Source organism: Salvelinus sp. IW2-2015, linkage group LG22, assembly GCF_002910315.2.
Source record: "Salvelinus sp. IW2-2015 linkage group LG22, ASM291031v2, whole genome shotgun sequence".
Lineage (NCBI taxonomy): Eukaryota > Metazoa > Chordata > Actinopteri > Salmoniformes > Salmonidae > Salvelinus > Salvelinus sp. IW2-2015.
In genome coordinates, this window is record NC_036862.1 from 4,245,670 (window position 1) to 4,317,758 (window position 72,089).

The 72,089-nt window shown below is 41.8% G+C and overlaps 4 protein-coding genes and 1 pseudogene across 7 annotated transcripts in view; all 5 read left to right on the forward strand.

Annotated features, from left to right (window-relative positions):
* LOC111982617 (uncharacterized) overlaps window positions 1-2,563 on the forward strand; it is a 6,150-nt gene extending 3,587 nt beyond the window's left edge. For both annotated transcript variants that reach the window (XM_024014209.2, XM_024014210.2), the window contains one exon: window positions 1-2,563. This exon is cut by the window's left edge and continues 218 nt beyond it. The gene's annotated coding sequence lies outside the window, so the exon portion shown is untranslated.
* A 9,995-nt stretch (window positions 2,564-12,558) lies between these two features.
* On the forward strand, window positions 12,559-14,386 carry nrgnb (neurogranin (protein kinase C substrate, RC3) b). The gene is made up of 2 exons (XM_024014086.2): window positions 12,559-12,698; window positions 14,147-14,386. The coding sequence occupies exons 1-2, from the start codon at window positions 12,684-12,686 to the stop codon at window positions 14,384-14,386; spliced, it is 255 nt and encodes an 84-aa protein (XP_023869854.2). The 5' UTR covers window positions 12,559-12,683.
* Window positions 14,387-25,811: 11,425 nt separating this feature from the next.
* Window positions 25,812-33,646, forward strand: hepacama (hepatic and glial cell adhesion molecule a). Of its 2 annotated transcripts, XM_024134521.2 has the most exons (7): window positions 25,812-25,905; window positions 27,549-27,896; window positions 28,389-28,670; window positions 31,250-31,343; window positions 31,810-31,889; window positions 32,291-32,370; window positions 32,480-33,646. In XM_024134521.2, the coding sequence occupies exons 1-7, from the start codon at window positions 25,812-25,814 to the stop codon at window positions 32,789-32,791; spliced, it is 1,290 nt and encodes a 429-aa protein (XP_023990289.2). In that variant the 3' UTR covers window positions 32,792-33,646. The 2 variants fall into 2 exon arrangements, with proteins under 2 accessions (XP_023990289.2, XP_023990290.2); XM_024134522.2 differs by lacking the exon at window positions 32,291-32,370 and having other exon boundaries at window positions 32,480-32,573.
* Window positions 33,647-38,253: 4,607 nt separating this feature from the next.
* On the forward strand, window positions 38,254-52,580 carry pde9ac (phosphodiesterase 9ac). Of its 2 annotated transcripts, XM_024014174.3 has the most exons (19): window positions 38,254-38,341; window positions 38,797-38,999; window positions 45,540-45,610; window positions 45,950-46,027; window positions 46,215-46,258; window positions 46,480-46,534; window positions 46,657-46,727; window positions 46,870-46,957; window positions 47,118-47,202; window positions 47,320-47,394; window positions 47,670-47,756; window positions 47,896-48,000; window positions 48,173-48,255; window positions 48,602-48,758; window positions 48,998-49,111; window positions 49,739-49,843; window positions 50,109-50,237; window positions 50,677-50,772; window positions 51,934-52,580. In XM_024014174.3, the coding sequence occupies exons 2-19, from the start codon at window positions 38,931-38,933 to the stop codon at window positions 52,000-52,002; spliced, it is 1,581 nt and encodes a 526-aa protein (XP_023869942.1). In that variant the 5' UTR covers window positions 38,254-38,341; window positions 38,797-38,930; the 3' UTR covers window positions 52,003-52,580. The 2 variants fall into 2 exon arrangements, with proteins under 2 accessions (XP_023869942.1, XP_070290065.1); XM_070433964.1 differs by lacking the exons at window positions 38,254-38,341; window positions 38,797-38,999 and having other exon boundaries at window positions 45,473-45,610.
* A 7,721-nt stretch (window positions 52,581-60,301) lies between these two features.
* LOC139022769 (uncharacterized) lies at window positions 60,302-61,280 on the forward strand (annotated as a pseudogene).
* The last annotated feature ends 10,809 nt before the right edge of the window (window positions 61,281-72,089 follow it).

A 72,089-nucleotide genomic window follows, 5' to 3' on the forward strand; every position in this document is an offset into this window, starting at 1 on the left:
TGTAAAAAAAAAAAAAAGATTGATTATTTGGCTGATTGATACATGTATTGGATAGGATAGCTTGAACATTTGAAAGTTGGATTGGTACCTCTAGCTTGAATGGTTCAAGAGTCACTGTTGGTGTGTTCTTATGCTAATTTGTATAGTCGTAGTTGATCAACGTTTTTAAGAATTTGAAGTTAGGATAGCCTGCACATGAGAACGTTGGTTTTGGTGCCGTTAGCTTGAACGGTTCAACAGTTACTGTTTCTGAGTTATTTCATACTAATAATGAAAATGTTTATAGAAATAGTTGACAATGATTTAAAATCATTTTAAGTTAGAATAGCCTGAACATGTAAAAGTTGGATTGGTGTCTCTAGCTTGAACAGTTCCAGAGTTACAATTGGTACGTTCATTTATGCTAATGTTTGCACATTTATATGATTTTACGTTTTTAAGAATTGGAAGTTAGGATAGCCCAAACATGTGATAGTTGGTTTAGTTTCTCTAGCTTGAACGGTTCCAGATTTACTGTTGGTGAGTTATTTTATGCTAATTATAGAAATGTATATAGTTATAGTTGATACAAGTTTTTAAGAATTGAAAGTTAGGATAGCCTGAACATGTGATAGTTGGTTTGATGTCTAGCTTGAACGGTTCAAGAGTTTATGTTGGTGAGTTATTTTATGCTAATGTATGCCAATTTATGTGCTTATAGTTAATAAAGATTTTAGATAATTTGAAGTTAGGATAGCCTGAACGTTTTAAAGTTGGTTTTGTAACTTAATTAACATAGGAGCTGGACCATTGTGAATATCAACCACTATTCCTCTGGTTCTCATTCAAATTTATGCAACGTTTAAAGGTTATAGTTCCAAAAGTTACATAGTATCGAATATCTTTGGCAAGCACTCTAAGTTGGGCCAGTCTGAACATCTCAACATTGGTTTGGTGTTGATAGCTTAAACAGTGTAGGAGATAGGTCTAGATTTGTATAATTCTTTTACCATTCAAGTCTATGGGCCTTTTTTGCCATTAAAATGCATTGGGTGCTCATTGAATTATTGTTGTAGTTCAAAAAGTATAAATGCTATCAAAAATATTATCTCAAGCAATCCAACTTGGGGCAGTCTGGACATTTGGAAGTTGGTTTTGTGTTGATAGCTTAAATCGTTTAAGCTCTTGAGCAGGCTAAATCAATCATATAATAGTATGAGTATGTAAGATATCTAGAGTTGTTCTTTGCGTTGCAAGTATACCTAAATATGATACTGCCGGGCCTTGAATGTTAAATATTTTCTTGCAATATCAATATATCATGCTAAATTGTCTATATTCTGCTTAAAACGGGAACTCACTGAATCAAGTCAACACCAATCCAGCCGATGCATCTCTGAAGATATCTGAGTGAGTCTCATCTCAGTACATTATCTACACCCAAGGAGAGGGACAGCATCAGACTGCTTTTTTTTCACATATTTAATTGAAAGAAGAGGACAAGAGAGACCAAGAAAAGTCTTATGGAGAAAATAAATTAGGCTCAATTGCCGTGTTGTTTTATTGCTTGTTACCATAAGGGTTTTTGCCATAGTGAGAAAAACAATTCATGATGAATGAACAGGTTCATACGTTGCTTTTGGTTAGCAAAGGCACACAAAAACCTTGTGGAAAATATAGATAAGGAAAGGCAATATGTTCATCATGGTGTCCTGACAGGACACCAATGTGTTGTTCCACGAAAATAGTGCTTTTTGCTTCCCTATTTTAAGTAGAAATAGAAATTGTGCACCAATATTACATTTTAAAAGCCTGTTATACAGTATTAAATTAAGTTCCCTTTAATATAGAACACGTGGAGAATTCAATAAATCTGTTTTTTTATATGAGTAAATCCTTGCTAAAGATGCAAAATTCAGCATTTTGAAAACTCTGTCAACCCTGTGTCACTTCTAGGAAGTTTTAACCCACTTAATCCCAAAATGTTTCCTTTTTCGCCATCATTGTAAATAGTTAGTTATTGTTATTGTGTTTCTTTGACAGTCATTTCTGAAGATGATTATTTATTTCATGTGGTTAATGATTCGTTTACACCTGTCCCTACTTTTAAGGTCAACCATGTTATGTGAACTGAACTCTTGTTTTAATATGGTGAAACCATTCCTTTTAAAATATATATTTTTAAAGAAACATTAAACATGAGTGTAATCATAGTGTAAAAGCAGGTGCACTGGTTCTACTGTTTTGTGGCATTTTGTGGTGTTTTGTGGTTGAAAACTGAGCGGGTCGAGCATAACACGTCAACCCTGTTACCCACAGTGTCACGTTCTGACCTTTATTTCCTTTGTTTTGTCTTTATTTAGTATGGTCAGGGCGTGAGTTGGGGTGGGCAGTCTATGTTTGTATTTCTATGTTTTCCTATTTCTGTGTTTGGCCTGATATGGTTCTCAATCAGAGGCAGGTGTTTTGTGTTGTCTCTGATTGGGAACCATATTTAGGTAGCCTGTTTTGTGGGTGGTTGTTTTCAGTCTTTGTGTGTCTGCACCAGATAGAACTGTTTCGGTTGTCACTTTTGTTGTTTTTTATTTTGAGTGTTCACCTTTATTAAAACAAGATGAACAATTACCACGCTGCGCATTGGTCCTCTGATCCTTCTAAATGATCCTCCTCGGTCGAGGAGGAAGACGACAGCCGTTACACACAGATTGACAGGCAAGAAATGTTTTGAAATTTAAAATGTTTTTGTAAAGCTTGCATTCAATTGCTACTCCCTGTTGCACACAGGCCAAATTACACATCTCCAAAAGACACCAAATTGGTGGAACGACACAAATATTATAGGCCTAAAATAATCCTCTCAATTCCTGAAAGGAAAAGACTGACATGAAATCATCACTCCCAAGAACTACATCAGTCACCTCCCCACAGTATTTGCTGCAAATGAGAAAGGTTGAGGTACATTCATTAGCTTTGGGAAAAGTCTGGAAAAGGTCTGGGTTTTTATGAAATAGGCAAGCACCCTGATATTCTACTAAATTATTACGGGAGCCACAATGTGCACAACCGCAGTAAGAGACCAGTCTGAGTCAGAAGATGATGAAGAGACCATTGTCAAAGGAGTCAGGATGTATAAGGACCGAGATGTAGATTACTAGAGAGAACATTGACATTCAGTACATTTGAATACTTATTTTATTATACCCATAATTTGTATCATTATTTATGAATTCTCAGAAAAAAAGGGTGAGCTGACTGAATCTCAAACAAAACATGAAACTGGTAATATTGAGCCAGTTGGGATTCCATCTCCCACAAACTCAAACCTTGATGTCTCTGAAGATGTGCAGGGAACTGAAAGTCAAGGAAAAGATTACATGGACAATGTCACAGATAAAGATGATATTTCGATGCAAATAGATCCCTCAGAGGTGTCAGACAATAAACTCACAGATATGGATGCAGACGCTGAAGAACAGAGTAAGTAAAGGAAGAGACAAAAGAGCTGACAAAGTGGTATGCAAATCTGATTTTATCTGTAAATTGACACATTTGAGCCCAGTGAGGAGGTTTCACTCGGTGAACTTTCAAATGTGGAGTGTGCAATCTAAGTGTCACATGATCTGTCATATGATCTCAGTATATATACACCTGTTCTGAAAGACCCCAGAGTCTGCAACACCCCTAACCTGCCAAGAGAGGGCCGGACACCAAAACTCACGGACCAGGCAAAGAGGGAATTAATCAGAGGCAACAAAGAGACCAAAGATAATCCTGAAGGAGCTGCAAAGCTCCACAGTGGAGATTGGAGTATCTGTCCATAGGACCACTTTAAGCCGTACACTCCACAGAGCTGGGCATTACGGAAGAGTGGCCAGAAAAAAAGCCATTGCTTAAAGGAAAAATTAGCAAACATTGTGTTCGCCAAAAGGCATGTGGGAGACTCTGGTCAGATGAGACTAAATTTAGATTTTTGTCCATTAAAAAAAAAGGCTATGTCTGGTGCAAACCCAACACCTCTCATCGCCCCGAGAACACCATCCCCACAGTGAAGTACGGTGGTGGCAGCATCATAATCTGAGGATGTTTTTTATCGTCAGGGACTGGGAAACTGGTCAGAATTGAAGGAATGGTGGTTGGCGCTAAATACAGGGGATTTCTTGATGGAAACCTGTTTCAGTCTTCCAGAGATTTGAGACTGGGACGGAGGTTCACCTTCCAGCAGGACAATGACCGTAAGCATACTGATAAAGCAACACTCGAGTGGTTTAAGGGGAAACATTTAAATGTCTTGGAATGGCCTAGTCAAAGCCCAGACCTCAATCCGATGTAGAATCTGTGGTATGACTTAAAGATTGCTGTACACCAGTGGAACCCATCCATCTTGAAGGAGCTGGAGCAGTTTTGCCTTGAAGAATGGGCAAGAATTCTAGTGGCTAGATGTGCCAAGCTTATAGAGACATACCCCAAGAGACTTGCAGCTGTAATTGCTGCAAAAGGTGGCTCTACAAAATATTGACTTTGAGGGGGGTGAATAGTTATGCACGCTCAAGTTTTCAGTTTTTTTTGTCTTATTTCTTGTTTGTTTCACAATAAAAAATATTTTGCATCTTTAAAGTGGTAGGCATGTTGTGTAAATCAACATGTTGTGTAAATCAAATGATACAAACCCCCCAAAATCTATTTTAATTCCAGGTTGTAAGGCAACGAAATAGGAAAAATGCCAAGGGGGGTGAATACTTTCGCACCACTGTATGTGCTGAAGAACTGAGAGGGACAAAAGAGTGCGAGGAACAAGGCACTGCAGAGGATGGCATCAGTGAAGGCTTCAAAGATCTCGCTGATGCTCAGGAGAGTTCAATATCGCTCAAGGTTGAAATCAGTGGACGATTATCACCACCCCAAACTGAATCCCCTGAACCTATTCTACAGGAAACAACTGACAATTCAGGGGGTGTTCCAGAAGAGGAAGGAATAGAGAATCTAATTGTTTCCACAACATATACTGGGGAAACGCTTGAAGTTGCACCCTGCATTGATGATGCCTCCAGAATCTTGTCAGATTATGGAAGTGTTTTAGGTGATGATAAAGAGCAAAAGGAGGAAAGTCTTGTTCAGATCCGCACTGAGGAGCTGCCTAAAACCCTTGAGGTCAAAATGTATGAACAACAGCCAGAGGAGGAAGGTTCGGGCGAGGCTTCAAAATGACCAGATGTTGTGTCTGAGGATGCTGAGGAAGAAACAGGCCTTGTTGGAGATGATACTCAAGACCCTGTTGAATCTAACACTGACATCAAAGGGGAAGCAGAGACAGTCACTGCTGAGGCTGAAGCTCAGATTAAGGCAATGTAGCATGAGGCTGCTGATATAGACATGGAAGAAGATTACAAATCTGATTCAAGTAACGAGGATGAGGAGAAGCTGAGTGAGGTGAACGTCAGCACTCCTAATCAGCAGGCCTCTGAAATAGAGCAGAAACAAGAGGATGACACTGATCATGAGAACAAAGATCTAAATAAGAAGGAAATCGGTGAGGACATATCTCAGCAGGATTCTACAAAGATAGAAAATAAGCAAGAGAATGATGATCCTCACATCAATGATGATGACATGGAAATGGATGAAAAATACATTTTAAACACATATTGATACGATCCTTCAAAGATACAAGGAGAAGCTGGTCAGGAGAACAAGATTAGACCTGTAGAGCTGCAGCAAGAGGACGATGAGAAGGAGACAGGAGACACAGCTGAGCAACAGGAGGACGCAGTGGAGTACAGGGAAAGTGAACTTAAAGGACTTGGCAAATAGGATACAGACTAAGCTGATGACAACCCAGAGCACATGCCAGAAGGACAAATAAAGGACAGCGTGGACAAGACTTATGACCAGGTAAAGTTAAATGTTTTGATGATTTTTGGGAGGAATTTTTATGTACAGTACAGTCATTTACCCACTGTCTTTCACTATTTCATTTATCCATTGCAGGTTTTATATATTGTCACAGGTCAGTTTGGATTGGTCATAACGGCTAGATTGTCGTTGGGAAAATCCATGTAGCAAGCAGACATTTTATTGTTGCAAAATATATCACTTTGGTTATACAGTGTACGTATAAGTTTGGTCTGCAGTATAACCACACTTTTAATGGAAACATCTCCCCTAACAGACAGTATAGGCAGTATGCTAGCAGTAGCAGCTTATGCAGACTATTCACCTGGTTCAGAGACTCTAATGAACTCTAATGAAATGTGTCCTTTGCAGACTGCTCCTATTCCTGTCCCAAGTAGCTGTATTAAAAATAAACCCTTCAAGGACATCTCTGATCAACAACATCGCTCTGTATCTCTCCACTCCGGGTCTCCAGTGAGAGGTGATTGAAAATGCCCCAAAAATAGTTCCGCTTCCTCATGATGACATGTAGGGACTTTGAATGTCATCCATTCGCCTTAAGCAGACACATTTCAAGTAGGAGTCTTTTTTTGCACCCCCTTTTGCCCTCAGAACAGCCTCCATTTGTTGGGGCATGGACTCTACAAGGTGTCAAAAGCGTTCCACAGGGATGTTGACTCCAATGCTTCCCACAGTTGTGTCAAGTTGGCTGGATGTCCTTTGTGCGGTGGACCATTCTTGATACACACGGGAAACTGTTGAGTGTGAAAAACCCAGCAGCGTTGCAGTTCTTGACACGCTCAAACCGGTGCGCCTGGCACCTACTACCATACCCTGTTCAAAGGCACTTAAATCTTTTGTCTTGCCCATTCACCCCCCGAATGGCACACATACACAATCCGTGTCCTAATTGTCTTAAGGCTTAAAAATCCTTCTTTATCCTGTCCCCCCCCTTCATCTACACTGATTGAAGTGGATTTAACAAGTGACATCTATAAGAGATCATAGCTTTCACCTGGGTTCACCTGGTCAGTCTATGTCATCAACCTGGTCTCAGAGCATTTAATTGAATTCTGTACATAAATCCGAGACACTCCATTTAGTATGATATGTTACATTTAGTTTGCTATGTATTTAGAATGTCCATCACCCATTTCGTATGATATGTTACGAATTACAATTCGTATTATATGTTACGAATTTGCAAAACATACAATATGTTATGAATTTGCAAAACGTACTATAAGTTATAAATTTGCAAAATGTACAATATGGCTAACGTTAGCTAGGCTAGGGGTTAGAGGTTAAGGTTAGGGTTAAGTTTAGGAGGTAGGTTAAAGGGTTAAGATTAGGGTTAGGGGAAAGGTTTGCTAAAAGGGTTACGGTTAGGGGAAGGGTTAGCTAACATGCTAAGTAGTTGCAAAGTAACTAAAAAGTAGTAAGTAGTTGAAAAGCTGCTAATTAGCTAAAATGCTAAAGCTGTCTGTGATGATATTCGATCTCGCAACTTTGGGTTGCTAGACGTTCGCCTTAGACCATCCACCCCGACCAACCACCCTACTTTAGTTTTTGCCTTAAGTAACCATTTGTCTTATGTAACCATACCAAACGTAACATATCATACTAATTTGAGTTACCCTGATTTACATGTATTATCTTACGTCATGTAGGAGACCAGGCTGATGTCCTGGAAATAGTAGGTGTTCCTAATGTTTGTACACTCTATCTTGTGTCTAGCTTTTTTTTGAACAGGCTATATTCCCTTCTCTTTCCATTTGATGGGCTATGAATATGAATTTGGGCTAGGCTACGCTTTCATAATTTTATGCATGTTTGGCTTTCTCCAGATCAAACAACAAATTAATCTAACGGAGTTCCATCTAAAAAAACATAAGGTACCCAGGCGACTAATAATGAAAGAGAACAAACAATATCAATAGCCTATAGAAACATCTAATCAAATCAAATGTATTTATAAAGCCCTTCTTACATCAGCTGATATCTCAAAGTGCTGTACAGAAACCCAGCCTAAAACCCCAAACAGCAAGCAATGCAGGTGTAGAAGCACGGTGGCTAGGAAAAACTGAATAGAAAGGCCAGAACCTAGGAAGAAACCTAGAGAGGAACCAGGCTATGAGTCCTCTTCTGGCTGTGCTGGGTGGAGATTATAACAGAACATGGCCAAGATGTTCAAATGTTCATAAATGACCAGCAGGGTCAAATAATAATACAGTGGTTGTCGAGGGTGCAACAGGTCAGCACCTCAGGAGTAAATGTCAGTTGGCTTTTTATAGCCGATCATTCAGAACATCTCTACCACTCCTGCTGTCTCTAGAAAGTTGAAAACAGCAGGTCTGGGACAGGTAGCATGTCCGGTGAACAGGTCAGGGTTCCATAGCAGCAGGCAGAACAGTTGAAACTGGAGCAGCAGCACGGCCAGGTGGACTGGGGACAGCAAGGAGTCATCAGGCCAGGTAGTCCTGAGGCATGGTCCTAGGGCTCAGGTCCTCCGAGAGAGAGAAACAAAGAATTAGAGAGAGCATACTTAAATTCACACAGGACACTGGATAAGACAGGAGAAATACTCTAGATATAACAGACTGACCCTATCCCCCCGACACATAAACTACTGCAGCATAAATACTGGAGGCTGAGACAGGAGGAGTTAGGAGAAACTGTGGCCCCGTCCGACAATACCCCTGGACAGGGCCAAACAGGCAGGATATAACCCCACCCACTTTGCCAAAGCACATCCCCCATACCACTAGAGGGATATCTTCAACCACCAACCTACCATCCTGAGACAAGGCCGAGTATAGCCCACAAAGATCTCCGCCACGGCACAACCCAAGGGGGGGCGCCAACCCAGACAGGAAGATCACGTCAGTGACTCAACCCACTCAAGTGACGCACCCCTCCTAGGGACGGCATGGAAGAGCACCAGTAAGCCAGTGACTCAGCCCCTGTAATAGGGTTAGAGGCAGAGAATCCCAGTGGAGAGAGGGGAACCGGCCAGGCAGAGACAGCAAGGGCGGTTCGTTGCTCCAGTGCCTTTCCTTTCACCTTCACACTCCTGGGCCAGACTACACTCAATCATAGGACCTACTGAAGAGATGAGTCTTCAATAAAGACTTAAAAGTTGAGACTCCAGCTGTTTGCTTAGAAATTCTAGGGACAGTTAGGAAGCCTGCGTCTTGTGACCGTAGCGTACGTGTAGGTATGTACGGTAGGACCAAATCGGAAAGATAGGTAGGAGCAAGCCCATGTAATGCTTTGTAGGTTAGCAGTAAAACCTTGAAATCAGCCCTTGCCTTAACAGGAAGCCAGTGTAGAGAGGCTAGCACTAGAGTAATATGATCAAATTTTTTGATTCTAGTCAAGATTCTAGCAGCCGTGTTTAGCACTAACTGAAGTTTATCTGGTGCTTTATCCGGGTAGCCGTAAAGTAGAGAATTGCAGTAGTCTAACCTAGAAGTGACAAAAGCATGGATTAATGTTTCTGCATCATTTTTGTACAGAAAGTTTCAGATTTTTACAATGTTACATAGATAGAAAAAAGCTGTCCTTGAAACAGTCTTGATATGTTCGTCAAAAGAGAGATCACGGTCCAGAATAACGCCGAGGTCCTTCACAGTTTTATTTGAGACGACTGTACAACCATCAAGATTAGTTGTCAGATTCAACAGAAGATCTCTTTGTTTCTTGGGACCTAGAACAAGCATCTCTGTTTTGTCCGAGTTTAAAAGTAGAACATTTGCAGCCATCCACATCCTTATGTATGAAACAGGCTTCCATCGAGGGTAATTTTAGGGCTTCACCATGTTTCATTTTTTGTGGTAAGTATTGTTGGCAAGTTTAATCAAGTTTAAGCTTATTAAGAAAGAAATGATCCTTGCGGTGTGGACAAATCCCATCATGCGAGGTTGAAAACCAAATTGCCAATAAAATATCCTCCCTCTAGGCCTATCAAAAAAGCTTGAAGACAGTTAAAATGAACAACAGTAGCCTATTTTCCAAATATTATAATAGCCTAAGAAGGTGTTGTTCTAAAGTTGCCACTTTCAGAAAGAACAAGAATGAAAGTCGGAGTCTATAGGCCTAGACATAGACTAAAGGCCTAGACATAGACTAAAGGCCTAGACATAGACTAAAGGCCTAGACATAGACAATAGGCTAGAATAGACTAAAGATTACTGCACCTGTACATAGCCCATCTATAATTTAGCCAAACAACTACCTCTTTACCTACTGTATTATTTATTTATTTTGCCTCTTTGCACCCTTATTTTCTGTCTCTACTTTGCGCTTTCTTCCACTGCAAACAACCATTCCAGTGTTTAGTTTTTATTTTACTTGCTGTGTTGTATTTACTTCGCCACCATGGCCTTTTTATATTTTTATTATTTATACATATATTTGTGCCTTCACCTCCCTTATCTCACCTCACTTGCTCACATTGTATATAGACTTATTTTTTTTCACTGTATCATTGACTATTGTTTGTTTTACTCCATGTGTACTATGTGTTGTTGATGTGTCGAACTGCTTTGCTTTATCTTGGCCAGGTCGCAATTGTAAATGAGAACGTGTTCTCAATTTGCCTACCTGGTTAAATAAAGGTTAAATAAATAAAATAAATAAATAAATAAAAGGCCTAGACATAGATAAGCGACATGTATAGGCCTAGACATAGACTAAAGGCCTAGACATAGACTAAAGGCCTAGACATAGACTAAAGGCCTAGACATAGACTATAGGCCTAGACATAGACTATAGGCCTAGACATAGACTATAGGCCTAGACATAGACTATTCTCAGTCACAGCTTTATGACAGATTGAACAAACAATAGAGGAGGATGAGGCAAATAAAACAATTATTGTCCAGTTCTGAAGAATGTAGACTTTGCTTCTATCCATCCCATGATTTATAACCTAACGGCAAGACAGCCCGTTCCTCATCAGTTGCAGCTGTCACTTTGCTCAGTCATGTGGGTGCCACCTGTTCCTTGCTGAAGCTTCACCAGAAAGGAATATTCGAAAAGATTTGCATGCACTTAGCCTCAACCCAGACTTTCAACAACATCTTTTGTCATGATTTGTCCAGTTGTAGCATGCGATTTCTGTCTATAGCCCAACGGTGGTTTGACATCGCCCAACCCTAGTGCGTGTGTTTGTTTGTGCATAGCCTAATGTATATTGGATCTGAACTCTCAGTGCCATGTTCTGTTTGTTCTTGGTTATTCCAGTCTAAATGATCATTGAGCCCGAAACAAGATTTATGAGCTAATGTGAATTGCCTGATTTAGACTGTTCCCACTTGGCACAGACGTCAATTCAACATTTATTCCACTTTGGTTCAATGAAACAACGTGGATTCAACCAATGTGTTCTGAGTGGGTTGTCACCAATAACCCATTTGATATATTTGGGCCGATGTGGTCTTAGGCTGGGAGATAGGGAGGGTAGGATTTAGAGGGATGTTACCATGGAAACCTGCACCATCCTTTTCCCCTCTTGGTCTTATCAGGGAAGGTCTGGAAGACGGAGATGCACATGATGAACTACCTGTAGATGGTTTGCTCGACAATGCGAATTTGTGCATATGGCTGGTGGAAAATAAACGGAGAAAAGGGAGACCGGTTAGTTTGTATTCGTTGGATCACTGTATTTTGCAACTTAACTTATCTGCAGCATATCCATCCTTTCTCTATTTCTCGCCTTTAAATGTAGGCCATCTACTCTGACCTATACCAAATGTCTTGTCCGGTGACTTTGACCACTTTTTTTGCTTTTCTTTATTCCCAGGGACATTATGACTGATCTCTATCTGTAGGCAAAGGGCATTTTAGTCACTTTGTACTGTACTCATCCTTAAGTTGGCTTTGATAGATTAACAAGGTGACTGTTAATAACTCACACATACACATCACATGCATATCACACAAACACACACACGTCACAACCCAAACCAAACAGAATCGTACATTTCCAACATACATCTGGTGAGGAAAACAAACCGTAAGAAAATATATTGATTGTACGTTTCAGACCTTTAACTCAAAGCTGAAACAAAGCGTGACCAGGTGGATTTTTGAAAGATAACGTATTGACATAATGGGATGAAACAGGGGAGGCAGTCATGTAAGAGAGGAACACGGACACATGGATGTGTTTGCCGCTCTCCTCCCTGTCTCAGAGGCAATGAGCGAGGGCGGTGGTGGCAGCTGGGATCTGAACGATGGAAAGGGTTTTTAGTTCTCCCTCTAAGTGTGTACAACTGAGCAACAAAACCAGTACTACATGTACTGTCCATGTCTGTACATTGTGTGCGTGGTTTCTCTTGGGTTTTCCGGTTACACTTTACTTGGCATGTGCCAAATGGTACAGTATGTGGCGTGTGCCAAATGGCCAGACACCATGTGTTAAAGTGGACATAACTTACATTTATCACTTAAACGATTTTTGCAATGTGTGAGACCCTTAGATGATGACTTTGTCATATACTGTACTGAGGTCAGGTAAGTCTTTGAAGTGAGGGGTACAGTAGGTCTGTGGGAGCAGAGCAGGTTATCAACCTTAATGAGACTGGGAAGACAGACCACATGGTTTGTGTGCTCGCAGAGGGTTGTTTTGCTCTCTCTCTCTCTCTCTCTCACACACTCTATGCAAGCGTATACTAGGGAGTGTCTGTTAGTGGGAACGAGACGTCTCTAGTGGAGACACGAGATACATCTTTCCCGGTCAACACTGAGTACAGGCAAAAGGCATTTTAGGTCAGTTCATCCGAAGACTGTCGTCTCTCAGATTGCTCATCATGGACTGCCACATTGTGAGTACATGCTTGGAATTAATTGTATTGCTTAATATACCGAACTAATATCTAACAAGTAATTAATACAAAAATATTCCTTCGTTACAGCTTTTTTAACAGCATTACAGCTTTTTTTTATATCATTCTAATTGGGTAATGGATTTATTAAAATGCTTTTATATATGTGTTGAAAGAGCTTTATATTTTAGGAACCGTCAGAAAATCATTTGTTTCCTTGTTATGGTCTTTTGGCTTGCTTGTTTCATCAGCCCTGGAAACTCCAGCTCTGATCTACCAGGTGTCCACTGCACCTGCTTCAGCGTCCTTCACAAGGCAACTTTATGCCAAATTGGTCCTATATTATTTGCGTATGGATTGGTTGAAATGCTTCAAATGAATACTTTATGAATATCTATGGTAGAATGATATTGATAGCCGGAATGAGTATAGGTTGTTAAAAGTACGAGTATGTTTCTTTGTCATTTGAGCTCATTGAGATGACACATTTAGAGCGTGCTGTAGATGAACCCCTTGAAGATGCTAGAGAAACCTCACGATGCAATGAAAAACACTCCTGTCTCCCTGCTGCTGTGAGATATGCGAACGTTGGCATCCTACTCAGCCGTCAGACCTAAAAACTAATGAATGCTATCTGTAATAGTGGGTGGTCACACTCCCACGCTAAGGGGTTTCACTGAGGACACTCTCAAATGCATCTCTTTACAGTGCAGTTGGCTTTCTTTGTTTTGCCTATATGCACCACATTTCTTAAAGAGGGGATGAGCAACAGGCGGGGTGCAGCGGACGTGTTTGGATGATCGCTGACAACCATGTCACTGTTCTGTAACCACTTGTGAATAAGGACAGCTCTATCCTGCCAGCAATAAGCTACATGGTATACAATGATGCTGTCTTTGTGTTATGAGAGTGTCAGAGAGAGAGAGAGTCTGAGAGATCTAAAGTTGAATTCCCTTTTATGTTCTTCGCACTCTTGATGGACAGTCTGACTGACTGGCAACTTTTGAAATTGGGGATCACTTTGAAGCAGAGAAACGTATTTCCTTTCTGTGCATAGTGTTGAGGATCAGGTTAAGCAGTTTGGGAACATTGTTTACATAGCAGTTACCCCGTTCCAGTTTAGCAATGGCAGAAGTTAAGGCAATAGGTGTGAGGAAAAACCACAGAGAAGATAGAGCTTCTGTCCGTAGAGTTACAGTGTGATTTAAGGGCCTTCTAGACTTAAGCCCTTGGATCCTCTAGGACCCTGAGGATGCAATTGAGGAGGATATTTCACGATCACTGACAACCATAGACAGCCTGATATCCACTGGTGTTGTCCTCAGGCGGATTTAGTCATTTTGGGCTCCTAGGCAGAAGTTAATCTGGGGCCCCTACTCATGCTACATTACCCCAACCAAGCCCACTCTAAATCACCTAACTTCTCAGATATACTTGTCCTCCTATAGGAAGAATGCAGCCAACCCCAGGAGGAGGAGGACATCATGGACATACCTCTGGAYGACCCCGAGGCCAACAAGGCAGCTGCCAAGATCCAGGCTGGCTTCCGTGGTCACATGACCAGGAAGAAGATTAAGCCTGCTGACAAGCCTGAGGGGGAGGAAAGAGGAGGAGAGGAAGTGAGCAGCAGCGGTGAGGCCCTCAACGGAAACCAGGGAACACAGGTCAGTGACACTAGTGTCCCCTGACACACACATACACACACAACCACACAAAACACACCACACACACACACACACACACACACACACACACACACACACACACACACACACACACACACACACACACACACACACACACGCGTAGACCCAAACCGGTTTAGACTGGTATTAGCCTTGATATCCCCCTCAAGACTATCAGGACTAGTCTGGCGTAGGCCTATGTCATCAGTAACAGTTATACACAAATTATTGCAGTGTATTTTCAGCTAGTAACTTTCACTTTGGACATTGGCTGACCAATCAGTTATGGATCTGATGCTTGTGTCGCTGACATCCCCTACATCTTGTACATCCAGATTTGCACACTATTAGCAAAGTAACAGGGCGACCATTTTGTGTCCATAACAATATTAAATGCATTTTTATTGATCTGTTTTCAACATCAAATGCATACATCGTATGCATAATTCAGACACATGAAGGACCACCATTTAACACAGCTTAACACAGCTTGAAAGCAATTTAAAAGCCATGCATAATTAACGGGGTCTAATAAAGGTCCCTAATGAGTTATTTCAATGTAAGTAATTTGACACTCCATAAAGGCTGCAGTGCATGATTGAAATCTACAACGAATGTCTTTGAGGTGATTATTAATGAATACTCCATTAGTTATATTGCCAAATAGATGGATGCATTCTAATAAGAAATGTTGATCACAACTCAGATGTATGAGTGGGTGTCGGTGCCCAGAACCATGGCAAATCTTATCTAGATGTTCTGCGATAGTGTTCAAATATAAAGTGATTGACATGCCTTTCTATCTAATCAACACGCTTTGTGGTGAAAAAATATTCAGGGCAAAACTGTACAGTTTGCGCAAATAAATGTTGAAAGTGGTTTGCCACAGTATTTTCATAGTTGAGCTCCAGTACAGTTAGTCAGTTTCTTTTTAAACATATCAGCTACTGAAATGTATGTTCTTTGGAGGGTGACTAAAGCCTCGAGAATACTTCCAGGAATCAAAAAGTGTACATTGCAGCTTATTTCACATGTTCCTATTCCAGGGGCGGAGTATACTATATTAGTGTGTTACCCATCACAAATGCAAAATGCATTTGACTCATTCATTGTATCATACAGCAACAGCACATATTATGCAAACAGGCAACCACCACTTCACTGGTTCGTCCTTTGTTGAATAAAAAAAAATGGTACAGGACATTTTGTGGCGTTTACAGTGTTTCTTGTGGCTTGTTCTATTTGTTGGTGTTCATTTCATTTGAGTATGTGAAAACATGGGACAGAGGGGTTAGAATATGTTCCAGGTCCAGTTGTTTCACCTTTACAGGACTTGAATTGGGTTTAGCCCCATCCTTGAGAAAGACCAACAAACAACTTTCCAACTCAAGCCTTCTCTGAGCGTCACCAACCCCCAACCCAGTTCTTGGTTGCCAAGCATCTTTATGTAGCAGTGTTATTTTTAACACCAGGTGCCTTATACCTCTGAGACACAGTAGAATTAATGTTCCTTGTCGTAGAGGCATGGGCCAGCTAAATCTCTCCCTCTTGGAGTAGCCTCTGCTTTTTACTTGGGTTATTGGTAACACTTGCAATGAATACAGTTTTTATAATGCATTATAAACTCATTTATAACACATGAGCTATGCATAATGCATTATCAGGAGGGTATTCATAGGAAGGGTTTCACCAGGATCAGTAATACCAATTGAATCATTACAGTATGTTTTTACTACTATTATGCTTATCACAACCCTCTGTGAGACACCTCAATCTTGCGCATGTCATTATAGCCTTGCTGAGTAATGGCAAAAATGAATTCATCATTCCATCTGCAGTGCTAAAAATCTGCTTCTTCTTCGGTTCTGTTTTAGTATCAGGAGGATCAGAGGGAGTAGAGAGAGATGACACATCTGTGCCGGAACAGTGAAGCCTCTAACCTCGATGAAGAGAAGAAGAAGAAGAAGAAGAAGAAGAAGAAGAAGAAGAAGAAGAGGCATGGCTGTGGCTGTACTTTTTTTTTCCAAGGGGAGCAACTTTCTATGTAACACAAAAAAAAAGCAGTGTATTATCCAGATTTTGGGATGTGTCATCTGATTTGTGAACTCTTTAACACTCCTGCTTCCAGGCCCAATCTGCGTGGATCGTCTTTGACCCAAATTTGCATCTCTCACTGCATGTACTCGTGAAAGATATGTGAGGCTGATATTTAAGTGTTTTCTCATGCTGAACAGGGCTAATTTGAGTCGAATATAAAGTTTGTGTACAATTATGCATTATGAATGCACGTCATCCGCTGGAATGCTTGTTTCTGCGTTGTTTCAGGTGCTTGTATAATTACTATTTCATTATTTCTGGTGTACACAATATCGCTAAAAGGGAGGTAGAGACCCTTATTGGTTATTGGAAGGCATACTATTTAGGTTGATAATGAATGTATTGTTATTTAGATTTGTAGTCTTTAAGTGTTGTGCACCGTAATGAATAATGGAATTACTTTCACATATTGGTCAGCGTCACCATTTTCTCCAAATCAGATCTTCCAACACAGTAAGCATGCAGTACTATATACTATAGTTTATTTGCAGATAGTAGTACTCACGCTAAGCTTTATCCTTAGATAAATTGAGTCATATCCTCTGCTAAACTATTGACCTAAATCAGGTGGTATTATTATCAGGGGTTGGAACCCAAATTATTTTCCAATCGTTTCGTTCTGAACAGAACCATCATTTTTTAAATTTCCATTCCACTGTTTCGACCTGCAAAATTAAGTTCTGAACCGGCTCTTACCCCCCAAAAGTACCAGTATATATCTTTCATTTCTGTTCTTTTATAAACCTCTGAAATATATATATTTTTTACATTAACTCAACATTAAATTACTTCACCAATTAGTGCGGATAGAGCAGCTTGCTATGGAGCGGGCAAGCTATAGTTGTTTTAGCCTAGGCAGCCGTTAGGCTAGGCTACAGTTGTTAACATGCGCGATGGACGGTCACGTGTAGGGCATGAGATGCAACTGAAATTTTGCAGGTGGGGAGAGAGCGAGAAATGCTGAAGGGGGAGGCTTGACTTGAAGCGCTGGGCATTATTATGACATGCATCATCTGAATTAGGGCCACATCATTATTCCTACAGAGGAGCAGTTTCTATGGAGGAACTTTGAATGTCTTTGAGTGTTGAGTGTTGGCTTAAAATTGAACCAGAGCTAGCTAGCTAGCTTTCTAACAAGCTTGTGTGTGCAGAGTGGCACCAGAATTAAAAACACATCATACCTTTTTGTAGTTAATAAATCCAATGTGAAACGTGATAGTATCTGTAACTAGCATCGAAAGAGTGAATCTATTCTTCTCTAATTAGAAATCTGAATTTCTGAATCACGCTTGTAACGTCAGTAGGCTACAGTAGACTAAGCTTCGGAGGGAGAGGGGCAGGTTGCCTACACATGCAGACACACTGGCGAAGATTTTCAGCTGGCAGGCAGACACTGGAATAGGTTTTTGAGTGACGGAGTGAGGGCTTTGCAAAGGCACATTGTTGCATTTTTTATGGGACTGAAAAAAATGCCTGGAATGTAAAATAACGTTATTAACCGGTCACCATGCCTTTAAATGAACTGTCCTGTTCCAGAACGGTATAGATCACTTTCGTTCATAGTTCTGATTCTGTTCCTAATTTTTTTGTTGTTATTTTCTGGTTTTCGGTTCTGTTCCCTGAACCGGTTCCAACCCCTGATTATCATCATGCTTCATGAACAGATTGAATTAAATAATTGTAAAGGAATAACAGTTGTAAATCAATAAATCCATATCAAATGTTTGTGTAGGAAATCATTTTCAGCTGTTCAGAGCACCATATATAATTCATGAGTAATATATAATTCATAACAAAAACAAGTCTTGACCCTGACCTTTACCCACTCATGGATGTGGTGATGGGTGTTTGAAAAAGATGAGTCGTTTACATGTAGAAGCAGTCATTAACACTTGACCCGCAAATGGCTGTATCCAAGGTTATTGAGCTAGGATTATGGAATGAACGAATAATAACAGCAGAGTCTTCAAGCTCTATCAACATGATTACAAACGTGATCACGCTGACAACAAATTAGGACAGAACATGATCTATCACCCGATATTAAATGGTGGTTGATAGAATGCATCCACCCTAGTGTCACGTTCGTCGTAAGGATTGAACCAAGGCTGACTGTGCGTAGAGTTCCACATATTTTAATAAATTGAAACTCCCCAAACAAAACAATAAAGCGCAAACGAAACGTGACGCTACTAGTGTGCACACAGGCAACTAATTGCAGACAAGATCCCACAAATCACAAATGAGGAAATGGCTACCTAAATATGATCCCCAATCAGAGACAACGATAAACAGCTGCCTCTGATTGGGAACCATATCAGGCCACCATAGAAATACAATTCACCTAGATGACCCACCCTAGACACTATCACGCCCCAACCAACATAGAGAACAAACAGCTCTCTATGGTCAGGGCGTGACACCTAGTTTTAAAGGGAAAGTTCAGGATTTTACAACTTGATGTTAGATGGTTACTCACCCTGAAAGTAGTCTATGGTCTAGGAAAAATTGTAATCTGAACTTCCCCTTTAAGAGTTAAATGGATTCCAAAAGTAATGTAGGGAATGCAATCTCAAGACAGAAGAGTGTTTTTTTTCACTCAACCTGTTATTTTTTCACTGAACCGTAATGCAGCATAAGCATAGCTGTTAATTGGAAAGTCTTCCCACCACTAAACTGAAACAAATGGTAACTGGTCTTCCGTGAAAAGCTTTCTCTGCAGGGACAACTCACATCACATGACAAGTAGGAGACTTGCTTGATTGTTTGGTTGGTTGAACAGAATCTCATCTTTCCCCAGTTTCCATTCATGTCGCAGCTTTGAATATAATACATGTCATTATTTTCCTATGAAAACCATTTTCATTGTGTCTCACATTTCAACCTGTTAGACTGCTGTCAAATATCTTACCATCTCACCAATAATAGTAATAATTAATAAAAATAATCGATTACATTTCTATAGCGCTTCTCACAACAATCTCAAAGCAACAAATGACAGGTTGTGTCAGCGATGTTCTTTAAAGTGAATCTGGATATTCCTTTAGTCTGAAAAAAAGTTAGGTTCATAGTCAGTGGTGTTTCATTGGCTGATGTGCTCTTTCTGTTGCCTTTTCTCGCCATATGAGAAAAGAGCAGGGTTGAGATATGGAAGGAGGAAGCACAAGACTCACACACAGCTCACCCACGCTCACTCCCACACACATCTGAGCTCAGCCCAGCCACACAGAGGCACTGAAGGAATCTCTCTCCCCCTCCGAATGGGTTCTGTCACCAGCTGCTGAATGATAAGGCATTAAAGAGACATTCTGCTGCTTTTCCATGGCAACACAAAGCCACAGAAGACAGCGCTAGTTTCTCAGCTTGACACAGCGTCTCACCACTAACCCCCCCAGTGTTCCCACAGGTATCCAGACACAGCTGTCTAATGACGCTGACTGTAGAATCAATATGCCAGACAGACACCTCCAAACAGCACTTCAGCAGCAGGGAACTGTAAATGAATTTCTCAAAAGAGTTTGATGGACAGTTTTGTCCAAAAGAGTTCAAAATCTCTTAGTTATGTTGTGTATTTCACCATGGAAAGATGAACAGCATCCAAATACAACAATTTGTTAATCAATGTTTTTCAATGCAGAGACAAACTGTTCCAGAAATAAAATACTTCAGCTGAGACAGAATGCAATATCTGAAATTTGGCATCTATTTTGATCTCATTTTGAACGTAAAATATATATTGCTAAACATATGTGGTTGTGTTTAGTCCTTTTAGGGCTGGTGAATGTTGTGGGGGAAAACAAATAGTCTGTGTGTTCGGAACTCGCATCAAATTAAAGTCTGATAGTCTATTTTTAAAATGTTCATCTGGATTGATTCGCTCTCTTGGTTCCCTCACAGCTTGTCAGCGCAATCACTGTGTTCTCCTGGGCAGCAATTAGTGGTGGAAGTAAGTCAAACTCAACAGCAGAGGGCACTGTTGGTCATCATCATCGTCATGTCTACGACCAGGGCTCGTATTTATAAAGCATCTCAGAGTAAGAGTGCTGAACTAGGATCAGGTCCCTCCTGCAAATGTAATCTTATTCATTATGATCTAAAAAGGCTAAACTGATCCTAGATCAGCATTCCTACTCTGAGATGCTTGGTGCATACGGCTCTAGATTTCTAGGTTATCCAAACGGTGGGTCATTGGGGGTGCGATTGAAGACAATATGAATTTCACTGATTACTGGATCGCTCAGCCCATACTGAAAAGGGGCAATACTGCATGATGCACACTAGCTCTACCATGTACCATTGGGCTAAAGTTATTCCTTGCTGTCATCACAAGAGTCCTACACACTGCATGTATGAAGCTGCGTGTACACAGGCAGCCTAATTCTGATCTTTTTCCACTAATCGGTCTTTTGCCCAAACAGACCAGCTCGTTTGGCAAAATTGGGCAAAGTATCAGCCTTTGAAAAGGATTCCATGTCCACGTCCAGTCTCTGTGACTTAATTATAGTCTGGTCGACAGAGACCTGCTGTGTGTCTTCTGTCTGATATCGTGACAGTGTGTCTCATACATGAGCAGAAGAGGGCCCCTCATACTCTCTGTTGTATATTGACAGCAAGTGTTTCCCTTGATTTAGGAACCGTTAGAAGATGAGAGGGAGAGAGAGGGGTGATTTTACCCAGGGCTCAGAGGACAGAGTCAGTCAGATAGAGTCTGATTGTGTGTCTCAGCCCTCCAGGCTTTGAAGGCTTACTACAGAGGAGTTTGAATACAGGGACCCTGTGAGAGTTCTACTCAGGGCTGGCTCTAGCCCCCCCCCCCTCTTGACGGTGGAGAGAAAAATATAGGTTTTAAAGTTCATTTTCTGCAATTCTACACATTTTGCCATGGAGCAGAGAGAAAATGTTGCAATTTCTTTGAACAAATTTCCTGCAATTCTACTCATTTTGCCATGGGGCAGAGAGACATTTGTTCAGTTTTAAAGCGAATTTCCTGCTAATGCAAAACTACATTTCAAACTTACCCTTTGTGAATTCTACTATTTTTACTCTCAACAGTAAGTTGAGACCCCGACTGAGTTCCTAAAAAAATAYAAAAAAGAAATGCCTGGAGCCGGCCCTGGTTCTACTATGGGTGAAAGATGACAACAGTTGCTGGGTTAGCTAGCTCTGACATTCCACTTCTAGGTTTATTACACTGCCTTTGTTGACAGAATGTAACCGTAGGGATTTCCCCTATGGTCATGACTTATGGTGCAATGTACAGTACATCACTGATGGTCTCTGCATCAATCCGAACTGATATTGAAGTTYTGGCAATATTGCCTGATAGACAAGTAGAAGGCTGAGAGGTTATATCATGCTAACTAGCACATGTTAACGCTACTCCTTGTAGTCCAAGGACATTACATGCTCTGTTTAAAGGCGAATTGGCTCTTGAAGCCAAAACGACCAAATACTCAATCTAAACATGAATCGATTTAGTGTAAGTGTAAGTCTGGAATCAGACAATCCACCGTGACGTGTGCTTATTGCAGGTGTATAAATTGTGAGACGGCATTGAGTGGCAGGAGGAATACAGTTGTGATGATGGTGACAGCCTTTATGTTAAGGTGTTTAGCCTTACACTGTTTTGCTTATCAGTGATATTGATATCTGTTGCTTGCATGTACAGTGCCTTCAGAAAGTACACCCCTTGATTTATCCCACGTTTTGTTGTGTTACAAAATGTGATTAAAATAGATGTAATTGTCATTTTTTTGTCAACGATCTACACAAAATACTCTGATGTCAAAGCGGAAGAAAAATTCGAACATTTAAAAAAATATGAATGATAAATAAACACTAATATATCTTTAGATAAGTATTCTACCCCCTGAGTCAATACATGTTAGAATCACCTATGCCAGCGATTACAGCGGTGAGTCTTTCTGGGTAAGTCTCTAAGAGCTTTCCACACCTGGGTTGTGCAACTTTGCCCCTTATTCTTTTCAACATTCTTCAAGCTCTGTCAAATTGGTTGTTGATCACTGATACAACCATTTTCAGGTCTTGCCATAGATTTTCAAGCATATTTAAGTCAAAACTGTTCCTCGCCCACTCAGGAATATTCACTGTTTTCTTGGTAAGCAACTGCAGTGTAGATTTAGCCTTGTGTTTTAGGTTATTGTCCTGCTGAAATGTGAATTAATCTCCCAGTTTCTGGTGGAAATCAAACTGAACCAGATTTCCTCTAGGATTTTGCCTGTGCTTAGCTTCATTCTGTTTATTTCTTATCCTGAAAAACTCCCCAGTCCTTCTGGGTTGGCGCCCCCCCCCCCCCTTGGGTTGTGCCGTGGCGGTGATCTTTGTCGGCCTTGTCTCAGGATGGTAAGTTGGTGGTTGAATATATCCCTCTAGTGGTGTGGGGGCTGTGCTTTGGCAAAGTGGGTGGGGTTATATCCTGCCTGTTTGGCCCTGTCCGGGGGTATCATCGGATGGGGCCACAGTGTCTCCTGACCCCTCCTGTCTCAGCCTCCAGTATTTATGCAGCAGTAGTTTGTGTCGGAGGGCTAGGGTCAGTCTGTTATATCTGGAGTATTTCTCCTGTCGTATCCGGTGTCCTGTGTGAATTTAAGTATGCTCTCTCTAATTCTCTCTTTCTTTCTTTCTTTCTCTCTCTTGGAGGACCTGAGCCCTAGGACCATGCCTCAGGACTACCTGGCATGATGACTCCTTGCTGTCCCCAGTCCACCTGGCTGCTCCAGTTTCTACTGTTCTGCCTGCGGCTATGGATCCCTGACCTGTTCACCGGACGTGCTACCTTTCCCAGACCTGCTGTTTTCAACTCTCTAGGACAGCAGGAGCGGTAGAGATACTCTCAATGATTAGCTATGAAAAGCCAACTGACATTTACTCCTGAGGTGCTGACTTGTTGCACCCTCGACAACTACTGTGATTATTATTATTTGACCATGCTGGTCATTTATGAACATTTGAACATCTTGGCCATGTTCTGTTATAATCTCCACCCGGCACAGCCAGAAGAGAACTGGCCACCCCTCATAGCCTGGTTCCTCTCTATGTTTCTTCCTAGGTTTTGGCCTTTCTAGGGAGTTTTTCCTAGCCACCRTGCTTCTACACCTGCATTGCTTGCTGTTTGGGGTTTTAGGCTGGGTTTCTGTACAGCACTTTGATATATCAGCTGATGTAAGAAGGGCTATATAAATTAATTAATTTGATTTGATTAACGATTACAAGCATACCCACATGATGCAGCCACCACCATGCTTGAAAATATAGAAAGTAGTACTCAGTAATGTGTTGTATTGGATATGCCCCAACATAACATTTTGCATTCAGGACAAAAAGTTATTTGCTTTGACATATTTTTTGCAGTATTACTTTAGTGCCTTGTTGCAAACAGGATGCATGTTTTGGAATATTTTAATCCTGTACATGCCTCCTTCTTTTCACTCTGTCAATTAGGTTAGTATAGTGGAGTAACTACAATGTTGTTGATCCAACCTCAGTTTTCTCCTCTCACAGCCATTAAACTCTGTAACTGTTTTAAAGTCACCATTGGCAAAATCCCTGAGCAGTTTCCTTCCTCTCCAGCAACTGAGTTATGAAGGACACCTGTATCTTTGTAATGACTGGGTGTATTGATTCATCATCCAAAGTGTAATGAATAACTTCACCATGCTCAAAGGGATATTTAAAATTAAAATAAAAAAACTTGGCAACATATTCTTATTTACAATGATGGCCTTGTTCAGGGGCAGAAGGACAGATTTTTACCTTGTCCGCTCGGKGATTCGATCTAGCAACCTTGCAGTTACTGGCCCAACACTCTAACCACTAGGATACCTGCCACACCTAAGGATATTCCATGTCTGCGTTTGTATTTTTTTTAACCATCTACCAATAGGTGCCCTTCACAGCGAGGCATTGGAAAACATCCCTGGTCTTTGTGGTTCAATCTGTGTTTGAAATTCACTGCTCGACTATGGGACCTTACAGATAACTGTATGTCTGGGGTAGAGAGATGAGGTGGTCATTCAAAAATTATTTTAAACTTTGTACACAGAGTGAGTCCATGCAACTTATTATGTGACTTATTAATAAAACGTTTGCTCCTGAACTTATTTAGGCTTGCCATTATAAAGTGGTTGAATACTCAAGGCATTCCAACTTTTCATTATTATTTTTGTTTTACTATTTCAAAAAACAAAATTCCTCTTTGACATTATGGTGTGTCGGCCAGTGACAGAACATCTCAATTGAATACATTTCAATTCAGGCTGTAACGCAACAAAATGTGGAAAAAGTCAAGGGAATACTTGACTTGTGAATACTTTCTCTAGGTAGTGTATAGTGTCAGAGAGAACATACTTTTTACTTGTCTGAACTGCAGTGTACACGCTGCAACAAGAAGCTGAATTGCAGGTAGTGTTACAATGATTAGATTATCAGAAACATCAAAACATGTTATAACAACATCAATCATGTTGTCCTTTATTGTTCATGTCTCCAGTGTATTATTTCTGTGCTCATTGATTTCCATATTTTAATGCACCACCTAGTGGCCACATTGGGAACACATTGAATGTTTTTTTTGAGTACTTCCATACTTCTCTTCCCATCATCTTACATCTGGGGTGTATGCACTAATAACCAAACGAGAGCAAACGGGCCGTGACAGGGAGGGACTAACCTGAATTTGTCCAAAAATAATTGCTTGTTTTCGTTGAAAAAAACCCGTTTTTTAAAGATGTGGACTAATACATAATCACTGTTGCTCTCATTTAGAGTGTGAGTCTGGAGGGGGTGGGGACAGTAGTTGGGGACAGTAGTTAGTTGTTTTTCAAGAGCACTTATTCTGTTTCTCCGAGTGGGGTCCTTTTATAAAGCCTTTGGTTTATTAAGCAATTCTGAGCAGCACTGCAGGAATGACAATTAAGGTACTGTTACTGAGTACACTTGTTTTCAATCACACAATATTTTGAAATGTATTGAAACCATATACATATGCTTGAAAGATAGGAACTCATCGTTGGTAATAGCACATTTTACAGCCATACAAATGCAGTACAGAAAATAACATTTAAATGTAGCTATCTTCTTTATACTCCCACCATAATAAAAAAAACTGTGCTTATCTATCTATGTCTCTGTCTAACAAAGCTGAGGACACACACACACAGTGCTTTTGTTCATGCTGGGATCCTGAGTGCTGTGGTTCAGAGCAGGCAGGCAGCTGAGCCCAGTCTTGCAGTCTTGTGCATTCTCAGGGACGTGCCTGGAGTGGACAAATCATGCTCATTGGATGGGAGAGGGACTCAGCGCTGTACCCAAGATGAAGGAGGAGAGGAGGAAGACTTCCTCGAAAGAAGACACAGCCATTCCTTCGCAATTCTCACTCTTTGGCCTCCTCCTTCTTTTCCAGGCAGGTAAGTGAACACTTTCAAACTTCATTATTTACTTTTTTGGGGAAACACAATGTGGTAAAGAACTAGTGGCTGAATCAGGAATGAATAGATAGTTTGACTGACTATATATGTGACTATATTGGCAAATATGTTTATCACATGGTCGTCAAGTAATATGTGATAAGGCGATCGAGAAGATATTTGAGATTTACACAGCTTTGGATATTTAAATTCACAATTTTTTATTTTTTTACATTGTTTCGTTAGCAAATTCATTTGAAAATAGATTTTTTTTTGATAATACATGATTTGGTTGTAACCATTGTTCCTTTATGTGCTTGATCAATCCATTACATATTATGTTAAAGTAGGCTAAGTGCCGTACAACATATTTAATTGGCCAATGGCAGTGAGAGTTGTTTTGTCCTGGTGTACCCTCTTGTGTGGATTAGCTCGAAGGCACAGGTCTATTCGGCCATACAGCTGTAGTGAAAAGAGCCTGGCTGAGCTGAGCTGTTGTTGGGATGTAAGTGGGTGAAGCATAAGTGAAGAGTTATGATATTACGAGAAGAGGCTTTGGGGGACTTGGAGTTGGAGCCCGGGCGAGGCAGTGGTGGTGGTTTCTCTGCATTAGGAGCCTGGCTCAGCCTGCTTCTGCTGTGTAGCTGTGTGTTATGTCATTGTGGCCATCCACTATTAGCAAAATCACTGAGCCCTTGTGTCTCCTACTTCCACAATCACAAAGAGCATGTCTCTCCCAGTGTTTTTTATACCACGGGAGGGAGGAAATCAGTCCAACAATCCTGGCCTTTGTCTGCCTCTCCCTGGCAACCCCCTTCAGGCTGAAAATTGTTACCACAGCGATCGAGCGATGCCATGCAGACACGCTACAGGGAGCAGAGCTGTGGCCGAGGAAGGTCGGTGCCAGATGCTCTCCCTCTCTCTCTCTATTGCCACAGCATGACATGCAACAGCCCATCCGTTAAGTACAGCGCCCGTAAGTAGCTTTAGCCTATGGCTACATGTGGTCGAGGATGTGGTGACTTATAGGAAACTCCACTGTGAGCATAATGGCGTTACTGTGTGTGGTTTCCAGGGCAAAACGAGACGAAAGGATGATATGCGGGTGATGTTGTAAGCCATCCTCCTGTATGCTCAAGGGGGATCCATTAATGGTACACAAATCAAAACAGATGTGATATGTTGGGCTTGTTTGGAGAGGGTCTGTCCTGTTATTGAACTTTCGCTGAATAATTGATTGCGGTAATAATGAGGAGGCTTGAGGGCGTCGTTTTCACTTGTAGATTTAATTGGATTTTTTGAGTCGTCTTGATTTCGAAAGTCCGCTTTCAAGAACAAAAGTTCGATCTACTCCTGGACTAATATAGGGAATGGAGTGGAAAATATAGGCCCATATCTGACTTTATTTTATACTGTATATCTGTGAGAGGCATATAAATACATAAGAGAAAACATCAGAAAGTTCCAAAACTCTTTATTAAGACCTACTAGACCAGATTCCTCTGCTTGTAGTGAATGTGGTGACAGTAATCAACCACTTACAGCCATCAAATCGTCCTGCATGCATGCGATCACTATATCCTGCACTGTATAGTCCGCCACAGTGTTCACTGAACGTCATGCGTTGGACTGTGTCCATGCAGTCAGAGTGGCCGGCGTCAACATCACCAGTCAGGCTCATCTGGTCCGAGGCACGTTGGGTGGAGAGGCCCTGCTCTCCGTCAGCTACACCAGCACCAGCTCCGACCAACCGGTCATCAAGTGGCAGCTGAAGAGGGACAAGCAGCAGCCCATCACCGTAGTCCAGTCCATAGGCACCAGCGTTATCGGGAACCTGCGGCCCGAGTACAGGGACCGCATCGTGGTGTTTGAGAACGGCACCTTGCTCCTCCACAACCTGCAGCTGTCTGACGAGGGGGCCTATGAAGTGGAGATCTCCATAACGGATGATGCCTTCACTGCGGAGCGCAACATCAACCTCACCGTAGACGGTAGGAAAGTTTCCTCTGTAGCTCATTTGGTAAAGCATGGCGCTTTCGACGCCCGGATAGTGGGTTTCGATTCCCAGGACCAGCCATACATACAATGTATGTAAAAGATTTAGGCAAGCATGACTGTTAGTCGCTTTGGATAAAAGCGTCTGCTAAATGGCATTGTAATTGAGATTGTATTTACAATACGGCTCAGGCTACCGTATTAAAATAAACAGTCCAGCAACTGACCAACTATTCACCTTAGTGAACTTACATCACATAATGCTACTCCAGACTGAGGTGTAAGGTTAAAAAGTGTGGTCACACATTAAACAAAGTACATCTTATAGCAGCCTTTATAAGTTCTTTCTAAGGCCTACTTTAAAGAGTAGGTCGCTTGTTATTTGTTCACAAATCCTTTACTGGGATAAGCATACTATCTAAACAGTGGAATACAGTTTATGTCACATGTAGTGAATCAATTTGACGTGTTGTGTATTGTCCCCACAGTACCTGTGTCCAGACCCTACGTCCAAATGATAGCCTCCTCCGTGCTGGAGTTGAGTGAACTCTTCACCTTACACTGTTCCCACGGCGATGGCACCAAGCCCACCTATGGTTGGCTGAAAGGGGGAAAGGTGCTGACCAATGACTCGCGCCTGCTCCTGTCACATGACCAGAAGTATCTGACCATCGCCCGGGTGCTGATGTCAGACGATGACATCTACAGCTGTACGGTGGATAACCCAATCAGTAGCATGAGGAGTGTGCCTGTCAAACTCACCGTCTACAGTAAGTAGAACTACAGTCGCAGTACTTTCTCCCTAGTAAGGATATTTATCTTGATTGCTTTAACATGTACAGCACCAGTCAAACGTTTGGACACACCTACTCATTCAAGGGTTTTTCTTGTTTTTTAAAACTATTTTCTACATTGTAGAATAATAGTGAAAACATCAACACTATGAAATAACACATGGAATCATCAAAAAAAGTCAAAATATATTTTATACTTGAGATTCTTCAAAGTAGCCACCCTTTGCATTGACGACAGCTTTGCACACGCTTGGCATTCTCTCAACCAGCTTCATGAGGTAGTCACCTGGATTGCTTTTCCAACAGTCTTGAAGGAGTTCMCACATATGCTGAGCACTTGTTGGCTGCTTTTCCTTCACTCTGCGGTCCAACTCATCCCAAACTATCTCAATTGGGGGTTGAGGTCGGGTGATTGTGGAGGCCAAGTCATCTGATGCAACACTCCATCACTCTCCTTCTTGGTCAAATAGCCCTTACACAGCCTGGATGTGTGTTTTGGGTCATTGTCCTGTTGAAAAACAAATGTTAGTCTCACTAAGCCCAAACCAGATGGGATGGCGTATCGCTGCAGAAGGCTGTGGTAGCCATGCTGTTTAAGTGTGCCTTGAATTCTAAATAAATCACAATGTCACCAGCAAAGCACCATAACACCTCCTCCTCTTCTATGCTTTACGGTGGGGACCACACATGCGGAGATCATCCGTTCACCTACTCTGCGTCTCACAAAGACACGGCGGTTGGAACCATAAATCTAAAATTTGGACTCATCAGACCAAAGGACAGATTTGTCAGCAATGTCCATTGCTCGTGTTTCTTGGCCCAAGCAAGTATTTTCTTCTTATTGGTGTCCTTTAGTAGTGGTTTCTTTAGAGCAATTTGATCATGAAGGCCTGATTCACGCAGTCTCCTCTGAACAGTTGATGTTGTGATGTGACTGTTACTTGAACTCTGTGAAGCATTTATTTGGGCTACAATCTGAGGTGCAGTTAATTGCCGATTTCTGAGGCTCTAATGGACTTATCCTCTGCAGCAGAGGTAACTCTGGGTCTTTCTTTCCAGTCCTCATTTTCTGGCAGTCCTCATTTTCTGGCAGTCCTCATGAGAGACAGTTTTATCATAGCGCTTGATGGTTTTTGCGAGTGCACTTGAAGAAACTTTCAAAGTTCTTGAAATGTTCCATATTGACTGACCTTCATGTCTTAAAGTAATAATGGACTGTTGTTTCACTTTGCTTATTTGAGCTGTTCTTGCCATAATATGGACATGGTCTTTTACAAAATAGGGCTATCTTCTATATACCACCCCTACCTTGTCACAACACAACTGATTGGCTCAAACGCATTAAGAAGGAAAGAAATTCCACAAATTAACTTTTAACAAGGCACACCTGTTAATTGAAATGTTTTCCATGTTACTACCTCATGAAGCTGGTTGAGAGAATGCCAAGAGTGTGCAAAGCTGTCATCAAGGCAACGGGTGGCTACTTTGAAGAATCTAAAATCTAAAATATGTTTTGATTTGTTTAATCTCTTTTTTTATTGGTTACTGCATGATACTATAAGTGTTATTTCATAGTTTTGATGTTTTCACTTTAATTATACAATTCAGAAAATAGTAAAAATCAAGAAAAACCGTTGAATGAGTAGGTGTGTCAAAACTTTTGACTGGTACTGTACCTGTCAGGGAATAGTTGAGATGCAAGTTCATTATGAAGAAACTGAATTGCTGCAAGGTTAGAGGGAGAGACAGAGACAGACAGAGACAGTCAGAGCAGTGAGAGAGAAAGAGAGAGAGAGAGAGCGAGAGAGAGATAGAGTAATCCAGTGAAAAGCTTGAGTTACTTATGAGGGCCAGTAGATAAAGGAAGCCGGTGGAGCTGAGGTCTTGCCCCAGTGGAGCATACTAATCCTTACTACATTTTCCCCCAACTGAGACAAGCGTTGTGTAACAAATGACATTCTATTCCCTTTATAGTGCACTACTTTTGACCATGATCCATAGGGCTCTGGTCAAAAGTAGTGCACTATATAGGGAATAGGTTGCCATTTGGGATGCTACAACAGTGCGACGAGAGATCAGCTAGCCCCGTAAGGGTCCTGTATTCTCTCCTTACATACAGCCCTGTACAAAGCCTCAAAGCAGCACCTTTCAATCCTAGCTTTCACACACAGACTTGGCTGGCACAGCTAGTGATGGAAAACCTTCCAGATATGCTTGCGCTGTCTTGCCAACTCTTATGGTCATTGTTGCGCCAAACGTTGACAAGACAGCACAAACAGATCCAGTTCCAGACTTGGGAGAACCTAGCATTTTTACTCATTCTGAAACGGTTCCATTTTATTCGATGTTATTGTGGCCTCCACTAAAAGTTCTACAGTGGAGTGTGTTACGATAAGCCTATAGTAGAGAAAGAGGAGAGTGTAGCTAATTTCCCGAGCCCGAGAGGTGATATCTTTGTCTAGTCCGAGTGGAATCTTTGCTCGTACAGTGGCGAAGTGTTTGCGGTGTTTGAGAAAGGACTACTCTGTTAATCATGGGCTTCGTTCCTTTGCTAGGACGGAGTTCCCTGTATATCATCCTTACCACCGGGGGCATTTTCCTCCTCATCACCCTGGTGACAGTGTGCGCCTGCTGGAAGCCCTCTAAAAAGTAAGAGTTCCACATTGTGCCTCCATCTCCCCATTCTCTTTGATACGTTTCGAGGACCAGAGTTAAGCACTAGGCAGGGAGCAGCCAGCTAGAACCGTAATCCCCTGGCCTATAGCTCTCGACTACTCTGCAGTCCTGTAGGCGCATGTCCAATGTTACACTAAGGTTCTGACACTGATAGCATCGTGTGTGGGAGGGATTATATCTCTGTTGTTTACAATGCAGTGATGATGGTATCCCACTAGCCTGGTGCCAGAACTATTTGCGCCGTATAGCCTACTCCGATGGTTGTTGTCAATGTTGTGGCTATACAGCACAAACAAATCTGGGACCAGGCTAGAAYTACACTATGTGCAGTATTTTAAGAACAATTGTGGTTACATGTTCTCGGGGAGACAGAATGTAAACACTACACGAGTATGCATGTGAAACGCTCATCTCGTATTTGTCTCTCATTGGGGCTAAGGAAGAAGCGGCGAGCTGCCATGGCAGCCATGTTGCAGAGATCTCCAGTGTATGTAGAGAGGAGTGACATCAGTCACGGGGGTAAGGGGAGAGAGGGATGTGAGCTTTTGACAGTGCTTTTTGAATGTGTGATGTTCTTTGTTCCCCACGCTCATTTTTTTGGTTGATTTATTCTTCCTATTTCAGATATTTCAATGCAAAGCTTTTTAGATGGATAGATTTCATGGCAAAGTTATAGTCCAAGCACATTTTTTGCAGAGTAGGCCTACACCACAGTAGGCTGCTGAGGGGAGGATGGCTCATAATAATGGCTGGAATGGAGTAATGGTAACCATGTGTTTGATGGGTCTGATACCATTCCATTCATTCCGTTCCAGACATTACTATGAGCCGGTCCTCCCCAATTAAGGTGCCACCGGCCACCTGTGGCCTACACACATTTCTCAGTTTGTACAGTTGTTCACACATTCTTTAATTTGCAGTTGATGTGGTGCCAAAAACAATAGCCCATGGAACCTATGGCCGTAGGAGCCCAATGGCTCTTTATGTTGTCAATGAAGATGTAAGTCACAGATTTTTCAATTACCGAAGACTAGTTTATTTTTAAGAATGTTGCTAGTTTTCCCATMATTTTTATCTGCCTAACTGTTCCTTCATTGTTGTTATTCCAGGAGAGTCTTGAAGGTGAGGATGATTGTTCAGCCAACTCCATTAGCCCCTCAGACCTCGCCCCGCCTGGTTACCCCAGCCCCCTCCCATCATCCTCCCACTCACCCGAGGCACCCACCCGGCCCGTTCGCAAATACCCTCGTACCCCTGTGCCCTCACCCCCTGCCACCCCACTCAAACCCTCAGCTCCACCCCCTGGATCACCTCCACATGTCCAGAGCTCAGGGCGTAAACTCCGCCCTCCTGTGGGCAYCCCCACCAATCAACAGACAGAGGAGCCCCCGGCTACCTCAGAGGCTGACGACCGGGATTAATGTCTCAATGACCACCCTCACTCACCTATCACTGCTTCTACTGTAGAATTCATCCACATCTAACCATGGAAATGTGTCGATTATCTTGTCTGTTTGGCTGGGTTTTGGTGTAAAGATATTTGCTGCGCCAGGATCAACTGCTCTGATCATGGTTTCCCTATACCCCTGGGAAAAATGGTACGTTGTTCTTTTTTCCCCACCAAGGTTTAAAAACATGAAACATCATCCATACTGCACAACACTGCTTTGAGCTTGGTTCAGGTGTGAATCAACTTGGACCAATGACCTCCATGTAGCCTGACTCTCGATCACTTTGCGCTTTAGCCAACTCCTCTCTGCTGTGGTGACAATGATAGTCAGAGGAGTGAGCTACAACACATACAGATCTGGGACCAGGCTAACCCCCATGGCTATTCTGGTGAACTCATGTAACAAACAGTATCCACCAATAATTTTTTGGGGCAGTCAAATCTCCAAATATGGGAGTTGCCACATGGTAAGGGGCAAGGGGGATGTAAGTAGCCACAGTCAATTTACACTGGGATCTGGATATGTTATTACTTGAAAATTAGGGTAATGATAATGCGTCCAATTTGTTTGATTTGCTACTTCCAGTAGAGGTAATGAGGAAGGGGGTTTCACAGAAACTGCCATCCTAAGCCTTGGACTCGTTATGTACATATGTCAATAGTGTATGTGGTGTTCTTAGAATTGTTTTTAGGAACTTTTGCCTCCAAATACATTTTTTCAAATAACATTTCATCCTAAAACCGTGTTTCTATTAAATGTGTCAAAATGAAGTATGACATTTTATAGCCTAAAAAAATTGAACAATAAATGCAATGTTGGAAAATGCCTCTAACGTAAAATAGTTTTACTTGAACCTGTATACCAGCATAAAAACAGTTATTTCTATTCAATACTGTGAGGCGTGTAATATGTAAGACTTTTATTTTGATATTCTATTTGGTTCCTCCTGTAAGGGCTTCTGGGTAGAAGATTCAGAGCTGCCATGATATAGTGTGTGGGCTTGTTGCTATTCCCCTCTCCCCTTTTTATTTCTTTATTTCACCTGATAAGTTATGCAGTCTCAACATTAAGTTTGCAGTCTAATGCAAAGATGATTGAACACTGTGTCAGCTTCTCCAACTGCAAGACCTACAACCCCACAGATTTACAGTGGCATACGGTGGGGCCATGAGCTGCATGCCAGACTGCAAGTCCGTATTGTGTCCAGTAGGTGATGCCCAAGCAAAAGCTGAAGGTTTGATGGATTTTATTTTATTAGGAATTCTTTCAGCTCTCAAAAGGCTAGTGTTCCAATAGTCCTTAAGAAATGTTAAAAAAATATATGCAGAAAATGTGAAAAACAACAACCTAAGTAAAAAACACAATACACACAAACACAAATCCCTAGTACCTCTCTAATCATAGCCTAGCTCTCTTGAATGTTATGGGGTGGATACGTCTAATMAAACTGATGAGACCCCTGGGACAACTACTGTGTTTTAAATGGAGACCTGCACTCTTAACACTAAGGGCCACAGCATACTAACTGGTAGATTGAGCTTGAAGAGTGGTCTAAAGTGCTTTCAGAGGTTGAGATGAAGGTTGAGGCCCCAGCCGAGAAGACCTACAGGCGGAGGACACTAACCTCAGTGCCGGCTTCTAGGCATAAGCGACGTAAGCTATTCTTTTAGGGTCTGAGTCTCAACTTATCGTTGAGGGTTAGAATAGTAGAATACACCAGTTGTAAGTTCGAAATTTGTGCATCAGCAGTTTTTCTCTTATTTTGTCAGTCACTCAACTAGCCATGTCAGCTACCAACTTTTAGATTGGTAAGTTCGTCTAGACAGTTATCTAAACTTGTTGTAATAATGGCCAAATACTGACTGGGCGCACAGGGCAAGTGCCCAGTGTCCCCCACGGATTTTGTTATTCACTCTCACTCAGATACTGTATCATTAACATGGCATAATGGCAAAATGTGTAGATTTGCAGGAAATTAGCTTTAAAACTGTAAAAAATATCTGCCACATGGCAAAATTAGTAGAATTGTATCAAATTTCTCATAAAACTGCAAAATACCCTCTTCCCCATGGACAAATGTGTAGAACTGCTGAAAACCTGCTTTAAACTGCAAAGTAAAAAAAGCTGCCCAATGGCAAAATGAGTAGAATTGCATGAAATGTGTTATAAAATTGGTAAATGTTCTCTCTGCCCCATGGCACTATGTGTAGAACTGCAGATAACTTGCTTTAAAACAACAAAACATGTATCCCTGCCCCATGGCAAAATAAGTACAATTCTTGGAATTTTTTAATCAAATTGCAACATTTTCTCTCCGCTCCATGGGAAAATGTGTATAATTGCATCAAATTAGGTGTAAAACTCCATTTTCTTTAGCTCTGCCACATGGAAAAAATTGTAGAATTGCAGAAAATTAGCTTTAAAACTGCAGTAATGTATCTCTGCCACATTGAAAAATTTGAAGAATTGCATGAAATTTGTTATAAAATTGGTAAATGTTATTTTTTCCCCATGGCAAAATGTGTAGAACTGCAGAAAATTTGAATTAAAATGGGAAAGATGTCTCTCTGCCCCATGGCAAAATAAGTAGATTTATATGGAAGATATAACATTGCAACATTTTCTCTCCACCTCATGGCAAAATGTGTAGAACTGCAGAAAACATGCTTTAAAACTGCAATAATGTCTATCTGCCCCATGGCAAAATAAGTAGAATTGCATGAACTGTATTAGAAAAATACAGTATCTGTGCTTGACGTATCCGATAGCTACAGGGGAGGACAAACAGGAAGAATAGGTAAATAAGGGTCTTTCACCCTCCAGACACAAAACATAAAGGATTTCGAGAAAGGATAGAGAAAGGGGATAAAATGAGCTTCTGAGCAGTCTTCAACAGTTCTGAGCTGTGTTGGGGTCTGAGGGAGCAGGGGAGAGTGTAAGGGCACAAGGCGAGACCCAAATGCAGACACCGGAGGCAGATGGTAGAGGTACGATATTTATTGTAACAAAGGGAGTAGGCAAAGGCAGGTCGGGGACAGGCGAGAGTTCATAAACCAGGTCAGAGTCCAAACAGTACCAGACAATAGGCAGTCTCGAGGTCAGGCCAGGCAGGGGTACGGAGTCAGGACAGGCAAGGGTCGAAACCAGGAGTACTAGAAACAAACAGAAACTGGGAAAAATAGGAGCAAGGAAAACCACTGGTTGACTTGGCAAACAAGACGAACTGGCACAGAGAGACAGGAAACACAGGGATATATACACCGGGATAATAAGCGACACCTGGAGGTAGTGGAGACAATCACAAGGACAGGTAAACAAGATCAGGGTGTGACAGACAGAGAGAGAGAGTGGGGGTAGAGAGAGAGAGGGATTGGGGAAGGAGATAGAGGGAGAGAGGGGAAGCAATAGAGAGAGAGAGCGAGAGAGAACTAGAGAGAGAGAGATAGGTGTGAGTTTGAGAGTAGGAGAGAGATTGAGAGAGAGAGAGAGAGAAAGAGAGAGAGAGAGCGAGAGAGATAGGTGTGAGTTAGAGAGTAGGAGAGAGATTGAGAGAGATAGAGAGAGAGCTAGAGAGAAAGAGAGAGAGAGATTGGTCGTACGTCACTTATCATGAAAATCGGACCGCACATTTCACATTGTTGCCTTTGTCCTGTTGATTCTGCCTCCCCGATTACACAAAAAGGTGTGATGCTCCTTTCTCTCAATTTACATAAGCATTGAAAATATATCTGGTTTTGTTCTCAGCCCCACTGTTCCTATTCCATTTATAAAGATCATTTAAACACAACACTTCTTTAGGCGGCTGAGCTGGGCTGGCACAATATAATATTGTAAACAAATACAGAAGAGTAGATCTGTTTGACTGAGTTTAATGTTTGGGGAAATGATCTTTGCTCTACGGAGCCATCTCTCATCTCTCGTATTAGTCCGAGCTCTCAATGTGCTTTTTCTGCCTCTCTGTCTCTCCCACTAAGGTAATGTGTTCTCAAGGCCTGTACTTGTACCTTAGGGATAGGTTGGCCGCACCAGCTATGTTCGTGTGGCTCTATCTGGCTTGTGTTGTGTTGAGGAGTCAGTCGGTCAGTGGCATATCCGTCCCTGAGAATCAAGGTAGAGGAAGCTGTGATTCCTCCCCCAGTGCAATTAACTATAGCAGACCTGTATGGTTGGAATAGGCATAGTCTTGCCTAGTGTGAGCGTGCCACACACACACATGGGAATTCAAGCATGCGTACACACGCACGCACATTCACACACACTCTCCTCTCAAACCGCGGGATAGATCGTGAGAGAGGGAGGAACGACAGTGACAGCATGAGCATTGCCAAATGGTAGCCCACATTGTTTTATGAAAGACATCTTTGTGAGTTTGTGTTATGGATCGTTGGTTCTAATGCTAGCCTTAACCTTGATTGAACTCAGTTGGCTCTGTTGAATTTTGAAGGTTGTTGATACYGAATGAGAATAGAGGGCTTGAGCGCAAAGTGTATTTGATTTTGATATGGTAGAATAGCCCATTGGTTTAGACATAAACGTGCTTCTTAATCCAGAGTGAATAGTGATTGACTTTTATCACAATGTCTACTTACTGTAGGCCTACATAGATTCACAGCAGTCGATATGATGTTGAAAAGAGGAGTTAAAGGGATATGGGAAGACTGGTAGATCTCTTGTGATCTCTAGATCTCAAGTTGTCTGCTGCTGAACTTGTCTGACTAAACCATCTGCTTGTCTGATTTTCAATGAGGGGTTGAGGAGAGAGAGGTGTGTGTGTGTGTGTGTGTGTGTGTGTGTGTGTGTGTGTGTGTGTGTGAATGAAGAGCTGTTGGATGACCCCACAGGTGGACGATAAGGTCCCACTTGACCTCAAAGCCACCTTTTAGTTCTAAAATCCATCGACGTGAAGTGGATGCTGCCTGCAAATGAAATAAAGACAACTTTATTTGTGAACGTGGATTGTGTTGCCACAACACAGCAGAGCTATCCAAATAGCTTGAACGTATTTCTACATGTTCTTCCGAAGGGTTAAATGCCGTATCTTCTGCTCCCTCGATAGTGAGAGAAAGCAGCAGTTTCACTTGATCCATGTTCTGACAAGTATTAATTGCCTAACTAACGTCCACCGAGCCACTAATCCACTAATCCTACATACCCCCTTCTATTGTATTTTGACCTCCAGTCAATTAACTTACTGACAAAGCACACAAGTAATAAGGTATGAAGTAATAAAGACACTTGAATCATCCCGTGCATACATGCATATATCTCATTGATAAGACGTATGGAAATGAGTGTGTGACAGCTTTCACAGCTTCTATACTAAAGACATTATGGAGATAGGAGGGCAGCCTCTTTTTTTTATCACCGTAGTAACAGTCCCCTGGCAACGGACCAGAGTGCCAATTTTTGAAAAAATACCCCCAGGTTCTCCCATCTCACTCTGTGTATTAGTAGCACCAGCAGCGCCGGGAAAGTTCCGAAGCTTCTCTCGCGTCAAGGGAAAACGCCATCGCTGACACAGTAAGTCATTATGATGTGTTTAATTAGTATTTTACCATGACGGATTAGATTCCAAGATAGAGCTTCAGAATACATTTGTGATTTAATTGTATTTATGTGTATTGTCCTTACAATGCTGTTTTTCATATTTGTGTTGTCATAGTCAGAAGAGTGATAATAATTTCATATGTGTTGATGGAGGTAGATGGAAATTATGAGATGAAAGCAATTGATTGGTCATATTTGATCCGTGATTTTAGTGTGCAGTTGAAAATTACAATGCAAAACTGCTTTATAAGTGAAAAAATGGTGATGGTGCTTCAATTGTTTTCTGGATTACAGATGAATTGAAATCGTAAAATCAGCATATGTAATGATTCATCATTTTCAAGTCTCAGTTCCAATGAAGTTGTTTATTGCAGTATTTCAATAGTGGCTCCTGTGTTGCAGTCATAGCATCTCTCTGTGTTTCCCAGGGCTCTGACCCTGGCCATATAGGCTCCTCTGCAGGAGGACGGGGGCTCCAAACCTTCCTCCTGCTGGATTAGTGAGAGCGAGAGAGAGAGCTAGAGAGAGAACGAGAACGAGAGAGAAGCATAGAGGAATCAGCATGGGTTCCAGCTCCTCTTCCTATGCCCCAAAAACCATCTATCTGGACGTAGATGGTAAGGTTCAGAAGGTGGGTCCTACTCTAGGAGATTTATATTGTCTCTCTTTTCCCCATTCCCTTTTTTGATCGTTGTCCCTGGATAAGGTGCGTCCACCTCTTTATGAGGTTTATATTTTCTCCCCAATTATTATATCTTTTTTAATTATCGAATTCTATCTGATATTATCCGAATCAGCTGAGTTAACAGATTGCGCCATCAGCTATTTTCTCTACCGTAGCTAGTCAGCATACTTAAAATGAAATAGTGAACACCAAGAATTCATCTCTTATTACCTATCCACGAGTTCCATCCATTTTCATTAGCAAATATCCTAGTTGACCAAAATGAGATCCACAGACAGAGTAATCATGCTCTTCTCTTCTGTGTAAGAGGAGATGTCCTCTGAGCTAGTCAGTGGGAGAGCTGGGGTCACTGTGTGGGGACTCCCACGCACAGCATCCAAATGATCTTGTTTGATTACATCCCTTCAATCATTGAGGTCCCTGGCTGCAATGAGGGAGTCAACCAATAGACAGACAGATGCTGAAATGATGTCATTTTTCTGGTAATGGTAGGCTACAGGTAGGCTGCAGTATGATTTGACTACTGTATGAATCAGGTGACCAAACCAAAAGCTCGCCAAAGTCATATAATCTCTACAGGTGGCCAATGAGATTGACAGAATGTGGGTTCATTATGGCTCCACGGTTTTTGTCGGTTACCCCACACCTACTCTCGTGCACCAGTCATTCTGTGCCCCTTGTTGCCTATATTCTCTATTTTATTTCTACATTCGGGGTGAATACGTTGTAAATACTCCTCAAAACATGAGTCATGTGAGAGGCCTCTGAAGTAGCTGTGTTTTCAAGTTGTGCTAAAAATAGACCAAGAGGTGGTGTGACGGCGTGGTTCACAGGTGTTCGTGGCGGACTTTGAAACAAACACAGACAGTGCCACCTGTTGCAAGTATGTTCTATGCCTCAATTGTTTTCTACTCCCCCCTGAGTCTGAGGAGATGGCCCTGTGTGGCTCAGTTGGTGAAAGCGCGTTGCTTCCAACGTTGTAGTTTAAATTCCCGCAAGGATCACATGCAGAAAACGTATGCACTCACTGTACTGTAAGGAAAACCACTGTGTGGTGGACTGATTCATTATCAAAGGGGGAAGAAACAGAACGTGATATTTGTGAGGGTAGAAACATCACTAGCCTACCCAGTATGTTCTTGTTATCGCAGCTCCCGGGCCATTGCACTGTAAGCATGTAATGCAGATAGGCAACAATATAGGCTACTGTGTCTCATATTTGCTCTCATCATATAAGCTACAACATTGTGGTGTGAGGGTCGCCACCGACTCAGAAGTTTGAGCGATCTCGCTCTCTGAGGTCGTTGTGAGCAAAGTTTAATCAGGTCAACACCCACAAGGCCGTGGGGCCCGATGGTATTCCAGGGCACTTTGTCAGAGCATGCGCATAACAGCTGGCAGGCTTATTCACAGTCATTTTCAACCTCTCCGTGTCCCAGTCTGTAATCCCCAAATGTTTTAAGATGACCACCATCATTACTGTTCCCAAGAACTCTAACGCTTCCTGCCACAATGACTACCGCCCTGTAAGCATTCACATCTGTAATCATGACATGCTTTTAGAGGCTGGATATGGCACACATCAACACTAGACCTACTCCAATTTGCATAACGCCCCAACAGAACCATAGACGACACATTCTCAATTGCACTCCACACTCCCCTCATCCACCTAGATGCGTAAGAGGAATACCAGTGTGAGAGTGCTGTTCATTGACTACAGCTCAGAATTCAACACCATTGTCCCCTCCAAGCTCGTCACCAAGCTTAGGACCCTGGGAGTGCACACCTCCCTCTGCAACTGAATCCTGGACTTCCTGACGGGCCGCCCCCAGGTGGTGAGGGTATGTAACATCACCTACATCACGCTGACCCTCAACACGAGGGCCCCACAGGGTGTGTGCTTAGTCCCCTCCTGTACTCCCTGTTCAACCACAACTGCATTACCACACACAACTCCAACACCATCATCAAGTTTGCTGACGATGCGACGGTGGTAGGCCTGATCACCGACGACGATGAGACAGCCTACAGAAAGAAGGAGGCCTGTGACCTGGCAGTGTGGGGCCGGAACAACAACCACTCCCTCCACGTCAGTAAGGCCAAGGAGCTGATAGTGGACTACAAGATACGGGGGGACGGGGGGATGGGGGGGTACCACCCACATCGATGAGGCTGCAGTGGAGCGGGTCGAGAGTTCCTCTCTGTGCAAATCACTAAGAATCTAAAATGGTATGGGCCCTCAAATCCTCAAAAAGTCCTACAGCTGTAGCATTGAGAGCATTTTGACTAGTTGCATCACTGCTTGGTATGGCAAATGTACTGTCCTCGATCACATGGCTCTACAGATGGTGATGCGGACAGCCCAGTACATCATTGGGAGCGAGCTCCCTGCCATCCAGGACCTGGAGTGAAAGGAAGGCCCGGAAAATGGTTAAAGACTCCAACCACATTTTTTTAAACAACTAATTGACCGATGTCGGTTAACCTCTCCGGTATCATTGGGACGCTAGCATCCCACCTCGACAACAGCCAGTGAAATTGCAGGGCGCCAAATTCAAACAACAAAAATCCCATAATACACCATTTTAAAGATTAACTTCTTGTTAATCCAACCACAGTGTCCGATTTCAAAAAGGCTTTACGGCGAAAGCACACCATGCGATTATGTTAGGACAGCGCCTAGCCACAAGAAACCATACAGACATTTCACAGCCAAGGAGAGGACTCACAAAAGTCAGAAATAGCGATTAAATGAATCACTAACCTTTGATGATCTTCATCTGGTGGCACTCCCAGGATTCCATGTTACACAATAAATGTTYGTTTTGTTCGATAATGTCCCTCTTTATGTCCAAAAACCTCAGTTTAAATTGGCGCGTTATGTTCAGTAATGCATTGTCTCAAATAACATCCGGTGAAATTGCAGAGAGCCAAATCAAATTACAGAAATACTCATCATAAACATTGATGAAAGATTCAAGTGTTATACGATTAAATATACACTTCTTGTTAATCCAACCGCTGTGTCAGATTTCAAAAAGGCATTACGGCGAAAGCACACCATGTGATTATGTTAGGACAGCGCCTAGCCACAAAACACCATACAGACATTTTCCAGCCAGGGAGAGGAATCACAAAGTCAGAAATAGCGATTAAATTAATCACTTCCCTTTGATGATCTTCATCTGGTGGCACTCCCAGGACTCCATGTTACACAATAAATGTTCATTTTGTTCGATAATGTCCCTCTTTATGTCCAAAAACTTCAGTTTTGTTGGTGCGTTTAGTTCAGTAATCCAAAGGCACAAAGCGTGCTCTCAACACCCAGACAAAAAGTCAAAAAAGTACAATAAAAGTTCGTAGAAACATGTCAAACGATGTTTAAAATCAATCCTCAGGTTGTTTTTGTAATAAATAATCAATAATATTTCAACCAGACAAAAGCTTTGTCAATAGAAAAGGAGAAACAAGAAAGGCGCGCTCCCAATCACGTGCTGGCTTCATGTCTGGAAATTGCCACTGTCCACTCATTGAAAGTGCTGTATCTCCCTCATTTTTCAGAGTAAAAGCCTGAAACAATGCCTAAAGACTGGCCACATGTAGAAGAAGCCATAGAGATCGTGAACTGGGTCCTAAGTCTTTGTATGGTGGATAGGCTTTCAATGGAAAAACAGCCTTTCAAAATAATAGTACTTCCTGGATAGATTTTCCTCAGGTTTTCGCCTGCCATATCAGTTCTGTTATACTCAGAGACATTATTTTAACAGTTTTGGAAACTTTAGAGTGTTTTCTATCCAAATCTAAAATATCCTAGCTTCTGGGCCTGAGTAGCAGRCCGTTTAATTTGGGCACGCTTTTCATCCAAAATTCCAAATGCTGCCCCCTACCCTAGTGAAGTTAAATTATTTGAATTCCATTTCATTCAACAACAAAAAATGGTGAGCTCGATGCTCACATTGCACATTGCGCTGAAGTTTCTCTACAGATACAGTGCCAGTCAAATGTTTGGACACATCTTCTCATTTCAGGGTTTTTCTTTATTTGTACTATTTTCTACATTGTTAAATAATAGTGTAGACATCAAAACTAGGAAATAACACATATGGAATCATGTAGTAATCAAAAAAGAGTTAAACAAATCAAAATATATTCAAAGAAGCCACACTTTGCCTTGATGACAGCAATGTTGAGTACTTGTTGGCTGCTTTTCCTTCACTCTGCGGTCCAACTCATCCCAAACCATCTCAATTTGGTTGAGGTTGGGTGATTGTGGAGGCCAGGTCATCTGATGCAGCACTCCATCACTCTCCTTCTTGGTCAAGATAGCCCTTACGCAGCCTGGAGGTGTGTTGGGTCATTGTCCTGTTAAAAAACAATTGTTAGTCCCACTAAACACAAACCAGATGGGATGGCTTACCGCTGCAGAATGCTGTGGTGGCCATGCTGGTTAAGTGTGCCTTGAATTCTAAATAAATCACAGACAGTGTCACCAGCAAAGCACCCCCTCAGCATCACACCTCCTCCTCCATGCTTCACTTTGGGAACCACACATGCAGAGATCCTCTGTTCACCTATTCTGAGTCTCACAAAGACACGGCGGTTGGAACCAAACATCTCCAATTTGGAACCATTAGACCAAAGGACAGATTGCCACCGGTCTAAGGTCCATTGCTCGTGTTTCTTGGCCTAAGCAAGTCTCTTCTTATAGTTGTCCTTATTGGTTTCTTTGCAGCAATTCAACCACGAAGGCCTGATTCACGCAGTCAACTCTGAACAGTTGATATTGAGATGTGTTACCTGAACTCTGTGAAACATTTATTTGGGCTGCAATTTCTGAGGCTGTAAAGTCTAATGAACTTATCCTTTGCAGCAGAGGTAACTCTGGGTCTTCCTTTCCTGTGGCGGTCCTCATGAGAGCCAGTTTCATCATAGCACTTCATGGTTTTTGCGAGTGCACTTGAAGAAACTTTCAAAGTTATTGAAATGTTCTGTATTGACTGACCTTCATGTGATAAAGTAATGATGGATTGTCATTTCTCTTTGTTTATTTGAGCTGTTCTTGCCACAATATGGACTTTGTCTTTTACCAAATAGGTCTATCTTCTGTACACCACCCTACCTTATCACAACACAACTGATTGGCTCAAACGCATCAAGAAGGAAAGAAATTACACAAATTTACTTTTAACAAGGCACACTTGTTAATTGAAATGCATTCCATGAAGCTGGTTGAGAGAATTCCAAGAGTGTGCAAAGCGGTCATCTAGGCAAAGGGTGGCTACTTTGAAGAATCTCAAATATAAAATATATTTGGATTTGTTTAACACTTTTTCATTTACTACATGATTCCATATGTGTTATTTCATAGTTTTGATGTCTTCACTTTTCTTCTACAATGTAGAAAATAGTAAAAGTAAAGAAAACTCCTTGAATGAGTAGGTGTGTCCAAACTTCAGATCTAATGTCCAAACAGTGCTATGCAATGTTGCATTTGGCAGCATTTCAAAAAGCAACTGCTTCTCCAATGGATATGTCCTCCAATTTCTTTGGCCCATTAAACCTAGAATGCATTCAGGTATAAAAATGGTCAATGCCCTCTTCATATTTTATCCACTTAGCACAAGTGACTCAACCAGATTTTGTTACCTTTGAACACTGACTTGCCTATTTCTTTAAGTCTGCTTGGATTTTGGATACATAGAGCTAGGCATTTAGTAAAGCCAGTATACTTGGGATTACACAAACCTCTGTTGTTATGGCGGCATAGAGTTTTTCAAGTAGAGACCTGAAAGTGACACATGTCCATTCAAGGCCTCGAGAGTTTGAGGGATTGTCTACTACATCTGCTTGTGCAAAAAGGTCTTCAGGTTGTTGGAGGCTAGCCAACATCGCAAGCTTAGATGCACTTTATTTGACAATTCATTTCAGACAGACACACTATGAAACGAACATGAGTGCCGTCAGTATACCACTACATAACTGACATTGTTTATAAAATGTATAATCTGTTTTGGCAATTCTGTGTCTATTGCCGTGATTTACAGAGAACGATACAAACTCTCTCACTGGGTTGATGACGCAAGGATTTGTTGCTAGTATGCTGTTAGAGTCGTCGTATTATCCACGAGATTGGGTTGGTCCCTGACAAGGGTAGGCTACACTGTGTTTAGTTCACACACGTCTTCAACTGCATGCCTTTGTGATTTAGTCCTCGGCATCTTAACTCTCAACATACAGGGTTCACTTGAAAGAGACATGTGCATCTTAATGTAACTTCCCTGTTTAAATAAATGATAAATAAACCTTTTTAAAAATACAATTGTTTTCTTCCCCCACTCTTTCCACTTTAGACACTGCAGATTTTTTTTATTTTTTTTTACATAACACACTTAGGTCTCGCAGAGAGCGGACTGTTTTAGGTTGCTTGAGATGCGTAGAGCGACAAGAACGACTCTCACCACGCGTCGGCCTTCTTTTTCACAGGTGGTTTTCAGTCGTCACTGCAGCCCATGTGACATCAAGGAGCTCCTTTGTTCCTCGTCCAACATCCCCAGGTCAGTGACATTTCTCCTTCTCTCGTCTCTCCCACCACTCCCCCGCAGTCACACATCCGTCTAAAGTATGCATTACACACAAAACCCGTGTTTCAAGTTCACTACAAATGTATCGACTCACTATCCTGACAGAGCTGTATGAATGATAAGTCAACTACAAGTAAACACCAAACGACAAGCTTATTAGCGTGTGTTTTAGAGAATGCTAACAAGAAATGTAGGTTGGAACCCGGTATAGTGCACTACTTTTGTGCCCTGGTCAAAAGTAGTGCCGTTTGGGAATAGGGTGCTATTTGGAACGCACCCTTATTATTTATTCTTGTTGCTCCCCGTCCATAGGAATACTGCTATCATGATGGTAGATCCTGAAGGGGCCCTGGTGTCCATAGACCCTACTATGCCTACCAACTCTCCCAAGTAACACATCACCTTTACCCTAATCACCAAATCTCATTGATACAGTATATTTATTGATCTCGGTCATAGAAAATCATTCCTGACCGTTGTTAATCCAAAGAATGCCTAGCATTTGTACGATGTGTAAAAATGATTTTCAAATGTGATGTAGACAATGATGTTGGAATGTCACTGACATGTTTTACAGCTCCTTGTACAAAGTCATTTCTTTATCCACCGGTCAGCTAGGAGGTGAAGTACCAACATGATATTTCAAATTCAGAAACACTTTTTAGACTTTTACCTTTTAGTCCTTAATTCAATTTTACTCACATAGCTCGCATAAAGCGATCACAGCAAAACGTTAAAACAATGTAAAAACAACAGATCTGGCTACTAAACATTTCTTCATGTTCACAGGTAGCATTTTGATCACTAAAGGTGATTTATTTCTTGTTTGTTTGCACCCACAGATAAAGAAGACATGTTTCAGAACGTGTTATCTCAGGTGGCGGAGCAGTTCAGCAGGTAATTGGTGCGTTTATGTTCCGCTGCAGACAGAAGCGCTACGCTTTAGTCTTTTTCTGAAGAAATACTTCCATGACACCAGAGGCTTTTCAAACAAACCCCTTTCACATATTTTTTTGCAGGGCTTTCCGAATCAACGAGCTGAAAACTGAGGTGACCAACAGACTGGCAATGTTGGAGAAAAGAGTGGAGTGTACGTGCAAGTTTTTTTTAAACTGAACTTTCGATGTGTGTTTCTCTCTTTGTGTGTGTGTGTGTGTGTGTTTCTGTGTGCTGTTGTTTCACTGTTACTGGATTCCCCGTTTTATGTACTAACAGTCGTGTTGTCGTTACAGTGGAGGGACTGAAGGTGGTGGAGATTGAGAAGTGCAAAAATGACCTAAAGAAACTACGAGATGAGATGACATCCAGAGGAGGAGGGAGGTACGGTGACCTTTGACATAAATGACACTCATCAAGCCATGCTCCAGATTTCTTAGGATATTCTATAGAAAGACTTTTAAAATGTTGTTGTGATTTAGAGAAATCATACAGCTAGTAGATTGATGATACAAATATGATGGATTTGCTCGCATCTCTTCAGAGTTGGGAACTGTCCCTGCAAGTACAACTTCTCAGACGACGGGAAAAAGCTTAATCCCAGACGTGACGTCCCAAGTTATCCAAAGGTACATAATTAGGGGATTCTAGTAATATACAGTAGGCTACACATATCTAAAGATATTCATCACTTTGACATCATTAATCCTAGAACTGATGCTGTGATTTCTCTCTCATTACTACAGTACACCTTATCCCAGGAGACTATTGAAGCACTGAAGAAGCCAACATTCGATGTCTGGCATTGGGAACACAATGAGGTTTGTTCTCTTGAGATTCAGATCTGATATCTATCATATTTCCAACCAGGCATATATAATCACATTTTTGGTAGTAAAACATTTTGAAGTGTTTTCTCGAACTGTGAACTTAAAGGAATATCTACACTCAAAAACTATATTTTGGTATTTTGTTAATTAGTCCAATCCCAAAATGTTTTGCATGTCAGCAATCAAGTTTAAGATAGAGCACTTGCTGTGCCTTATGATGATGATCTGTAGTATTCCTTTGACTTTGTCTTTGATCGGTGGCTTAGATGCTGAGCTGCTTGGAGTACATGTACCATGACCTGGGACTGGTGAAGGAATTCAACATGAACCCCATCACTCTCAAACGCTGGCTGGTAAAAGTAGAACTGTATAAAAGCAATTACCTCAACAAGTGGACATGCAAACTGATATGGAACAACAACTTCATAGAAGAGAACCAAAGAGTATTGATGACTATTTGGCCAGTTTGATTGACAGCTTTCTTTCTCACAGCTGGGCATTCAGGAGAACTATCGCAGCAACCCGTTCCACAACTTCCGCCACTGCTTCTGTGTCAGTCAGATGATGTATGGCATGATTAACCTGTGTAACCTGCCGGTAAGAAACGACGGTACTAATATAATATAATACATGCAATTTACCAGATACACATGGTCTATAACTAGGGTCCAGAGTTTTTTCCTGGTCAGGTCAGGATGTCAGGAAAATCTCCTGGCACCTTGTACTAGAGATTTATAGGAGACTAACATGTGCTGTGTGTGTTCCTCAGGAGAAGATGACTCTGACGGACATGGGCATTCTCATGACAGCTGCAGTGTGCCACGACCTGGACCACCCCGGCTACAACAACACGTAAGTGCCCAAAGGTTCCTACTCTGCGCCTCAGTTCCCCCTGCTCTACAGCATTCACTAGGTCTCCGAATAGATGYTGACGATAGACACAATACTGACGTGTTCATTCACAAAGAGATGTTCTGGAACTTCTTCATTGATGTTATTACATTGTGGAAATGGTCCWATCTATACTTCCAGGTTTGATGATGTAAAGTTAGAAGTTCCTTCCTAACCATGTAACATGACCAGGGTAAAACTCTGGGCCCTAGTGATTATAGGCTTCCCTGGTCAGGTCATGTTGTCAAGGAACACTCCTGGTCTTAGGCATAAATCAACTGTCACAGAGGTGTATTTTGCTCGTCAGGTACCAGATCAACGCTCGCACAGAGCTGGCCGTGCGTTACAACGATATATCTCCCCTGGAGAACCATCACTGCGCCGTGGCCTTCCAGATCCTCTCGCTGCCCGAGTGCAACATATTCGCCAACGTCGAATTGGAGGCCTACAAGCAGATCAGACAGGTAGGTGGTGTCCTAGGCTAATGCACAGGGATTCTTCTGCATCCCAATTTGCACCCTATTACCTACATGTGCACCACTGTTGACAGAAGTAGTGCACTATATTGGGAATAGGGTCCCATTTGGGTTGCTGCTTTTGTCTTTTTGCATTTCCGTCTCTCCAACTAACCACGAGATGTTTTGAGTTGGCCTAAGGCAGGAGGGGGTTTCAGAATTTGTGATGATTCCATCTCCCTTTACAGGCCATCATTACCCTGATCTTGGCCACAGACATGGCCCGGCATGGAGAAATATTAGACTCCTTCAAACATAAAGTGGACAGCTTTGACTTCACCAACGAGGAGCATGTCACATGCGTACGTATCGCACATCACACGGCATCAACTGTCTGTGTATACTGTATATCAAGAGGTGCCAAATAGGCATACCTTTGTTCAGGTATAGCCTCAGCACTTCAGCAAACAACAGAAAGCAGGAGGGGTGCTCAATTAAAAAATACAGGGATGGAAAAATAGTGCATASCCAAGAAAGACTTTGAATAGTGGACTGGTGATATCATGTGATTGTAATGGAGATAAGAATRTACTGGAAGCTCACTCCACAGCTATCTTGAAATGCCACTGATGGAGCTGTCAGATTAGATCTTTTTTTGATAGCTCAAACGGTTGGTACGTTGTCAAGGCGGGCGTTCACGTGTGTCTGCGAGCAGAGGATCACTGGTTCAAGCCCGATATGGGGACAGCTAAACTGTTTGCAGCACACTGATTTCGGTTTCATGACGTCAGTCCTGTCCATCCTATTTAATAAAGCCAGAGGGTTCTAAGACAAAGTGCCTGTGTTAATMTTAAGCGCTCCGAAGCCTTTTACCACAAGTAGACCTTTCCTGGAAAGTCAAACTCGCTAGCCAATGATAAAAACTATGGTTGGTGTCGACATAACGCACGGCCAAAAGTTCTCTTTATGCCTTGTCCGTATGTGTGCAGCTGAAGATGGTTCTGATCAAATGCTGTGACATCTCCAAYGAGGTCCGGCCTACCGAGGTGGCCGAACCCTGGGTGGACTGTCTGCTGGAGGAGTATTTCATGCAGGTGACCTCGATCGAGTCGAATAATAATCATGCATAATAATAAAGTCTAATAATAATGAGTCTAGTAATGTGTTGATTGGAATTATGGGGTGAAAACAGTCTCAGCTGTCACTCTTGAAGTGGCGCATGCTTTATTTATAAGGGTAAAAATCAATTGTGTTTCGGGTGCCGTCTTGGCCTTCATCAGGATTAGTCTGTTCATTTAGAATGATGTCATTAACGAGTGGAGTGACATGTGCAAACCCTCCTGTCTCGGGAATGGACAGAGTGACAGGGAGAAGACTGAAGGGCTGCCGGTGGCTCCGTTTATGGACAGAGACAAAGTGACCAAGCCCACTGCCCAGATCGGATTCATCAAGTTTGTCCTCATCCCAATGTTTGAGACAGTCATGAAGGTAGGCGTGTGTGTTTGAACTACAAAGCAATGTCACCATATTTAAAATATATATATATATATATATATTTAACTCGGCAAGTCAGTTAAGAACAAATTCTTATTTACAATGACAGCCTAAGAACAGTGTGTTAACTAACTTGTTCAGGAGCAGAACGACAGATTTTTACCTCGTCAGCTTTTGGTTACTGGCCCAACGCTCTAACCACTAGGCTACCTGCCGCTCCAATATTAGATTGACATAGTGTGCAAGTATGCGTGTGTCGGTGTTGGTGTTTGTGCACACATGCGTGTGTGCATGCGTGCCCGCCTGCGAGTGTTTGCGTGTGCCTCCGTTTTGTACACGTCTCTTATATTTCATGACCTCTTGAAAACAATGTCAATGGACAATTCCATACGATCCTGAATACCTACCCGCCATCCTCCCCTGTGTGTTGCAGCTCTTCCCCCAGATTGAGGAGATCATGGTGCAGCCTCTGAGAGACTCCAGAGACCACTACGAGGAGCTGAAGCAGATCGATGACGCCATGACAGAGGTAGGACATCTGTTCTCACTTAACATTACACTGTCCTTCAGGGTCGGGGTGAATTCCATTTGAAGTCCAGTCAACTCGGAAAGTAAACCAAATTCCAATTCCAATTCCCACTTTTCCTAGTTGAAAAACATTGGAGAGAATTGGAATTTCTTATTACTCAYAATCAACCGGGGTATTTGTATCGGGGGAGGGGTGGGGATTACCCGTCTGCGTCCAACCACTTTCTAACATTAAGATGTGTCTTTTGTTCAATGAGGCGCAGAAGAAAAAAACTGAAAATATGTCATTAGGAGGGAAGAAGAAGTAAGCTCTGCTGCTGCGAGCACAGTGGTACTGTGTAAGTAACGGACTCTGATTGGCCTGTAGTGTTAGTCCTGAGTGCCCCCTCTCTCTTCTGCCTCTCTCCAGTCTGCCAACAACAACACTGCTGCAAGCTAGTGAGCTAGCTATAGTAGGAGCACAAGGCTTTTTACTACGACCGCACAATATTTTCATCACTCTGAATTTGCTTTCGAAAAAAKAACTGAATTAACAAAAAAGAAACAGCTCAACTCTACTGCATTACAAATTTTTGTTTTCACAAAAACAAAAATAAAACAGACTCTGAGTATTTGGAAACACCAGCAAGATGAGGCTCTTCCATTGAAGATGAGGTTAATAATTGAATTATTCAGTTCAATAGTATTCCCCTCCAATTTGCACCAATCAGTCCTGGCCCTTGGGAGGGGGGGGCACTCACCACAACACCAAAAACGAAGCTGGTCTATTACATAGACCTGCAGCCCAGTGGCAAAAGCAAAGTGGTGAAAACGTTGCGCTGTCTTAACGTCATCAATGTGGGTCGTTGGATTCTTCACAACCTCATTGATAACGTTTTGACGACCGAATAGTGTCTTCCCCGCCTATGATTTTACAGTTTTTCTCTCCCTTTGCTGTGTGTGGTCGTGCAAGTTCATAGTGTGCAGGATTTTCCACAGCGAAGAGCATTGTGATGGATATGGATACTGATGGAGCCAAGTCACAATCAAGAATGCTTTGTCCTACTCAAAGCACTGTGTGTGTGCGTGAGGGTGTGTGTGTGTGCATGTGTGTGTGCCACTTAATCAGAATCCTCTCTGGAGAATCCCGTCTGATATCCTCAAGTGCTTTTTTTCATTTTAGGGCTCTGGCTCTCGTTTTATGATCCAAAAATTCAAAAAGGTCATGGGTCGTCCTGATCTGCGTCTTTGAAGATGGAGGGTGAAAAGACTTGTCTTCTACACACTGAACCAACCTCAGACTACATGGAACCTCCTGGTTGATCTCCACTGTTTTGTTATGAACATTACAGAAGGACAATCGCTCTGTTTCAATGTCCACACTAGCATACTACATAGAATKAATTCATGTATCAAGCACATTGGAATATAGCTCACCTGAACGCTAGTTGGTCATTGTAGGTATCCACGGCTGTCTATACACAGGCAGCCCAATTCTGATCTTTTTGCCCAATTATTGGCAAAAGATCTGATCTGATTGGTCAAAATACCAATAATTGGGCAAAATATCATAATTGGTCTATGTATACACAACCTATACTAATTTCTGAGTGACAATTGGTCAATGTAGGTATATGTTTTGCCATATTTTCTGCTCTCTGTTTTTAGTCACACTTGTTGATGTTGCCTATTACGGTATAATCAATAACAACTAAKATGTTTACTGGAACACTGTCTTCCCCTTGTTCAATTCTCCTATTCAAATGCAAAACTGTTTCTAAAACAGTTTGAATAAATTGACTCTTAATTTAACCATGTCAAGTACACAGCMTATTTTAACATAATAATTATTATGAGGTTTAAACATTATTACAACAAATTCAACTAATTATCTCCTGGTGTGTGCACTGAATGAATTTACATAAATTCATATTTTGAGGTTTGTGTAATAGCACATCCATTGTTGTTCAATATATTCCGTCTTTAATTACAATCTAAAATGTTATTCTTGTATTTTTATTTATTTTTGCATAGTACATCCTGTGCAAACTACATTACAGTTGTAAAACATCCTTTTATACAAAATGTGTCACCTAGTAATAAACTCCACCAGTATTTAGAAAAGTTGCAGGTTATTAAGAGATCAAAATGTTCAGTAGTGTCTGATTTTCATTTCAGAAAGTCATTCTCATCAAAGGTTCATGAGAAATACCATTGACTCTTCTCTGAATGGTGCAGGGGTGAATGAACCAATGGGAGGTCAAGCTCGGGAGTCTTTGAAAGCTTGTGTACTTTACTCGATATCTGTATTCTAATGTGTATGCTTTATGCACAATACGGATGGCCCAGGAAAACCATTTTAAGAGCGTGGTAGTCCCTAGCTCTAGGCTTTGAGGGGGTATGTGTTGAAACAGGACTTCTTTGACAGTTTTGTTGTACAACTCCAAACTACCACTTACCCCACATCTCTCTATAGCATCTCTCCACAAAAATAAGTGGGTGGTATTCAACAGGTACAGTAGATTTACTATTGCCTGTTTTATAACCTTTATTTATTGCAACCTGTTTCACATTTCCAAGAGTGATAATTGTCTATCTGTAAGACGATACTTCCATACAGTATGCTTACCCTTTTTATGACCTACATGATTCTGATGACATTTGGATGATAAAGTCTTTGGCTCTGAAGAATCCAAAGAGATAGGATGTCAATACTGACTTCAATGTTTTCTGCAGGTCTGCTGCTAGATAATAGTGACTTTTGGAAAATTCCAGAGGGACAAACAGAGATGGAAATAACTTTCTTCTGTACGTTTTCTCTGCTAGTTGGCTTCACGTCTAAGTCCTTTTCACCTCTGAATCCGTTTGATGGGGTCTTTGGGCTGAACTTGAGTATGGTCTAGTCATTTTGTTTAGAGGGAACTATCTTTATACTCTATGTTGCATGGATATAAAGGACATCAACCACCTGAGCCACGACCTGTTCACCCCGTTATCATCAAGAAGGCGAGGTCAGTACAGGTGCATCAAAGCTGGGACCGAGAGACTAAACAACAGCTTCTATCTCAAGGCCATCAGACTTTTAAATAGCCATCACTAGCCGGCTACCACCCAGCTACTCAACTCTGCACCTCAGAGGTTACTGCCCAATATGCACACAACCGGTCAAAAGTTTTAGAACACCTACTCATTCAAGGGTTTTTCTTTATTTTTACTATTTTCTACATTGTRGAATAATAGTGAAGACATCAAAACTATGAAATAACACATATGGAATCATGTAGTAACCAACAAAGTGTTAAACAATATTTGAGATTCTTCAAATAGCCACCCTTTGCCATGATGACAGCTTTGCACACTGAAAAGTTGCAGGTTATTAAGAAGAAGAAKAATGAATAAGAAATAAAAGTAACAAGTAATTAAAGAGCAGCAGTAAAATAACAACAGCGAGACTATATACAGGGGGGTACGGGTGCAGAGTCAATGTGCGGGGGCAYCGGTTAGTCGAGGTAATTGAGGTAATATGTACATGTAGGTAGTAATGGAACACTAGTCACTTTAATAATGTTTACATACTGCTTTACTCATCTCATATGTATATACTGTAGTCTATTCTACTGTATTTTAGTCAATGCCACTCCGACATTSCTCGTCCTAATATTTATATATTTCTTAATTCCATTATTATACTTTTAGATTTGTGTATTTTTGTGAATTGTTAGATACTACTTCACTGTTGGAGCTAGGAACACAAGCATTTTGCCACACCCGCAATAACATCTGCTAAATATGTGTATGTGACCAATAAAATTGCATTTTGATTTGACAAAAGTAACCACCAGGCCTTGTTATCTCACTCTCCCCCCAACATTGTATCTTTCTGATAAATTATACTTTGCACGTAAACTGGTTGTTTTAGTTCTTTGTTTGATTCTCACTGCAGTATCATCAGCCCTTTTCTTTCATTTCAATTACTCATAAACACCCCTTAGACATGTCCTACTCTGTTGATGATGAGGCAGCAAGAGATGACTCCCAAGACAATTCTAACCGTTTTCATCACTCGAGTTTGTTCAATGAAAGGACAGCTCTCAGCTGACTGAGAGACACGTCTTAAGTCTTTGAATGAGAGTAATTACCCCCCAGCCCCCCCTCTCTTTCTCCCTACCTCCCTCCTTTGCTCTACTCACTTGCGTGCGAGACATCAAGACACACAGTTTTTACATTAACCAGAAGGAATGCTTTAATTAGCTATGACATACTCTTATCACGAAGGTGATGTTGTTGCTTTGCCAAGCAGAGCTAAAGGGACATATTGATTTAGTTTAATATACTGTATGTACCCTTTAAATACCTTTTATCAGATTACCTAATAAATGTCATCAACCAGTGGCGACCAGTAATTCAGGGCCCCACATTTTTAGCAAAATAAATAAATATATATATACACCTTACCTCTTTGGCATAATATTTTGGCATTAATACGAGTTGCATATCAGTTTGCAAACAATGTAAAAAAATATATATCATTAAGTCAATATAGCCACATACAAACATGGTCTYTTTTTTGTTTTCTTGATTAAGGCAGCTCCAAAATGCAGCCTAGCTCAGTGCTTTCGGTGGTGGGGCAAGCCAGCAGAAAATAGGAGCAGTGTGCCATGATTGGCTCAGTGTTCTGTCACTCATGGGGACACTACRTCACGGCCAAGTAGTAAGGGTAGACATCGATAATTCAACCCCTATGGCTCCTGCCATAGAATTACATTAGTAGTGCCCTTCCAAAAAGGCTCAAGGTYATTGGCCACAGATAAAATTACGTCAAATCACGTTATATGTACAGTAGCTTTGATTGGACTGATCATGTCAACATCTYACTTTCAAAATCTAGCTAGCATCATGAATCAATTTGACAATCTACTGGCAAATCCTTTTAAATCCTTGTCATATGAAGATAAATAATTAAGAGAAATTATAGATAAAAKGTATCGGTGCTCATCGGCCATTGGATATAAACATTACACAACAAGTTGGAAATCGTAAATTCAACAATGAGTGGTTTGGAAGGAATCGGTGACAGTGGATAACTAGAAGCATTGCAACTGGGAAGTCGGGAATTAACGACTGAAAATATGTTTTRAACGGTCATCCAACTTGGAATTGTAAATCCGTCCACTTTCTCTTTCTTTGATGACAATATTTACCTTCCTGCACCTTCCTGTTCAAGAGAGCACATTATAACAAGGTGAGTCCAAAAATGTCTTATTTGTTGCTGCATAAATGATATGCCAGGGAGATATGTACTGTATACTGTAGCTAAGAAAGTAATACTAAGTATATGTTGTGTAGTAAGCTGTTAGTAGCCCATGTGCCTCACCCTAATAATTTGGTCTATTTCCASCTCTTAATTTTGCCTAAAGTTACTGTTCTGACTCGGTGGTGCACATGTAGCCTATAACCTGTGTTTAAGAAATGTAATCATTGAATATTGTAAGAGCTTTCACTGTGCTTATATGCCCACTTTATTTATCCTGCGGTTCTGACTTGGTGTACAGGGAAAACACTGTAAGAACGGCCCATGTTCTGAATTCTGTCGCTGTACATTTCAAAAGTACTGAACAAATAGTTATATTGACTACGTCCATCCTGGCTTGTTCATTAATGTCTTAATCTAAATTACGGATTGCCTCTTATCGGCTTGTTGTCCTCTTACGCCATAGTTTGTACATCTCAATTGTCAGTAGAAACCACATTTGTTTAAGCAAGTCAGCCATATCAGCTATGTTTTTTTAAAGGCAGGAAATGAGGCTGAATKAACTGTTTTGCTGCCAGACAAGGCTCCACTGATAGCCAGATGTAGCGGGTGTTGGCACTGCTGTTGGGACTCTGCTGTTGGGACAGCTTCATGTAGGCCCTAGTTTGTGAGTACCGTTTGTCACCGTTATAGTACAATTAATGTATTGTTTAGTGTTGTGTTGTGTGGTGACTTTGCTGGCATGCATTCCACTTTTTTTTTTTTTGCCCCACCAAGATTTACATGCTAAAATCGCAACTGTCATCAACCATGTGTATTTCACTGCTACCTTGTATTGCTATTACAAGAGGATGAAGATGTACAGTMGACATTGAAGACAGAGAAAATGTCACCACAGCTTTTGGATATTGTGATTATTTCCCCTGAACTGATTAAGAACATTGGAGACAGCTAATTGTTTTTTTTGTTTAGAACCAAAACAACTGAGTGATAATATTAAAAGTTTAGTCTGAAAGTCTAATCAAATATTATTCYTAAATTAACTGTTTTTTATGGGGATTGTTTTATTATGCTCATTAAATTTCAGCGATGGCGTGRACATCGACTCTAGGGGGGCATTTATTTTCTTTGGCACTTCTAACATCCATTTAATTGAACAACAACCCATTACTGAAGTTGTTTTTAAGAATGCAATTTTTATWAAATAATTGATAACTAAAAAGTAATCAATCATACCCTATTATAAATGCCTTGGGCAAGTGTCACATCTCATATTCTCTTTCCAAAGGGCTTTAAATGTATTTTTGTTGATTTAAAGAAGGTTAACTACTGTATCTCTTTCAAAGAAAGCTTGACATTCCATGGTAAAAACAACAAGACCTTCCAAAGGTTTTCCAAAAAGTTTGCAACATGTTTCATTCTAACATGCTAATGGTACTTATCTGAAATGGCTAGCTAGTTAGCGGTGCACGCTAGTAGCATTTCAATCGGTGATGTCGCTCGCTTAAAGACCTTGAAGTAGTTGTTTCCCTTGCTCTGGAAGGGCGTTGGCTTTTGTGGAGCGATAGGTAACGATGCTTTGAGGTGACTGTTGTTGCTGTGTTCAGAGGGCCCCTGGTTCAAGGCGAGGAGAGGGAAGGAAGACCAGAAGTCTGAGGTTTCACATTAAACTTGTTAGACTTGGTGACTAAGTTGGAGTATTTTGCATTTTTAAAACACCTGAAACACCTTTTTCCTGCAATCTAGAGCCATAATCATTAYGCTTAATTTTATGWAAAAAAAAAAARAAATCTGCATACCTCGGGCTGTCTGTATCCTCCTGACTTGTGATTATTTTTTTAAAGAAAATAAATATGATTCACTGTAATTGCTTGMTTTTCTTAAGTATACCGGCCTTGCCAGCAGGCATGCCAGCTAAGATAGTTAGACAAGCTAGCTAGTCTAAATTCATTGATAGCATGAAATGGCTTCTTGGTAGCTAGTTATGAGGTTGGGAGATTGGGATCCTATCTGGGCTACCTAAAGCCATTTTCATAAAATTGGTAGGTGGCTAGTAGTATCACAGAGAAACAACACCAAAAACTGTAGCAAAAAAAGATACACTGCTCAAAAAAATAAAGGGAACACTTAAACAACACAAYGTAACTCCAAGTCAATCACACTTCTGTGAAATCAAACTGTCCACTTAGGAAGCAACACTGATTGACAATACATTTCACATGCTGTTGTGTAAATGGAATAGACAACAGGTGGAAATTATAGGCAATTAGTAAGACACCCCCAATAAAGGAGTGGTTCTGCAGGTGGTGACCACAGACCACTTCTCAGTTCCTATGCTTCCTGGCTGATGTTTKGGTCACTTTTGAATGCTGGCGGTGCTTTCACTCTAGTGGTAGCATGAGACGGAGTCTACAACCCACACAAGTGGCTCAGGTAGTGCAGCTCATCCAGGATGGCACATCAATGCGAGCTGTGGCAAGAAGGTTTGCTGTGTCTGTCAGCGTAGTGTCCGGAGCATGGAGGCGCTACCAGGAGACAGGCCAGTACATCAGGAGACGTGGAGGAGGCCGTAGGAGGGCAACAACCCAGCAGCAGGACCGCTACCTCCGCCTTTGTGCAAGAAGGAGCAGGAGGAGCACTGCCAGAGCCCTGCAAAATGACCTCCAGCAGGCCACAAATGTGCATGTGTCTGCTCAAACGGTCAGAAACAGACTCCATGAGGGTGGTATGAGGGCCCGACGGTCCACAGGTGGGGTTGTGCTTACAGCCCAACACTGTGCAGGACGTTTGGCATTTGCCAGAGAACACCAAGATTGGCAAATTCGCCACTGGCGCCCTGTGCTCTTCACAGATGAAAGCAGGTTCACACTGAGCACATGTGACAGACGTGACAGAGTCTGGAGACGCCGTGGAGAACGTTCTGCTGCCTGCAACATCCTCCACCATGACCGGTTTGGCGGTGGGTCAGTCATGGTGTGGGGTGGCATTTCTTTGGGGGGCTGCACAGCCCTCCATGTGCTCGCCAGAGGTAGCCTGACTGCCATTAGGTACACACTGATGTGAGATCCTCAGACCCCTTGTGAAACCATATGCTGGTGCGGTTGGCCCTGGGTTCCTCCTATTGCAAGACAATGCTAGACCTCATGTGGCTGGAGTGTGTCAGCAGTTCCTGCAAGAGGAAGGCATTGATGCTATGGCCACATACACTACTGAGCCTCATTTTGACTTGTTTTAAGGACATTACATCAATGTTGGATCAGCCTGTAGTGTGGTTTTCCACTTTAATTTTGAGTGTGACTCCAAATCCAGACCTCCATGGGTTGATCAATTTGATTTACATTGATCATTTTTGTGTGATTTTGTTGTCAGCACATTCAACTATGTAAAGAAAAAAGTATTTAATAAGAATATTTCATTCATTCAGATCTAGGATGTGTTATTTTAGTGTTCCATTCATTTTTTTGAGCAGTGTATACATTTTACATTTTTAAACAGAAAGAATTTGAGGTCATGACATCGCCTTATTCTGGAACGTCACAGTGATGGTGGTGAGTTAGTTTCAATTGTGTTTCTCTTTCCGGACTTATTCGCGCGACGCTAGCGCGTGCAAAAGTGGTACTTTTAGTTGAGCACTTGATAGTTTTACACTGACAGAACCGCACAAAATCCGAAAATCGATCAACATGACAAGCATTATATGTTCAGAACGAGGCTGTCACAATAAGTGGATAAGAGGAGGCAGTTTTTACAACAGCAATGTTTTGAACACCAACCTCTAGATCTGAATGTACCTGTGGAGCCCCATACGACCTGCATCCACCTCCTGRAGACGCAGAGTCTTTGAGGCTAAGGCTTCAAGCGCAGAACCTAAAGAAACCACCAAAACATCCATTTGTGTGCTCCAAACACTTATTTGTCAAGAAGCCTACAGTGGAGCATCCTCRCCCAGAAAAATGGCTTGGCTACGATGCTCCACTCATGAAGAAGCGTTGTGTGTTGGTCAGGCAGTCATCAATGACAGGTAAGCCAAACGCTTGAGCAGCTTGCCTGCTCTCATTTTGTGTCTCCCTCTTGTATCTAAGCAGTCTCATAATAGTACAATTTATTTCCTCTACAACTCAATAAAACATTCCCGTTTTATATATACTTAATTATTATGATTATTAAATATTATTAGCAGTGTCCATGCAGTATGGTGTTTTATTGTACGGTTTTGTTATTAATTGTTAATCGACTTGTTTAACAAGCCATACYGATTTCTGAACAGATGACACAACAGGCCAAATTCACCAAATTGAAAATGGCCAACACAGAAGGAATGGATATGCCTTCAGAGAAGGATGCCCAAACCCAATGGGAAGACCCATCTCTAAGTGATCACAACTACTGCTCAGGTGATCATGTAAAGCCCACTACCTGTGAGGCAGGGGCACAGTGCCCAGCAGCACCTCTCTACAAAACCCTGCTGAGGAACGAAGCGGAACATCTCCTACCGCTCTACGAAGGCAGTTTTCAGTTAGACCTGACAGACCAACTCCTGATGACACTGATGACGCTGAAGCTCAACTTGCTGCAGCAGTACCTAGCAGGAAGGTTTGGTGTTTCCCAGAGTATTGTCAGTCGAGTGATTAGTTATTTGATTGACATGATGGAAGAGAATCTGAGGGAGTACATTCCATGGCTGCCGAGGGAGACCATCTGTGCTACAATGCCACAATGTTTTAAGGACCTCTACCCAGGAACAACCTGCATTATTGACTGCTCAGAAACTGCTGTACAGAAGAGCAAGAATCTGGATTCAAGGGGGGAGTCAGTCAGCCATTAATACGCCCAGAACACTATCAAGTACCTGGTGGCCATTGCACCTTGTGGACTTGTGATGTTCATCTCCTCAGCATACAGTATGGCGGTAGATGTAGCGACAGATATACAGTATAACATCAGATYTTGGGTTCCTGGAGTACCTCTGTCCAGGTGATGAGGTCATGGCTGACCGGGGCTTCACAGTCCGTGATTGGCTACAAGAGAGGAAGGTCAAATGAACAATTCTAGCCTTCACAAAAAGTGGCGCACAGCTGTCACAGGAGGACACCACAAGTACAAGACGGATAGCTAACATGAGGGTTCATGTGGAACGCGTAATTCAAAGGCTCAAACGGTTTCGAATCATCTCACAGACAGTGCCAATCAACATCTCATCTAAAATGGACAAAATACTTAGAATCTGTGCTGCCCTGTGTAACCTGCGTGTCGATATCATTCATGAAGATGCTGAATGAGCTGACCAGTCAAATGCCATTCACATGAATTATAATTGTCTAAAGTTACGTGAAATACATTTCGATTCATTCTATAACAACTCGACTTAATTATTTGTTTTAGACACTCATTAATATAAATAAAAACAATACTGTGACTGTTGACGCATTAAGTCAAAGCTTTTTAAATGAAACACAATGGGTTAATAGTATCTGCAAACAGGAGAGACATCTGACTACATACGTCTACAGAGCTGCATATATTTGTCCCTCAGTGACAATCTGCCTGCCTGATGCTCCTCAACAATAAATGGCAGCATGTGTGTAAAGTAGAATGCCTTCAACCTCAGGACAGCCTCTGCACAGAACTGTGCGTCATAGGGAACAGGAATGACAACTTGCTTGGACAGAGTCCAGATGAGCACCTTACTTTCTCACAGTCCTGTGCAAAACATACCAAATTGCACCTGCGTGTAGTTGCCACGTGGCCCACGTGGTTGCAGTTGGGGTGTGCCCTCCACCACCTGCACATCACAGGCTTTCCTATTGAAGMCATCATCCAGAGAATCACAGCCCTTCCCCATGACCGGACACTTGATCTCCAACAGCTCCTTGKAGTTCTGCACTCCGTCAGGTTTTGCTGATAGCCATGGCTCTTCAACACTGACAACAGTGCCTCTGTGGTCCACGGAGTATCCACAGTCTTCCAGCCACTGGGAGGCCATCAGCTCATTATTTTTCCCGTAGCATGTGGCTGCATTCCCTCGGAACCTGGGATACAGATGCTCCTGGAGAAACTTACCAGGGTTGGTGGATTCCCTGTTAGGGACTGAGCTGAGCTTGCAGTAACTCGAAGCTTCCTTGAGTCATGCCACAAGTGTGAGGCACTCTGCTCCTTTGTGATCTGTTCCTAAGCAGTCGACTGGGTTGGGTCAAGTTTCACAAATTCATTGTAGAAGGACAGGCACTTCTGGCAGTTGTAACTGACATGCTCTCCCTGTGGCTCTGAAAGAGTCGAGAATCTATATTAAGTTATTATATGGAGTTTGAAAGCATTGAACAGAAGAGACACACATCAGTTCAAATACGTTAAAATGGTACAGCCACAAATAAATATTGCTTTCAGTCCAATTTTACCTGGGATGCTACTGGGATGCTACTGGCTGTGATATTATTATTATTATTATTATTTCGGTTCAGCATTAACACACTTATAGAGCAGACYCTCCACAGGCAGATTCACGTGCAGGAGTGGGAGGCAGGGGTGGACATTCTGGACGCTTTTCTGCATATTGGTCACTGGCCTTATGGTGTGTGAAGTAAATGCTGTTTAACCACATTGGCTCAAGGTTCCTCCGAGTCCCTGCGTACCATTGTCTCTGCTCATCTGTGGCAGGCTATGCCAGTTAGCCTACTGGACACTGCATTCTGCACCTGTGATAGAATGTGTGTCACAAAAAAAGACATTCCAAGAAAATCCCCTTATTAACAGCTGTGTGACTGAGGACTATGTGATCAACTTAATCAAAACACATGCGAGTTTTATCATAAACGTACCTTGCTATTGTTCCCAATGAGATTACTTATACTTACCATACTTTAGGCATTACCCCCAACCACAAGGATATTTTACAAACCTTATTCACCCAGAAAAACTATAACACTAAAGAAATACATGTGATGCAGACATGTTTAARTAAATGTTATACCTTACTCACCTAGACTCCATAAACCTACCTTGCTTCACCGGCATGAGATTTGACAGGATACTTACAGATTACCCACATGAATACAGCAGTTCTGTTGATCCACAAATACATGTTGACATAACCAATACATCATGACATTCTCAATTCAGCTTCCATCCAACAAAACGTTTGGTCTAACTGCTATGTTAAGCCTGACTATTTTGTGTCTAGGTAAGGCAGTATTGCGCACTTTCATCTGTAAAAGGAACAAAGAAAATAGGCTATGCACATCAATTACAAGACCCAAGTAATGYGGAGATAGATCATAGATATCATCTGAGAACTATCATAACGTTAGCCTATGGATTATAGTGTCACCACAACACGTGTACGCACGTGTAGGCTGCTTGTACAGTGTAATCGCTTAAGTTAAGTAATGTTAGACTTAGAAATGCTAGCGCCTTTGCTTATTAGCCTACCTTCCACACAATTGAGGCTGCGTGACTTCCCAAGGCCAGCGATGCAAGCGCATCCAGCCGTCTCTACTGATCCGTTGTTGGATACAAGTACCCATGCAGAGTGGCAAGTAAGAGCTGCTTGATTGGCTGGGCTGAACATCGGCCTTCAAAAATACCAATCCTTTCCCCTCCTCCTGGTGAAGAAGAACTCAGTCCACCTTACCACTGTGGAGGTACTGACAGGCCTCTGTACTCTTGTAATTTTTCATAGTGGAACCATCCATTCCCAAGGAGAGCACGAAGTAATAAAAAATGTCCCCATATGTAACTTTATCATGTCATCCACCCAATTATTAATCATGGACGGATGAGGCACCGTGATACCATCCGACCTACGGAAAGCCATTTGTGTGTGTTCTCAAATGTGAGCCATGTTTTGTTTTTGTATATTTCTTAAGATGTGTTAATGTTGCGCGTTTTTAATTATTAGCTAGCCACCGCTCGGAGGTAATTCGCTAGCGTTGACGGAAGTTGTGAAACGGAAACGCAAACACAAATCGCGTTCGAAAGGGAACTGGGTCAAATGGGCAAGACTACTTAAGGCGAATACAGGACAAAAAAAAATGACAACGTAACTTGGTAGCACAGGCATTCACCTTTATAAAACCAGCCATCACCTTCATGAGTGTTGCAGTATCATTCATAACAATCTTCATAACACATTTATTCAACGTTATTCGAGACTTGTCTCCAGAAACTCTTCAGTCAAACAATTGTCAGAGAATTGTAAACTCCAAGAAGTAGATGTGTTTTAGGAGGTGTGACAATCTGACCTCACTAGAAGCTCTGTACAGGCCCGTATCATGATTTATCAAATAAACTTTGTTCTTTAAACGGCATTTGTCAGTGAAAGTGTGTTGGAGATATGTTCTCTGGAATGTTAATCATAAGAGATTACATCTGCACTCACCACAATAGTTGAAACTCATAGAGGAACTAAACGCATCAAGTGAGACTGACAGATAGTTTTGTCTACGTGTTTTAGTTTTCCTTTAAAACATGGGTTACTTTGACTCATGCATCAGGGATAGGTCAGGGATGGGCCACATTCTGATTTTTTTTTTAACCGATTTGTATTTCAAAATCAGTTTGCAGGCCGAAAAAAGGAAAGCTATTTCAATATAACTCGATTATAATTTATACATACCGTATATCAAGWTTAAGAAGCTCAAGTGAAGCCTGAAGTCCTCTTTTCATCCAAAATATTAATGTCTTGTGGAAAAGAGAAGTATGTACATTCATGTGCATTTAGAGACAACAATGATAGGTAGCAGCTGGCAATGTGTGGCAGCTGGCAATTTGTTTAGCTTAAAGGAGTAACACAAATGATTTGAAGTTGCAGAGCCATTTTGGACTGCCCAGTACATGTATCTCTACTCCCCATGCTCTCTTTCTTTCATTCTTTCTTTCCTTCTTTCTTTCTTTCTTTCTTTCTTTCTTTCTTTCTTTCTTTCTTTCTCTCTTTCTCTCTCTCTCTCTCTGCACAGAGCGTTACCTAGGCACAAAGACTTTTCCGTGGCTGTTTTTCCGTAAATGTCTAGGGTAAAAGGTCAGTGTGTGGGCTGGATGACAGCGCTATTGCTTTAAACCCCTCCATCAGCAGGCCTTCTTCCAGGGGCTTTTTTTCTGCTGCAGCTGCAGGCCCTATCATGACCCATGAACCTATAGCCTTCATACCCAAATTCTTCACATTCACAGAGCAGCAACATTTCAACCTTACATGCCTTGTACATACCAACTACTTTCTCGGAGAACGGTCAGTGAAGATCGCGTTTAAGATTCTCTGCATTTCAGCTAAAAAGTGGTTGTTTGTCATCTTCAGACCAGGCATAATGGTTATACGGTCTTGTGAGTCGCTCTCGTTCTTTTCGTTGYTGACCATGCAGACAGAGACGACGACTCAGTGCTGACCAGACCAGACACAGGCCATTTCAAGTGSTCAGACGAGAGACAAAGGTGTGTTTTTATGAGAACAGCTGTTAAACTCACGGGGTGTTCTGTTCTTGACTCCCACATGCACGAGAATGTGAGATTCCAACTGATCTCTGGGTAGGGGCTAGGGAGGTAGCGACAAGACAAATACAGATAAAAGTAGCACGCCCCTCTTCCTGGGAGAGCCATTCTCTACGCTATTTATGGCAGCATCGCAACTCATTGAACTGTTACACTCTCTACATGTTTGACAAGATTGGAAAACCTCACAGGGACACCTGTATCAAGCTCCAAGTCGTTAACTTTACAGGATGTCAAGATGCAGCGTAGGATTCTGCTAAACAGAGAGCATATAGCGTTTTTATTAAACCAGGTCCATTCTCATATTCTCATTCAACATTTAATTTATCACAGCTTCTCATAACATATGAGAGCAGTTTATTCGGTGTGTGAGTCATCCCTTGACTATAAAATCTCAGTTTTTCATAAATAAGGCAATCTCTCAAAGGCAACATTCTTTTATGAAAATATGGAGAGGTCTAGTTTCCAAAAGAGCTCTGGTGGCTATGGAGRMTAACCCATCTTAAAGTATACATGTCCTGCATACCAGCATTTACCAGTGCTGTATCCACAACATGYGATTGCATAACATCCCACATGCAGGTCAAACAACCCTGATTTTCAAGAAGGGGGTCCTTTCTGTTTCAGGAAATAGATGTTTTCAGAGAATGGTCTTATCTTGGRGCTTCTCTTTTTCTGTTCCCCTTCTCAAACGTCTTTCTTTAGTTGGTAGGAGGAGAGCTGGAACTAAATGTCAGTTACAGTAGTCCTGTAATTGAATGTTCCTCTTCTCCAGCCTCTATTTTTAGACTCGGTGAAGGGTCTTATGCAACCTCACTCTAAAACGTTGCGGGAACGTTCACGCRGCACTCGTTCATTTTAGGAAGGGACATTCGATCGATTTGAAACAAGACAAGTTGGGCATTGAAAAAAACAACACGGAGAAGGTTTCTATTCCGAGAGCTGACGTATATGTCACGTAGCGGATGCTTCTGAAATACCCCATCATATCTTCATTTGCACCACCGCTGAAAAACGTGAGGGAAATGGCCAGTTCACATGACACAACAGTCTATTAGTGGCGTAATGTATCAAATAGCGCCTTTATTTTTGAAATCTTTATTCATCCACATATTATGTGCTTGCATTAGATCAACCTGCTATTAAACTCTATTAGGCCTACAACTAACAATAGCAAGACTTATAGTATCTACATTCAAAATCATACGTCAGTGCTTGCCCTCTTTTGCAACAGTCTAAAAACAGACATTTTACAACGTCTGCATGCAGTWGACTGTTAAATGAGTGGTTATTTAATCCAAATTAGAATACCAGAAGACTCCAAAAACGAACAGATTCAGCTTAATCCTGCTCAGAGCGAAAAGATCAAGTTGCTAAAGGAAACGGCCAGACGGAATGGTTTATGCCGCGATAATCTCCCGCAGGCATCTTGATTGTGTGTTGGCAAAACATCAGCAGCAACACAGCGACCGCTGGCCCACACKGCAATTACACTGTGCTCTTATCAGAATGAATAGCATGCCTGTTGTCAGCCCGGGCTTAACAGCAGGTAACCATGCACTCTCTCTGGGCTGTCCCGACACTACTATACACCTCTCTATCTCTCTCTTTCTCTCTCTCTCGCGCTCTGTCTGTCTGTTTCTGTCTCTCTCTCTCTCTCTCTCAGGTCATGAAAGCACACTTATTGCAGACCCCTCGCCTTGCACTCTGTCATTCCTGTCACCGGCCACTCATGACCTCTCTCATACTTATGGGGACTTTCACTCACCAAAGCTATTTTGGGATTTACAGTGCAATGGAGAAGACTATAGGATAGCAGTTGGAGAAGTTTATTTCAGTACACAGTCTTCTTATCCTTTTATTCATTGCATATCTTTTTATATACCTAGTGTCTCCGATGAAATTCGGGAAAAACCAACAACACGAAAAATAAATGTACACAACTATCCTAAATGAGAAGAAAGTGTGTCAAAAGGTSCCCTCAGAATGACCCCAACACAGCCGCAACATCTTCCAGATCAACCTCCCCCAGTACATAATTGTTCCTTTGACCTTTCGAGGCTTAATGTCATTTGTGGTAACCATTCCATGAGTTTGATTAAACGCTGCTTATCCTAACATCCACAGCAGATGGGCCGGGATCATGCGCTTCAGTTCCACAGCACCCTAATTTAATCAACAGCACCTGAGGGTTTGCAGGAGATTCTTTGCAGACCAGTCCTGCATGCAGCTCCGCACCGCTGTATTGCAGGATATTTTCCTCCGGTTCGAAGATTACCGGAGGAAGTCCAGCCGACCTCCCGTGCAAACCTCTTGWTGTCTATTCATTCAACCCTCACAGTGAGCTCCTATAACGTTGGGTGTCGGTAGATATAATAATTCTGAGGACTGATGGATCAAGGCCCGTCTGATGTGTACACACAAGTATATGACAGGCYCTCCCTCTTCTGTAAATAGGAAGTTGTCGATGGGAGAAACTAAAGACAAAGTCTTCTTACGTACGGCAGCAGTCTAAAGATAGGCCATAAGAGGAGTCCTAGCAGGTATTACATTATAGCTGCTTTGACCTCGCATAATGGGGAAAGATAAATGATACCTTCACCGGCTGTGTTTAAAGTAGGATAGTCTTTCCTTATGCATTGGGGTCTGGCAGAAAAGGGCTTCCATGGGGTTTAATGCTCCCACAATGAGTCCAAACATGTTTGTTTATTTTTATAATTCTAAAGACTTTTTTTCTCTCCCTTCGACTCCGGGAATTTCCATGGAATTGTGTTTAGGATTCCTTCTGTGGAGCTGTGTGCGTGCGTGCGTATCCCTTGGAATGAGAGTACGATTCTCTCTCTCTCTCTCTCTCTCGCTCTTTTCTCTTCTTCATTCTGTCTTTGCTTTGAGCTGTTCTCCCTGGATGAGCTGCTGCTGGAAGGATCCCATCTGGACGCCACTTGTCTAGGCTGTTGGGTAAACAACAGGCAGGCAGGGGAGGAAAAATGTGGCAATTGAGTATCGCAAGAGTTGAACCATTAGATTTATCTGTAAACAACCTCGTGACAATGGAATTTCCATGCATTTAGTCAACGTTTGGCAAAGTTAAYGGAGCGGACATCAAGGCTAGTATGGTTCCACTTTCTGAGTGACCTTATTACCTTCATAACAGTCAATGAATGTCCTTGTCTGTGTCGTTATCTACTGTCATCACTTAAGTCATGTGACGTTTGAAACTGGAAGTCTATTCCTTTTCTTGTAGTTTCATTTCCAAGGGCACTTTTAGAGTTTAATGCTAACATTTAGGGCTCCCGAGTGGCGCAGCGGTCTGAGGCACTGCAGCTCAGTGCTAGAGGCGTCACTACAGACCTTGGTTCGATTCCAGGCTGTATCACAACCGKCCGTGATTGGGAGTCCCATAGGGTGGTGCACAATTGGCCCAGGGTTGTTCGGTTTGGCCGGGGTAGGTCGTCATTGTAAATAAKAATTTGTTCTTAAATGACTTGCCTAGTTAAATAAAATACAAATTATGTTGGAGTATGTGTTCTTGCTAAATAAAGGACTTTCACAACATTGCCATTTAGCTTCCATTTACCGTTCTACCAATCACCTTCTTTGCCCTGAACACATCTTAGTGAGTTCAGGAGACGTCACTTCATCATCAGAGCTGAGATGACCATCTAAACATTGGTTTTCTCCAAGATATACAAGTCAAACTGTATTCCATTTATCACTGTTTGCTGCAGACTGCACTCACTTCTCCACTCTTTTCCATATACAGTATTTCTAATGCTGCTTTTGCCTTGTTGCTGTTCTCCTCTCCACCATGCGAGCCTGTGCTCCAGGAGGTGAGCTCCTGTAGCTAAGAGTACAGCTCCACCATCAGAGACATGTGTAAGAGGATATCCCCCCACAGCCCGCAGTTCCACGGCGGACTCCAAGTATCCGAGCCAGGGACCTGGGAGACTGGAAAGCAACTTAATCTGAGCCCCTACAGTCCCTATATAAATGAGACAGTCAGTCAGCCTCAGCCTCCCACTCCTCTCACATCTGTCTGGGATAGAGATCAAGCTCTCTCAACCACCACAGGCTCTCCTTCTCCTCCTGCTCCCTCATGCTGGAGCGGAAGACGACAGACTGACTCATGGGGCCGGAGGTAAACAGTTCCTGGCCAATTGTTTTGGGAGACATTTTGGAAAAGGGTTCAAGGGTTTGCTGTAGGGAGGTTGCATCCTGTGTTACGTGGTCATGGTCTCCCAATGTTTTCTAGAGAGTGGGAGAATGTTGGCTATAAGTTGTTGGCTATATATTATAAGTACAACTGMAAAAATGTATAGGCACACTTTTTCTTTCAAGGCTATCATTAGCTTTTAACAGAGAAATAGGTTAAAGAGGGCTTGGAGAACGATCTGGGCCCCATGTGATGCTCTCAATCCCCAATGTAAATACTTGCTCATTGACTCTTGCCATGTCAGCCTGCTCTATATATGCTCTACTCCTCTGCAAAAAATGCCAATCTCTAAAAAGAGGTTGAAATATACTCACCAGATGAGCGCATGGATCAYGATCCTTGTCCAGTGTTCCAGAGATGGTTATTTATAGGCTTAATAACTGCTTGAAAAACGGTGTAATAACTAATTGACTCAATTGTTATACGATATCCTGCTTTTAAACCCAACAGTGTCCACATTTGATAGTTATCAGTATTAAAAATGGTTGGTATTCAGCAGAGTGAAGCAGAGTGGGTCAAACTTAAAGCTGMCCATTTTGGGCCAACAACACTTTGCAGTTTAAATCCCCAGTAAGTAGGCGTTCTCATTCATACTTTCCCTCAGAGGAATGCAGCGTTATCACCCTGGTTTCAGCTATACCCAAGTACCTGACAAATAGGCATATTAGTTGTCCTTAATTAAACAAGAAGAAATGCTACGAAACAATTCAAAACGTGGTAATTTTGAGTAACACAATACTTTAAAAAAAAAAAGTGTGTATAAAGAGGTATTATTAATAGCTGAAAGATTATTAGGGCTGTAAGTATACCCTGGGAYGCATATTTTCTATCACAATTGAGTAAGGCTGCAAGTACGTTTTTCTATCGCAATTGTATATATCGTGTAGAATTCTCTTGTAGAAGGGACGGCGACAAGTTCCCCCCGTTGCCGTGGAATGGCGGTGACCATTTAAAGTAAAACATTTCAACCTTGAGTCATGTTTATGTGGCACCTTGATAAAGGGCTGAGTCTCCACAAGCCCTCATTGCATAAAGAGGAGATCCTTATGTGACTGTGTGTGTGTGTGCACGCACGTGTTTGTGTGAATGTGTATGTCAGAGTGTGTGTGTGTGTGTGTGTGTGTGTGTGTGTGTGTGTGTGTGTGTGTGTGTGTGTGTGTGTGTGTGCGTGTGCGTGTGCGTGTGCGTGTGTGTGTGTGTGTGTGTGTGTGTAGGGCAGATAATGTGGGGTACAATAGAACACAAACAGTCTTGGTGCTAGTGTAACTGAGACATAATAGCTAGTGATTTCGCGACCCAATATTTGAAAGGCTGTTGTTTTGGTTCTCCCTAGTCATGCAGAGGAGGGAGGTTGAATGACCCGAGTGCGTTCCCATCACAGTTGGTCCCTGACATCCACTGTCTGACCACAGACTAATAATTCAACACTTTTATGGGTCTGTATGTGTTTTTATTGGTCAAAGAGGTCCTTTGATGTAGAGAGGAAATTATACAAAAGGCAAGGCGAACGATCATCCATACACAGACAGGCCTTTGTGCTCTTTTRATARCCGGATCACTAAATGCTTAGTTAATCATGAACACCTTTTGTACACGCCCGTGACTAACCTGTGTACTGTGCAAGTCAAACAGTCCTGCACTTTGGACTGAGATGTTTGGATATACAATACGGGAATTATTAAGTAAATGGGAACAACGTGCCATAAAAGGCAAGGCAAGCAAACAAAGTCTGATGCTGAAAAAACAGTATAAAATTGTATCTCTCAAGCTTCTTTCAGGGGAAGTGAGGGGTTATAATTCTGGCATGACCTTTGTTTACTCTGTGACTTACACAGTTGTAAGCCTTTATGTTTGTACCATTGATTCATAATGGGCTATACTGGTATTATCGACACTTAGGTCAAGAGCTTGTTMCAAAACCTTGGTATTATCGACACTTAGGTCAAGAGCTTGTTACAAAACCTTTGTCTGATGTGACAGGTGTTACGCTCTTAAGCAAGTRAGAACATTAAAGCTGCAATATGTGTACTTTTTGGGCAACCCTACCAAATTCACATAGAAACATGAGTTATAGATCTGTCATTATCATTGAAAGCAAGTCTAAGAAGCAGTAGATCTGTTCTATGTGCTCTAATTTCTATGCTTCCCGTTCTTAAGTTTCGTTTTTGCATMTTTTACTTTCAGTTTTRTACACCAGCTTCAAMCATCCGAAAATACTATATTTTTGGTTATTGAAARGACATTTCACAGCGGTTTAGACGGTACAATGATTCTCTGAATTCTCTATGCTTGTTTTGTCATATAAACTAAAATTAGGCAAACTATTAGAATTTTTGCAACCAGGAAATGGCAGAGCGATTTCTGCATAGCGCAGCTTTAACCATAGTCGCCAAAAGTT